We start from the raw sequence: 69,297 nt of genomic DNA on the forward strand, positions 1-69,297 counted from the left end.
GGGGCTCCACCTCTCTCCCTGGACTTGCAGTAGGGGCCCCAGGGTACCCCGTGGCCCTCCACCTAGGGGCCTCTGATTTCAGCAAGCTAACCAGGGGTTCACCTCTCTCCCTGGACTTGCAGTAGAGGCCCCAGGGTACCCCTTGGCCCTCCACCTAGGGGCCTCTGAACCCAGCAAGCTACCCAGGGGTCCAGCTCTCTCCCTGGACTTGCAATAGAGGCCCCAGGGTGCCCCATTGCCCTCCGCCCAGGGGCTACTGACCCCAGCAAGCTACCCAGGGCTCCACTTCTCTCCCTGGACTTGTAGTAGAGGCCCTAGGCTGCCCTCTGGCCCTCCACCTAGGGGCCTCTGACCCCAGCAAGCTACCCTGGGGTCCACATCTCTCCCTGGACTTTTAGTAGAGGCCCCAGGGTGCCCCCTGGTCCTCCACTTAGGGGCCTCTGACCCTAGCAAACTACCCAGGGGTCCACCTCTCTACCTGGACTTGCTGTAGAGGCCCCAGGGTGCTCCGTGGCCCTCCACCTAGGGGCCTCTGACCCCAGCAAGCTACCCTGGGGTCCACCTCTCTCCCTGGACTTGCAGTAGAGGCCCCAGGGTGCCCCTTGGGCCTCCACCTAGGGGCCTTTGACCCCAGCAAGCTACCGAGAGGTCCACCTCTCTCCCTGGACTTGCAGTAGAGGGCCCAGGGTGCCCCCTTGCCCTCCACCTAGGGGCCTCTGACCCCAGCAAGCTACCCAGGGCTCCACTTCTGTCCCTGGACTTGCAGTAGAGGCCCCAGGGTGCCCCCTTGCCCTCCACCCAGGGGCTACTGACCCCAGCAAGCTACCCAGGGCTCCACCTCTCTCCCTGGACTTGCAGTAGAGGCCCCAGGGTACCCCGTGGCCCTCCATCTAGGGGCCTCTGAGTCCAGCAAGCTACCCAGGGGTCCACCTCTCTCCCTGGACTTGCAGTAGAGGCCCCAGGGTACCCCGTGGCCCTCCACCTAGGGGCCTCTGAACCCAGCAAGCTACCCAGGGGTCCAGCTCTCTCCCTGGACTTGCAATAGAGGCCCTACGGTGCCCCCTTGCCCTCCACCCAGGGGCTACTGACCCCAGCAAGCTACCCAGGGCTCCACCTCTCTCCCTGGACTTGCAGTAGAGGCCCCAGGGTGCCCATTGGCCCTCCACCTAGGGGCCTCTGACCCAAGCAAGCTATCCAGGGGTCCACCTCTCTCCCTGGCTTATAGGTGAGGTCCAGGGTGCCCCCTGGCCCTCCACCCAGGGGCCTCTGACCCCAGCAAGCTACCCAGGGGTCCACCTCTTTTCCTGGACTTACAGTACAGTCCCCAGGGTGCCCCATGACCCTCCACCTAGGGCCCTCTGACCCCAGCAAGCTACCCAGGGCTCCAACTCTCTCCCTGGACTTGCACTATAGGCCCCAGGGTGCCCCCTGGTCCTCCACCTAGGGGCCTCTGACCCTAGCAAACTACCCAGGGCTCCACCTCTCTCCCTGGACTTGCAGTATAGGCCACAGGGTGCCCCCTTGCCCTCCACCTTGGGGCCTCTGACCCCAGCAAGCTACCCAGAGGTCCACCTCTTTTCCTGGACTTACAGTAGAGTCCCCAGGGTGCCCCCTGGCCCTCCACCTAGGGGCCTCTGACCCCAGCAAGCTACCCAGGGGTCCACCTCTCTCCCTGGACTTTCAGTATAGGCCCCAGGGTGCCCCCTGGCCCTCTAACTAGGGGCCTCTGACCCCAGCAAGCTACCCAGGGGTCCACCTCTCTCCTTGGACTTGCAGTATAGGCCCCAGGGTGCCCCCTGGCCCTCCACCTAGGGGAATCTGACCCCAGCAAGCAACCCAGGGGTCCACCTCTCTCCCTGGACTTGCATTATAGGACCCAGGGTGCCCCCTGGCCGTACACCTAGGGGCATCTGACACCAGCAAGCTACCCAGGGGTCCACCTCTCTCCCTGGACTTGCAGTATAGGCCCCAGAGTGCCCTCTGGCCCTCCACCTAGTGGCTTCTGACCACAGCAAGCTACCCAGGGCTCCACCTCTCTCCCTGGACTTGCTGTAGAGGCCCTAGGCTGCCCTCTGGCCCTCCACCTAGGGGCCTCTGACCCCAGCAAACTACCCAGGGGTCCACCTCTTTTCCTGGACTTACAGTAGAGTCCCCAGGGTGCCCCATGGCCCTCCACCTAGGGCCCTCTGACCCCAGCATGCTACCCAGGGCTCCACCTCTCTCCCTGGACTTATATTAGAGGCCCTACGGTGCCCCCAGGGCCTCCCCCTAGGGCCCTTTGACCCAAGCAAGCTACCCAGGGGTCCACCTCTCTCCCTGGACTTGCAGTATAGGCCACAGGGTGCCCCCTTGCCCTCCACCTTGGGGCCTCTGACCCCAGCAAGCTACCCATTGCTCCACCTCTCTCCCTGGACTTGCAGTAGATGCCCCAGGGTGCCCTGTGACCCTCCACATAGGGGCGTCTGACCCCAGCAAGCTACCCAGGGGTCCACATCTCTCCCTGGACTTTTAGTAGAGTCCCCAGGGTGCCCCCTTGCCCTCCACCCAGGGGCTACTGACCTCAGCAAGCTACCCGGGGCTCCACCTCTCTCCCTGGACTTGCAGTAGAGGCCCCAGGGTACCCCTTGGCCCTCCGCCTAGGGGCCTCTGAGTCCAGCAAGCTACCCAGGGGTCCACATCTCTCCCTGGACTTGCAGTAGAGGCCCCAGGGTACCCTGTGGCCCTCCACCTAGGGGCCTCTGAACCCAGCAAGCTACCCAGGGGTCCAGCTCTCTCCCTGGACTTGCAATAGAGGCCCCAGGGTGCCCCCTTGCCCTCCACCCAAGGGCTACTGACCCCAGCAAGCTACCCAGGGCTCCACCTCTCTCCCTGGACTTGTAGTAGAGGCCCTAGGCTGCCCTCTGGCCCTCCACCTAGGGGCTTCTGACCCCAGAAAGCTACCCAGGGCTCCACCTCTCTCCCTGGACTTGCTGTAGAGGTCCCAAGGTGCCCCGTGGCCCTACACCTAGGGGCCTCTGACCCCAGCAAGCTACCCGGGGGTCCAGCTCTCTCCCTGGACTTGCAATAGAGGCCGCAGGGTGACCCCTTGCCCTCCACCCAGGGGCTACTGACCCCAGCAAGCTACCCAGGGCTCCACCTCTCTCCCTGGACTTGTAGTAGAGGCCATAGGCTGCCCATTGGCCCTCCACCTAGGGGTCTTTGACTCCAGCAAGCTACCGAGGGGTCCACCTTTCTTCCTGGACTTGCAATAGAGGCCCCAGGGTGCCCCGTGACCCTCCACATAGGGGCGTCTGACCCCAGCAAGCTACCCAGGGGTCCACATCTCTCCCTGGACTTTTAGTAGAGGCCCCAGGGTGCCCCCCGGCCCTCCACCTAGGGGCCTCTGACCCCAGCAAACTACCCAGGGCTCCACCTCTCTTCCTGGACTTGCAGTAGAGGCCCTACGGTGCCCCCTGGCCCTCCCCCTAGGGGCCTCTGACACCAGCAAGCTTCCCAGTGGTCCACCTCTCTCCCTAGACTTGCAGTAGAGGCCCCAGGGTGAACCTTGGCCCTCCACCTAGGGGCCTCTGACCCCAGCAAGCTACCCAGGGGCCTACCTATCTCCCTGGACTTGCAGTAAGTCCCCAGGGTGCTCCGTGGCCCTCCACCTAGGGGCCTCTGACCCCAGCAAGCTACCCTGGGGTCCACCTCTCTCCCTGGACTTGCAGTAGAGGCCCTAGGGTGCCCCTTGGGCCTCCACCTAGGGGCCTCTGACCCCAGCAAGCTACCGAGAGGTCCACCTCTCTCCCTGGACTTGCAGTAGAGGGCCCAGGGTGCCCCCTTGCCCTCCACCTAGGGGCCTCTGACCCCAGCAAGCTACCCAGGGCTCCACTTCTGTCCCTGGACTTGCAGTAGAGGCCCCAGGGTGCCCCCTTGCCCTCCACCCATGGGCTACTGACCCCAGCAAGCTACCCAGGGCTCCACCTCTCTCCCTGGACTTGCAGTAGAGGCCCCAGGGTACCCCGTGGCCCTCCATCTAGGGGCCTCTGAGTCCAGCAAGCTTCCCAGGGGTCCACCTCACTCCCTGGACTTGCAGTAGAGGCCCCAGGGTACCCCTTGGCCCTCCACCTAGGGGCCTCTGAACCCAGCAAGCTACCCAGGGGTCCAGCTCTCTCCCTGGACTTTCAGTAGAGGCCCCAGGGTGCCCATTGGCCCTCCACCTAGGGGCCTCTGACCCAAGCAAGCTATCCAGGGGTCCACCTCTCTCCCTGGCTTATAGGTGAGGTCCAGGGTGCCCCCTGGCCCTCCACCCAGGGGCCTCTGACCCCAGCAAACTACCCAGGGGTCCACCTCTTTTCCTGGACTTACAGTAGAGTCCCCAGGGTGCCCCATGGCCCTCCACCTAGGGCCCTCTGACCCCAGCAAGCTACCCAGGGCTCCAACTCTCTCCCTGGACATGCACTATAGGCCCCAGGGTGCCCCCTGGTCCTCCACCTAGGGGCCTCTGACCCTAGCAAACTACCCAGGGCTCCACCTCTCTCCCTGGACTTGCAGTATAGGCCCCAGGGTGCCCATTGGCCCTCCACCTAGGGGCCTCTGACCCAAGCAAGCTACCCAGGGGTCCACCTCTCTCCCTGGCTTATAGGTGAGGTCCAGGGTGCCCCCTGGCCCTCCACCTAGGGGCCTCTGACCCCAGCAAACTACCCAGGGGTCCACCTCTTTTCCTGGACTTACAGTAGAGTCCGCAGGGTGCCCCTTGGCCCTAAACCTAGGGCCCTCTGACCCCATTAAGCTACCCAGGGCTCCAACTCTCTCCCTGGACTTGCACTATAGGCCTCAGGGTGCCCCCTGGTCCTCCACCTAGGGGCCTCTGACCCTAGCAAACTACCCAGGGGTCCACCTCTCTCCCTGGACTTGCTGTAGAGGCCTCAGGGTGCCCCGTGGCCCTCCACCTCGGGGCCTCTGATCCCAGCAAGCTACCCTGGGGTCCACCTCTCTCCCTGGACTTGCAGTAGAGGCCCCAGGGTGCCCCTTGGCCCTCCACCTAGGGGGCCTCTGACCCCAGCAAGCTACCCAGGGCTCCACCTCTCTCCCTGGACTTGCAGTAGAGGCTCCAGGGTGCCCATTGGCCCTCCACGTAGGGGTGTCTGACCCCAGCAAGCTGCCGAGGGGTCCACCTCTCTCCCTGGACTTGCAATAGAGGCCCCAGGGTGCCCCGTGACCTTCCACCTAGGGGCCTCTGACCCCAGCAAGCTACCCAGGGGTACACCTCTCTCCCTGGACTTGCAGTATAGGCCCCAGGGTGCCCCCTGGCCCTCTAACTAGGGGCCTCTGACCCCAGCAAGCTACCCAGGGGTCCACCTCTCTCCTTGGACTTGCAGTATAGGCCCCAGGGTGCCCCCTGGCCCTCCACCTAGGGGAATCTGACCCCAGCAAGCAACCCAGGGGTCCACCTCTCTCCCTGGACTTGCATTATAGGACCCAGGGTGCCCCCTGGCCGTACACCTAGGGGCATCTGACACCAGCAAGCTACCCAGGGGTCCACCTCTCTCCCTGGACTTGCAGTATAGGCCCCAGGGTGCCCTCTGGCACTCCACCTAGGGGCTTCTGACCCCAGCAAGCTACCCAGGGCTCCACCTCTCTCCCTGGACTTGCTGTAGAGGCCCAAAGGTGCCCCGTGGCCCTCCACCTAGGGGCCTCTGACCCCAGCAAGCTACCCGGGGGTCCAGCTCTCTTCCTGGACTTACAGTAGAGGCCCCAGGGTGCCCCCTTGCCCTCCACCCAGGGGCTACTGACCCCAGCAAGCTACCCAGGGCTCCACCGCTCTCCCTGGACTTGTAGTAGAGGCCCTAGGCTGCCCTCTGGCCCTCCACCTAGGGGCCTCTGACCCCAGCAAGCTACCCAGGGGTCCACCTCTCTCCCTGGACTTGCACTAGAGGCCCCAGGGTGCCCATTTTCCCTCCACCTAGGGGTCTCTGACCCCAGCAAGCTACCGAGGGTTCCACCTCTCTCCCTGGACTTGCAATAGAGGCCCCAGGGTGCCCCGTGATTCTCCACCTAGGGGCCTCTGACCCCTGCAAGCTACCCAGGGGTCCACATCTCTCCCTGGACTTTTAGTAGAGGCCCCAGGGTGCCCCCTGGCCCTCCCCTTAGGGGCCTCTGACCCCAGCAAACTACCCAGGGGTCCACCTCTCTTCCTGGACTTGCATTATAGGACCCAGGGTGCCCCCTGGCCGTACACCTAGGGGCATCTGACACCAGCAAGCTACCCAGGGGTCCACCTCTCTCCCTGGACTTGCAGTATAGGCCCTACGGTGCCCCCTGGCCCTCCCCTTAGGGGCCTCTGACACCAGCAAGCTTCCCAGTGGTCCACCTCTCTCCCTAGACTTGCAGTAGAGGCCCCAGGGTGCCCCCTGGTCCTCCACGTAGGGGCCTTTGACCCTAGCAAACTACCCAGGGGTCCACCTCTCTCGCTGGATTTGCTGAGGAGGCCCCAGGGTGCTCCGTGGCCCTCCACCTAGGGGCCTCTGACCCCAGCAAGCTACCCAGGGCTCCACTTCTCTCCCTGGACTTGCAGTAGAGGCCCCAGGGTGCCCCCTTGCCCTCCACCCAGGGGCTACTGACCCCAGCAAGCTAGCCAGGGCTCCACCTCTCTCCCTGGACTTGCAGTAGAGGCCCCAGGGTACCCCGTGGCCCTCCACCTAGGGGCCTCTGAGTCCAGCAAGCTACCCAGGGGTCCAGCTCTCTCCCTGGACTTGCAATAGAGGCCCCAGGGTGCCCCCTTGCCCTTCACCTAGGGGCTACTGACCCCAGCAAGCTACCCAGGGCTCCATCTCTCTCACTGGACTTGTAGTAGAGGCCCTGGGCTGCCCTCTGGGCCTCCACCTAGGGGCCTCTGACCCCAGCAAGCTACCCAGGGCTCCACTTCTCTCCCTAGACTTGCAATAGAGGCCCCAGGGTGACCCTTGGCCCTACACCCAGGGGCCTCTGACCCCAGCAAGCTACCCAGGGGCTTACCTATCTCCCTGGACTTGCAGTAGAGTCCCCAGGGTGCCCCATGGCCCTCCACCTAGGGTCCTCTGACCCCAGCAAGCTACCCAGGGCTCCAACTCTCTCCTTGGACTTGCAGTAGAGTCCCCAGGGTGCCACATGGCCCTCCACCTAGGGCCCTCTGACCCCAGCAAGCTACCCAGGGCTCCACCTCTCTCCCTGAACTTGCAGTATAGGCCTCAGGGTGCCCCCTGGTCCTCCACCTAGGGGCCCCTGACCCAAGCAAGCTGCCCAGGGGTCCACCTCTCTCCCTGGACTTGCAATAGAGGCCCCAGGGTGCCCCTTGGCCCTCCACCTAGGGGCCTCTGACCCTAGCAAACTACCCAGGGGTCCACCTCTCTCCCTAGACTTGCAGACTAGGCCCCAGGGTGACCCTTGGCCCCCCACCTAGGGGCCTCTAACCCCAGCAAGCTGCCCAGGGGCCTGCCTATCTCCCTGGACTTGCAGTAGAGTCCCCAGGGTGCCCTATGGCCCTTCACGTAGGGCCCTCTGACCCCAGGAAGCTACCCAGGGGTCCACCTCTCTCCCTGGACTTGCAGTATAGGCCACAGGGTGCCCCCTTGCCCTCCACCTAGGGACCTCTGACCCCAGCAAGCTACCCAGGGCTCCACTTCTCTCCCTGGACTTGCAGTAGAGGCCCCAGGGTGCCCCCTTGCCCTCCACCCAGGGGCTAATGACCCCAGCAAGCTACCCAGGGCTCCACCTCTCTCCCTGGACTTGCAGTAGAGGCTCCAGGGTACCCCGTGGCCCTCCACCTAGGGGCCTCTGAGTCCAGCAAGCTACCCAGGGCTCCACCTCTCTCCCTGGACTTGCAGTAGAGGCCCCAGGGTGCCCATTGGCCCTCCACCTAGGGGCCTCTGACCCAAGCAAGCTATCCAGGGGTCCACCTCTCTCCCTGGCTTATAGGTGAGGTCCAGGGTGCCCCTGGCCCTCCACCCAGGGGCCTCTGACCCCAGCAAGCTACCCAGGGGTCCACCTCTTTTCCTGGACTTACAGTACAGTCCCCAGGGTGCCCCATGGCCCTCCACCTAGGGCCCTCTGACCCCAGCAAGCTACCCAGGGCTCCAACTCTCTCCCTGGACTTGCACTATAGGCCCCAGGGTGCCCCCTGGTCCTCCACCTAGGGGCCTCTGACCCTAGCAAACTACCCAGGGCTCCACCTCTCTCCCTGGACTTGCAGTATAGGCCACAGGGTGCCCCCTTGCCCTCCACCTTGGGGCCTCTGACCCCAGCAAGCTACCCAGGGGTCCACCTCTTTTCCTGGACTTACAGTAGAGTCCCCAGGGTGCCCCCTGGCCCTCCACCTAGGGGACTCTGACCCCAGCAAACTACCCAGGGGTCCACCTCTTTTCCTGGACTTACAGTAGAGTCCCCAGGGTGCCCCATGGCCCTCCACCTAGGGCCCTCTTACCCCAGCAAGCTACCCAGGGCTCAACCTCTCTCCCTGGACTTATAGTAGAGGCCCTACGGTGCCCCCTGGCCCTCCCCCTAGGGCCCTTTGACCCAAGCAAGCTACCCAGGGGTCCACCTCTCTCCCTGGACTTGCAGTATAGGCCACAGGGTGCCCCCTTGCCCTCCACCTTGGGGCCTCTGACCCCAGCAAGCTACCCAGGGCTCCACCTCTCTCCCTGGACTTGCAGTAGATGCCCCAGGGTGCCCCCTTGCCCTCCATCCATGGGCTACTGACCCCAGCAAGCTACCCAGGGCTCCACCTCTCTCCCTGAACTTGCAGTAGAGGCCCCAGGGTACCCCCTGGCCCTCCACCTAGGGGCCTCTGACCCCAGCAAGCTACCCAGGGCTCCACCTCTCTCCCTGGACTTGTAGTAGAGGCCCTAGGCTGCCCTCTGGCCCTCCACCTAGGGGCGTTTGACCCCAGCAAGCTACCCAGGGCTCCACCTCTCTCCCTGGACTTGCAGTAGAGGCCCCAGGGTGCCCATTGGCCCTCCACCTAGGGGTCTCTGACCCCAGCAAGCTACCGAGGGGTCAACCTCTCTCCCTGGACTTGCAATAGAGGCCCCAGGGTGCCCCGTGACCCTCCACCTAGGGGCCTCTGACCCCAGCAAGCTACCCAGGGGTCCACATCTCTCCCTGGACTTGCAGTAGACGCCCCTGGGTGCCCCCTGGCCCTGCACCTAGGGGCCTCTGACCCCAGCAAGCTTCCCAGGGGTCCACCTCTCTCCCTGGACTTTTAGTAGAGGCCCCAGGGTGCCCCCTGGCCCTCCACCTAGGGGCCTCTGAGTCCAGCAAGCTACCCAGGGGTCCAAATCTCTCCCTGGACTTGCAGTAGAGGCCCCAGGGTACCCCATGACCCTCCACCTAGGGGCCTCTGAACCCAGCAAGCTACCCAGGGGTCCAGCTCTCTCCCTGCACTTGCAATAGAGGCCCCAGGGTGCCCCCTTGCCCTCAACCCAAGGGCTACTGACCCCAGCAAGCTACCCAGGACTCCACCTCTCTCCCTGGACTTTGTAGTAGAGGCCCTAGGCTGCCCTCTGGCCCTCCACCTAGGGGGCCTCTGACCCCAGCAAGCTACCCAGGGCTCCACCTCTCTCCCTGGACTTGCAGTAGAGGCTCTAGGGTGCCCATTGGCCCTCCACGTAGGGGTCTCTGACCCCAGCAAGCTACCGAGGGGTCCACCTCTCTCCCTGGACTTGCAATAGAGGCCCCAGGGTGCCCCGTGACCTTCCACCTAGGGGCCTCTGACCCCAGCAAGCTACCCAGGGGTCCACCTCTCTCCTTGGACTTGCAGTATAGGCCCCAGGGTGCCCCCTGGCCCTCTAACTAGGGGCCTCTGACCCCAGCAAGCTACCCAGGGGTCCACCTCTCTCCCTGGACTTGCAGTATAGGACCCAGGGTGCCCCCTGGACCTCCCCCTAGGGGCCTCTGACACCAGCAAGCTTCCCAGTGATTCACCTCTCTCCCTGGACTTGCAGTAGAGGCTCCAGGTTGACCCTTGGCCCTCCACCTAGAGGCCTCTGACCCTAGCAAGCTGCCCAGGGGCCTGCCTATCTCCCTGGACTTGCAGTAGAGTCCCCAGGGTGCCCCGTTACCCTCCACCTGGGGGCCTCTGACCCCAGCAAGCTACCCAGGGGTCCACATCTCTCCCTGGACTTGCAGTAGACGCTGCTGGGTGCCCCCTGCCCCTCCACCTAGGGCCCTCTGACCCAAGCAACCTGCCCAGGGGTCCACCTCTGTCCCTGGACTTGCAATAGAGGCCCCAGGGTGACCCTTGGCCCTCCACCTAGGCACCTCTGACCCCAGCAAGCTGCCCAGGGGCCTGCCTATCTCCCTGGACTTGCAGTAGAGTCCCCAGGGTGCCCCATGGCCCTCCACGTAGGGCCCTCTGACCCCAGCAAGCTACCCAGGGGTCCACCTCTTTCCCTGGACTTGCAGTATAGGCCACAGGGTGCCCACTTGCCCTCCACCTAAGGGCCTCTGACCCCAGCAAGCTACCCGGGGCTCCACTTCTCTCCCTGGACTTGCAGTAGAGGCCCCAGGGTGCCCCTTGCCCTCCACCCAGGGGCTACTGACCCGGCAAGCTACCCAGGGCTCCACCTCTCTCCCTGGACTTGCAGTAGAGGCCCCAAGATACCCCATGGCCCTCCACCTAGGGGCCTCTGAGTCCAGCAAGCTACCCAGGGGTCCACATCTCTCCCTGAACTTGCAGTAGAGGCCCCAGGGTACCCCAAGGCCCTCCACCTAGGGGCCTTTGAACCCAGCAAGCTACCCAGGGGTCCAGCTCTCTCCCTGGACTTGCAGTATAGGACCCAGGGTGCCCCATGACCCTCCACCTAGGGCCCTCTGACCCCAGCAAGCTACCCAGGGCTCCAACTTTCTCCCTGGACTTGCAGTATAGGCCCCAGGGTGCTCCCTGGTTCTCCACCTAGGGGCCTCTGACCCTAGCAAACTACCCAGGGGTCCACCTCTCTCCCTGGACTTGCTGTAGAGGCCTCAGGGTGCCCCTTGGCCCTCCACCTAGGGGTCTCTGACCCCAGCAAGCTACCGAGGGGTGCACCTCTCTCCCTGGACTTGCAGTAGAGGCCCCAGGGTGCCCCATGGCCCTCCCCCTTGGGGACTCTGACACCAGCAAGCTTCCCAGTGGTCCACCTCTCTCCCTGGACTTGCAAAAGAGGCCCCAGGGTGCCCCCTTGCCCTCCACCTAGGGGCTACTGACCCCAGCAAGCTACCCAGGGCTCCACCTCTCTCCCTGAACTTGTAGTAGAGGCCCTGGGCTGCCCCCTTGCCCTCCATCCATGGGCTACTGACCCCAGCAAGCTACCCAGGGCTCCAATTCTCTCCCTGAACTTGCAGTAGAGGCCCCAGGGTACCCCCTGGCCCTCCACCTAGGGGCCTCTGACCCCAGCAAGCTACCCAGGGCTCCACCTCTCTCCCTGGACTTGTAGTAGAGGCCCTACGCTGCCCTCTGGCCCTCCACCTAGGGGCGTTTGACCCCAGCAAGCTACCCAGGGTTCCACCTGTCTCCCTGGACTTGCAGTAGAGACCCCAGGGTGCCCATTGGCCCTCCACCTAGGGGTCTCTGACCCCAGCAAGCTACCGAGGGGTCAACCTCTCTCCCTGGACTTGCAATAGAGGCCCCAGGGTGCCCCGTGACCCTCCACCTAGGGGCCTCTGACCCCAGCAAGCTACCCAGGGGTCCACATCTCTCCCTGGACTTGCAGTAGACGCCCCTGGGTGCCCCCTGGCCCTGCACCTAGGGGCCTCTGACCCCAGCAAGCTACCCAGGGGTCCACCTCTCTCCCTGGACTTTTAGTAGAGGCCCCAGGGTGCCCCCTGGCCCTCCACCTAGGGGTCTCTGAGTCCAGCAAGCTACCCAGGGGTCCAAATCTCTCCCTGGACTTGCAGTAGAGGCCCCAGGGTACCCCATGACCCTCCACCTAGGGGCCTCTGAACCCAGCAAGCTACCCAGGGGTCCAGCTCTCTCCCTGGACTTGCAATAGAGGCCCCAGGGTGCCCCCTTGCCCTCAACCCAAGGGCTACTGACCCCAGCAAGCTACCCAGGACTCCACCTCTCTCCCTGGACTTTGTAGTAGAGGCCCTAGGCTGCCCTCTGGCCCTCCACCTAGGGGGCCTCTGACCCCAGCAAGCTACCCAGGGCTCCACCTCTCTCCCTGGACTTGCAGTAGAGGCTCTAGGGTGCCCATTGGCCCTCCACGTAGGGGTCTCTGACCCCAGCAAGCTACCCAGGGGTCCACCTCTCTCCCTGGACTTGCAGTATAGGCCCCAGGGTGCCCCCTGGCCCTCTAACTAGGGGCCTCTGACCCCAGCAAGCTACCCAGGGGTCCACCTCTCTCCTTGGACTTGCAGTATAGGCCCCAGGGTGCCCCCTGGCCCTCCACCTAGGGGCATCTGACCCCAGCAAGCAACCCAGGGGTCCACCTCTCTCCCTGGACTTGCAGTATAGGACCCAGGGTGCCCCCTGGACCTCCCCCTAGGGGCCTCTGACACCAGCAAGCTTCCCAGTGATTCACCTCTCTCCCTGGACTTGCAGTAGAGGCTCCAGGTTGACCCTTGGCCTTCCACCTAGAGGCCTCTGACCCTAGCAAGCTGCCCAAGGGCCTGCCTATCTCCCTGGACTTGCAGTAGAGTCCCCAGGGTGCCCCGTTACCCTCCACCTGGGGGCCTCTGACCCCAGCAAGCTACCCAGGGGTCCACATCTCTCCCTGGACTTGCAGTAGACGCTGCTAGGTGCCCCCTGCCCCTCCACCTAGGGCCCTCTGACCCAAGCAACCTGCCCAGGGGTCCACCTCTGTCCCTGGACTTGCAATAGAGGCCCCAGGGTGACCCTTGGCCCTCCACCTAGGCACCTCTGACCCCAGCAAGCTGCCCAGGGGCCTGCCTATCTCCCTGGACTTGCAGTAGAGTCCCCAGGGTGCCCCATGGCCCTCCACGTAGGGCCCTCTGACCCCAGCAAGCTACCCAGGGGTCCACCTCTTTCCCTGGACTTGCAGTATAGGCCACAGGGTGCCCACTTGCCCTCCACCTAGGGGCCTCTGACCCCAGCAAGCTACCCGGGGCTCCACTTCTCTCCCTGGACTTGCAGTAGAGGCCCCAGGGTGCCCCTTGCCCTCCACCCAGGGGCTACTGACCCGGCAAGCTACCCAGGGCTCCACCTCTCTCCCTGGACTTGCAGTAGAGGCCCCAAGATACCCCGTGGCCCTCCACCTAGGGGCCTCTGAGTCCAGCAAGCTACCCAGGGGTCCACATCTCTCCCTGAACTTGCAGTAGAGGCCCCAGGGTACCCCAAGGCCCTCCACCTAGGGGCCTTTGAACCCAGCAAGCTACCCAGGGGTCCAGCTCTCTCCCTGGACTTGCAGTATAGGACCCAGGGTGCCCCATGGCCCTCCACCTAGGGCCCTCTGACCCCAGCAAACTACCCAGGGCTCCAACTTTCTCCCTGGACTTGCAGTATAGGCCCCAGGGTGCTCCCTGGTTCTCCACCTAGGGGCCTCTGACCCTAGCAAACTACCCAGGGGTCCACCTCTCTCCCTGGACTTGCTGTAGAGGCCTCAGGGTGCCCCGTGGCCCTCCACCTAGGGGCCTCTGACCCCAGCAAGCTACCCTGGGGTCCACCTCTCTCCCTGGACTTGCAGTAGAGGCCCCAGGGTGCCCCTTGGCCCTCCACCTAGGGGTCTCTGACCCCAGCAAGCTACCGAGGGGTGCACCTCTCTCCATGGACTTGCAGTAGAGGCCCCAGGGTGCCCCATGGCCCTCCCCCTTGGGGACTCTGACACCAGCAAGCTTCCCAGTGGTCCACCTCTCTCCCTGGACTTGCAAAAGAGGCCCCAGGGTGCCCCCTTGCCCTCCACCTAGGGGCTACTTACCCCAGCCAGCTACCCAGGGCACCACCTCTCTCCCTGGACTTGTAGTAGAGGCCCTGGGCTGCCCTCTGGCCCTCCACCTAGGGGCCTCTGACCCCAGCAAGCTACCCAGGGCTCCAATTCTCTCCCTGGACTTATAGGCGAGGCCCCAGGGTGCCCCATGGCCCTACCCCTAGGGGCCTCTGACCCCAGCAAGCTACCCTGGGGTCCACCTCTCTCCCTGGACTTGCAGTAGAGGCCCCAGGGTGCCCCTTGGCCCTCCACCTAGGGGCCTTTGACCCCAGCAAGCTACCGAGGGGTGCACCTCTCTCCCTGGACTTGCAGTAGAGGCCCCAGGGTGCCCCGTGGCCCTCCCCCTTGGGGACTCTGACACCAGCAAGCTTCCCAGTGGTCCACCTCTCTCCCTTGACTTGCAATAGAGGCCCCAGGGTGCAACCTTGCCCTCCACCTAGGGGCTACTGACCCCAGCAAGCTACCCAGGGCTCCACCTCTCTCCCTGGACTTGTAGTAGAAGCCCTGGGCTGCCCTCTGGCCCTCCACCTAGGGGCCTCTGACCCCAGCAAGCTACCCAAGGCTCCACCTCTCTCCCTGGACTTGCAGTAGAGGCTCCAGGGTGCCCATTGGCCCTCCACGTAGGGGTGTCTGACCCCAGCAAGCTACCGAGGGGTCCACCTCTATCCTTGAACTTGCAAAAGAGGCCCCAGGGTGCCCCGTGACCTTCCACCTAGGGGCCTCTGACCCCAGCAAGCTACCCAGGGGTCCACCTCTCTCCCTGGACTTGCAGTATAGGACCCAGGGTGCCCCCTGGCCGTACACCTAGGGGCATCTGACACCAGCAAGCTACCCAGGGGTCCACCTCTCTCCCTGGACTTGCAGTATAGGCCCCAGGGTGCCCTCTGGCCCTCCACCTAGGGGCTTCTGACCCCAGCAAGCTACCCAGGGCTCCACATCTCTCCCTGGACTTGCTGTAGAGGCCCCAAGGTGCCCCGTGGCCCTCCACCTAGGGGCCTTTGACCCCAATAAGCTACCCGGGGGTCCAGCTCTCTTCCTGGACTTGCAATAGAGGCCCCAGGGTGCCCCCTTGCCCTCCACCCAGGGGCTACTGACCCCAGCAAGCTACCCAGGGCTCCACCGCTCTCCCTGGACTTGTAGTAGAGGCCCTAGGCTGCCCTCTGGCCCTCCACCTAGGGGCCTCTGACCCCAGCAAGCTACCCAGGGGTCCACCTCTCTCCCTGGACTTGCAGTAGAGGCCCCAGGGTGCCCATTGGCCCTCCACCTAGGGGTCTCTGACCCCAGCAAGCTACCGAGGGTTCCACCTCTCTCCCTGGACTTGCAATAGAGGCCCCAGGGTGCCCCGTGACCCTCCACCTAGGGGCCTCTGACCACAGCAAGCTACCCAGGGGTCCACATCTGTCCCTGGACTTTTAGTAGAGGCCCCAGGGTGCCCCCTGGCCCTCCACCTAGGGGCCTCTGACCCCAGCAAACTACCCAGGGGTCCACCTCTCTTTCTGGACTTGCAGTAGAGGCCCTACGGTGCCCCCTGGCCCTCCCCTTAGGGGCCTCTGACACCAGCAAGCTTCCCAGTGGTCCACCTCTCTCCCTAGACTTGCAGTAGAGGCCCCAGGGTGCCCCCTGGTCCTCCACCTAGGGGCCTCTGACCCTAGCAAACTACCCAGGGGTCCACCTCTCTCGCTGGATTTGCTGTAAAGGCCCCAGGGTGCTCCGTGGCCCTCCACCTAGGGGCCTCTGACCCCAGCAAGCTACCCTGGTGTCCACCTCTCTCCCTGGACTTGCAGTAGAGGCCCAAGGGTGCCCCTTGGCCCTCCACCTAGGGGCCTCTGACCCCAGCAAGCTACCGAGAGGTCCACCTCTCTACCTGGACTTGCAGTATAGGCCTCAGGGTGCCTCCTGGTCCTCCACCTAGGTGCCCCTGACCCAAGCAAGCTGCCCAGGGGTCCACCTCTCTCCCTGGACTTGCAATAGAGGCCCCAGGGTGCCCCTTGGCCCTCCACCTAGGGGCCTCTGACCCCAGCAAGCTACCCAGGGCTCCACTTCTCTCCCTGGACTTGCAATAGAGGCCCCAGGGTGCCCCCTTGCCCTCCACCCAGGGGCTACTGACCCCAGCAAGCTACCCAGGGGTCCACCTCTTTCCCTGGACTTGCAGTAGAGGCCCCTGGGTACCCCGTGGCCCTCTACCTAGGGGCCTCTGAACCCAGCAAGCTACCCAGGGGTCCAGCTCTCTCCCTGGACTTGCAATAGAGGCCTTACGGTGCACCCTTGCCCTCCACCCAGGGGCTACTGACCCCAGCAAGCTACCCAGGGCTCCACCTCTCTCCCTGGACTTGCAGTAGAGGCCCCAGGGTGCCCATTGGCCCTCCACCTAGGGGCCTCTGACCCAAGCAAGCTACCCAGGGGTCAACCTCTCTCCCTGGCTTATAGGTGAGGTCCACGGTGCCCCCTGGCCCTCCACCTAGTGGCCTCTGACCCCAGCAAACTACCCAGGGGTCCACCTCTTTTTCCTGGACTTACAGTAGAGTCCCCAGAGTGCCCCTTGGCCCTCCACCTAGGGCCCTCTGACCCCAGCAAGCTACCCAGGGCTCCAACTCTCTTCCTGGACTTGCACTTTAGGCCTCAGGGTGCCCCCTGGTCCTCCACCTACTGGCCTCTGACCCTAGCAAGCTACCCAGGGGTCCACCTCTCTCCTTGGACTTGCTGTAGAGGCCTCAGGGTGCCCCGTGGCCCTCCACCTCGGGGCTTCTGACCCCAGCAAGCTGCCCTGGGGTCCACCTCTCTCCCTGGACTTGCAGTAGAGGCCCCAGGGTGCCCCTTGGCCCTCCACCTAGGGGCCTCTGACCCCAGCAAGCTACAGAGGGGTCCACCTCTCTCCCTGGACTTGCAGTAGAGGCCCCAGGGTGCCCCTTGGCCCTCCACCTAGGGGCCTCTGACCCCAGCAAACTACCCAGGGGTCCACATCTCTCCCTAGACTTGCAGTAGACGCCCCTGGGTGCCCCCTGGCCCTCCACCCAGGGGCCTCTGACCCCAGCAAGCTACCCAGGGGTCCACAACTCTCCCTGGACTTATAGTAGAGGCCCTACGGTGCTCCCTGGCCCTCCCCCTAGGGCCCTTTGACCCCAGCAAGCTACCCAGGGGTCCACCTCTCTCCCTGGGCTTGCAGTATAGGCCACAGGGTGCCCCCTTGCCCTCCACCTAGGGGCCTCTGACCCCAGCAAGCTACCCAGGGCTCCACCTCTCTCCCTGGAATTGCAGTAGAGGCCCCAGGGTGCCCCCTTGCCCTCCACCTAGGGGCCTCTGACCCCAGCAAGCTACCCAGGGCTCCACCTCTCTCCCTGGAATTGCAGTAGAGGCCCCAGGGTGCCCATTGGCCCTCCACCTAGGGGCCTCTGACCCCAGCAAGCTACCCAGGGTCCACCTCTCTCCCTGGACTTTTAGTAGAGGCCCCAGGGTACCCCGTGACCCTCCACCTAGGGGCCTCTGAACCCAGCAAGCTACCCAGGGGTCCACCTATCTCCCTGGACTTTTAGTAGAGGCCCCAGGGTACCCCGTGACCCTCCACCTAGGGGCCTCTGAACCCAGCAAGCTACCCAGGGGTCCAGCTCCCTCCCTGGACTTGCAATAGAGGCCCCAGGGTGCCCCCTTGCCTTCCACCCAGGGGCTACTGACCCCAGCAAGCTACCCAGGGCTCCACCTCTCTCCCTGGACTTGTATTAGAGGCCCTAGGCTGCCCTCTGGCCCTCCACCTAAGGGCTTCTGACCCCAGCAATCTACCCAGGGCTCCACCTCTCTCCCTGGACTTGCTGTAGAGGCCCCAAGGTGCCCCGTGGCCCTCCACCTAGGGGCCTCTGACCCCAGCAAGCTACCCGGGGGTCCAGCTCTCTCCCTGGACTTGCAATAGAGGCCCCAGGGTGCCCCCTTGCCCTTCACCCAGGGGCTACTGACCCCAGCAAGCTACCCAGGGCTCCACCTCTCTCCCTGGACTTGTAGTAGAGGCCCTAGGCTGCCCTCTGGCCCTCCACCTAGGGGCCTCTGACCCCAGCAAGCTACCCAGGGGTCCACCTCTCTCAATGGACTTGCAGTAGAGGCCCCAGGGTGCCCATTGGCCCTCCACCTAGGGGTCTCTGACCCCAGCAAGCTACCGAGGGTTCCACCTCTCTCCCTGGACTTGCAATAGAGGCCCCAGGGTGCCCCGTTACCCTCCACCTAGGGGCCTCTGACCCCAGCAAGCTACCCAGGGGTCCACATCTCTCCCTGGACTTTTAGTAGAGGCCCCAGGGTGCCCCCTGGCCCTCCACCTAGGGGCCTCTGACCCCAGCAAACTACCCAGGGGTCCACCTCTCTTCCTGGACTTGCAGTAGAGGCCCTACAGTGCCCCCTGGCCCTCCCCCTAGGGGCCTCTGACACCAGCAAGCTTCCCAGTGGTCCACCTCTCTCCCTAGTCTTGCAGTAGAGGCCACAGGGTGACCCTTGGCCCTCCACCTAGGGGCCTCTGACCCCAGCAAGCTACCCAGGGGCCTACCTATCTCCCTGGACTTGCAGTAGAGTACCCAGGGTGCCCCATGGCCCTCCACCTAGGGTCCTCTGACCCCAGCAAGCTACCCAGGGCTCCAACTCTCTCCCTGGACTTGCAGTATAGGCCACAGGGTGCCCCCTTGCCCTCCACCTAGGGGCCTCTGACCCCAGCAAGCTACCCAGGGCTCCACTTCTCTCCCTGGACTTGCAGTAGAGGCCCCAGGGTGCCCCCTTGCCCTCCACCCAGGGGCTACTGACCCCAGCAAGCTACCCAGGGCTCCACCTCTCTCCCTGGACTTGCAGTAGGGGCCCCAGGGTACCCCGTGGCCCTCCACCTAGGGGCCTCTGATTTCAGCAAGCTACCCAGGGGTTCACCTCTCTCCCTGGACTTGCAGTAGAGGCCCCAGGGTACCCCGTGGCCCTCCACCTAGGGGCCCCTGAACCCAGCAAGCTACCCAGGGGTCCAGCTCTCTCCCTGGACTTGCAATAGAGGCCCCAGGGTGCCCCCTTGCTCTCCACCCAGGGGCTACTGACCCCAGCAAGCTACCCAGGGCTCCACCTCTCTCCCTGGACTTGTAGTAGAGGCCCTAGGCTGCCCTCTGGCCCTCCACCTAGGGGCCTCTGACCCCAGCAAGCTACCCAGGGGTCCACATCTCTCCCTGGACTTTTAGTAGAGGCCCCAGGGTGCCCCCTGGTCCTCCACCTAGGGGCCTCTGACCCTAGCAAACTACCCAGGGGTCCACCTCTCTCCCTGGACTTGCTGTAGAGGCCCCAGGGTGCTCCGTGGCCCTCCACCTAGGGGCCTCTGACCCCAGCAAGCTACCCTGGGGTCCACCTCTCTCCCTGGACTTGCAGTAGAGGCCCCAGGGTGCCCCTTGGGCCTCCACCTAGGGGCCTCTGACCCCAGCAAGCTACCCAGGGGTCCACCTCTCTCAATGGACTTGCAGTAGAGGCCCCAGGGTGCTCATTGGCCCTCCACCTAGGGGTCTCTGACCCCAGCAAGCTACCGAGGGTTCCACCTCTCTCCCTGGACTTGCAATAGAGGCCCCAGGGTGCCCCGTTACCCTCCACCTAGGGGCCTCTGACCCCAGCAAGCTACCCAGGGGTCCACATCTCTCCCTGGACTTTTAGTAGAGGCCCCAGGGTGCCCCCTGGCCCTCCACCTAGGGGCCTCTGACCCCAGCAAACTACCCAGGGGTCCACCTCTCTTCCTGGACTTGCAGTAGAGGCCCTACAGTGCCCCCTGGCCCTCCCCCTAGGGGCCTCTGACACCAGCAAGCTTCCCAGTGGTCCACCTCTCTCCCTAGACTTGCAGTAGAGGCCACAGGGTGACCCTTGGCCCTCCACCTAGGGGCCTCTGACCCCAGCAAGCTATCCAGGGGCCTACCTATCTCCCTGGACTTGCAGTAAAGTACCCAGGGTGCCCCATGGCCCTCCACCTAGGGTCCTCTGACCCCAGCAAGCTACCCAGGGCTCCAACTCTCTCCCTGGACTTGCAGTATAGGCCACAGGGTGCCCCCTTGCCCTCCACCTAGGGGCCTCTGACCCCAGCAAGCTACCCAGGGCTCCACTTCTCTCCCTGGACTTGCAGTAGAGGCCCCAGGGTGCCCCCTTGCCCTCCACCCAGGGGCTACTGACCCCAGCAAGCTACCCAGGGCTCCACCTCTCTCCCTGGACTTGCAGTAGAGGCCCCAGGGTACCCCGTGGCCCTCCACCTAGGGGCCTCTGAGTCCAGCAAGCTGCCCAGGGGTCCACCTCTCTCCCTGGACTTGCAGTAGAGGCCCCAGGGTACCCCGTGGCCCTCCACCTAGGGGCCTCTGAACCCAGCAAGCTACCCAGGGGTCCAGCTCTCTCCCTGTACTTGCAATAGAGGCCCTACGGTACCCCCTTGACCTCCACCCAGGGGCTACTGACCCCAGCAAGCTACCCAGGGCTCCACCTCTCTCCCTGGACTTGCAGTAGAGGCCCCAGGGTGCCCATTGGCCCTCCACCTAGGGGCCTCTGACCCCAGCAAACTACCCAGGGGTCCACCTCTTTTCCTGGACTTACAGTAGAGTCCCCAGGGTGCCCCATGGCCCTCCACCTAGGGCCCTCTGACCCCAGCAAGCTACCCAGGGCTCCAACTCTCTCCCTGGACTTGCAATAGAGGCACCAGGGTGCCCCCTTGCCCTCCACCCAGGGGCTACTGACCCCAGCAAGCTACCCAGGGCTCCACCTTTCTCCCTGGACTTGTAGTAGAGGCCCTAGGCTGCCCTCTGGCCCTCCACCTAGGGGCCTCTGACCCCAGCAAGCTACCCAGGGGTCCACATCTCTCCCTGGACTTTTAGTAGAGGCCCCAGGGTGCCCCCTGGTCCTCCACCTAGGGGCCTCTGACCCTAGCAAACTACCCAGGGGTCCAACTCTCTCCCTGGACTTGCTGTAGAGGCCCCAGGGTGCTTCGTGGCCCTCCACCTAGGGGCCTCTGACCCCAGCAAGCTACCCTGGGGTCCACTTCTCTCCCTGGACTTGCAGTAGAGGCCCCAGGGTGCCCCTTGGGCCTCCACCTAGGGGCCTCTGACCCCAGCAAGCTACCGAGAGGTCCACCTCTCTCCCTGGACTTGCAGTAGAGGGCCCAGGGTGCCCCCTTGCCCTCCACCTAGGGGCCTCTGACCCCAGCAAGCTACCCAGGGCTCCACTTCTGTCCCTGGACTTGCAGTAGAGGCCCCAGGGTGCCCCCTTGCCCTCCACCCAGGGGCTACTGACCCCAGCAAGCTACCCAGGGCTCCACCTCTCTCCCTGGACTTGCAGTAGAGGCCCCAGGGTACCCCGTGGCCCTCCACCTAGGGGCCTATGAGTCCAGCAAGCTGCCCAGGGGTCCACCTCTCTCCCTGGACTTGCAGTAGAGGCCCCAGGGTACCCCGTGGCCCTCCACCTAGGGGCCTCTGAACCCAGCAAGCTACCCAGGGGTCCAGCTCTCTCCCTGGACTTGCAATAGAGGCCCTACGGTACCCCCTTGACCTCCACCCAGGGGCTACTGACCCCAGCAAGCTACCCAGGGCTCCACCTCTCTCCCTGGACTTGCAGTAGAGGCCCCAGGGTGCCCATTGGCCCTCCACCTAGGGGCCTCTGACCCCAGCAAACTACCCAGGGGTCCACCTCTTTTCCTGGACTTACAGTAGAGTCCCCAGGGTGCCCCATGGCCCTCCACCTAGGGCCCTCTGACCCCAGCAAGCTACCCAGGGCTCCAACTCTCTCCCTGGACTTGCACTATAGGCCCCAGGGTGCCCCCTGGTCCTCCACCTAGGGGCCTCTGACCCTAGCAAACTACCCAGGGGTCCAGCTCTCTCCCTGGACTTGCAATAGAGGCCCCAGGGTGCCCCCTTGCCCTCCACCCAAGGGCTACTGACCCCAGCAAGCTACCCAGGACTCCACCTCTCTCCCTGGACTTTGTAGTAGAGGCCCTAGGCTGCCCTCTGGCCCTCCACCTAGGGGGCCTCTGACCCCAGCAAGCTACCCAGGGCTCCACCTCTCTCCCTGGACTTGCAGTAGAGGCTCTAGGGTGCCCATTGGCCCTCCATGTAGGGGTCTCTGACCCCAGCAAGCTACCGAGGGGTCCACCTCTCTCCCTGGACTTGCAATAGAGGCCCCAGGGTGCCCCGTGACCTTCCACCTAGGGGCCTCTGACACCAGCAAGCTTCCCAGTGGTCCACCTCTCTCCCTAGACTTGCAGTAGAGGCCCCAGGGTGACCCTTGGCCCTCCACCTAGGGGCCTCTGACCCCAGCAAGCTACCCAGGGGCCTACCTATCTCCCTGGACTTGCAGTAGAGTACCCAGGGTGCCCCATGGCCCTCCACCTAGGGTCCTCTGACCCCAGCAAGCTACCCAGGGCTCCAACTCTCTCCCTGGACTTGCAGTATAGGCCACAGGGTGCCCCCTTGCCCTCCACCCAGGGGCTACTTACCCCAGCAAGCTACCCGGGGCTCCACCTCTCTCCCTGGACTTGCAGTAGGGGCCCCAGGGTACCCCGTGGCCCTCCACCTAGGGGCCTCTGATTTCAGCAAGCTAACCAGGGGTTCACCTCTCTCCCTGGACTTGCAGTAGAGGCCCCAGGGTACCCCTTGGCCCTCCACCTAGGGGCCTCTGAACCCAGCAAGCTACCCAGGGGTCCAGCTCTCTCCCTGGACTTGCAATAGAGACCCCAGGGTGCCCCCTTGCCCTCCGCCCAGGGGCTACTGACCCCAGCAAGCTACCCAGGGCTCCACCTCTCTCCCTGGACTTGTAGTAGAGGCCCTAGGCTGCCCTCTGGCCCTCCACCTAGGGGCCTCTGACCCCAGCAAGCTACCCTGGGGTCCACATCTCTCCCTGGACTTTTAGTAGAGGCCCCAGGGTGCCCCCTGGTCCTCCACTTAGGGGCCTCTGACCCTAGCAAACTACCCAGGGGTCCACCTCTCTCCCTGGACTTGCTGTAGAGGCCCCAGGGTGCTCCGTGGCCCTCCACCTAGGGGCCTCTGACCCCAGCAAGCTACCCTGGGGTCCTCCTCTCTCCCTGGACTTGCAGTAGAGGCCCCAGGGTGCCCCTTGGGCCTCCACCTAGTGGCCTTTGACCCCAGCAAGCTACCGAGAGGTCCACCTCTCTCCCTGGACTTGCAGTAGAGGGCCCAGGGTGCCCCCTTGCCCTCCACCTAGGGGCCTCTGACCCCAGCAAGCTACCCAGGGCTCCACTTCTGTCCCTGGACTTGCAGTAGAGGCCCCAGGGTGCCCCCTTGCCCTCCACCCAGGGGCTACTGACCCCAGCAAGCTACCCAGGGCTCCACCTCTCTCCCTGGACTTGCAGTAGAGGCCCCAGGGTACCCCGTGGCCCTCCATCTAGGGGCCTCTGAGTCCAGCAAGCTACCCAGGGGTCCACCTCTCTCCCTGGACTTGCAGTAGAGGCCCCAGGGTACCCCGTGGCCCTCCACCTAGGGGCCTCTGAACCCAGCAAGCTACCCAGGGGTCCAGCTCTCTCCCTGGACTTGCAATAGAGGCCCTACGGTGCCCCCTTGCCCTCCACCCAGGGGCTACTGACCCCAGCAAGCTACCCAGGGCTCCACCTCTCTCCCTGGACTTGCAGTAGAGGCCCCAGGGTGCCCATTGGCCCTCCACCTAGGGGCCTCTGACCCAAGCAAGCTATCCAGGGGTCCACCTCTCTCCCTGGCTTATAGGTGAGGTCCAGGGTGCCCCCTGGCCCTCCACCCAGGGGCCTCTGACCCCAGCAAGCTACCCAGGGGTCCACCTCTTTTCCTGGACTTACAGTACAGTCCCCAGGGTGCCCCATGACCCTCCACCTAGGGCCCTCTGACCCCAGCAAGCTACCCAGGGCTCCAACTCTCTCCCTGGACTTGCACTATAGGCCCCAGGGTGCCCCCTGGTCCTCCACCTAGGGGCCTCTGACCCTAGCAAACTACCCAGGGCTCCACCTCTCTCCCTGGACTTGCAGTATAGGCCACAGGGTGCCCCCTTGCCCTCCACCTTGGGGCCTCTGACCCCAGCAAGCTACCCAGAGGTCCACCTCTTTTCCTGGACTTACAGTAGAGTCCCCAGGGTGCCCCCTGGCCCTCCACCTAGGGGCCTCTGACCCCAGCAAGCTACCCAGGGGTCCACCTCTCTCCCTGGACTTTCAGTATAGGCCCCAGGGTGCCCCCTGGCCCTCTAACTAGGGGCCTCTGACCCCAGCAAGCTACCCAGGGGTCCACCTCTCTCCTTGGACTTGCAGTATAGGCCCCAGGGTGCCCCCTGGCCCTCCACCTAGGGGAATCTGACCCCAGCAAGCAACCCAGGGGTCCACCTCTCTCCCTGGACTTGCATTATAGGACCCAGGGTGCCCCCTGGCCGTACACCTAGGGGCATCTGACACCAGCAAGCTACCCAGGGGTCCACCTCTCTCCCTGGACTTGCAGTATAGGCCCCAGGGTGCCCTCTGGCCCTCCACCTAGTGGCTTCTGACCACAGCAAGCTACCCAGGGCTCCACCTCTCTCCCTGGACTTGCTGTAGAGGCCCTAGGCTGCCCTCTGGCCCTCCACCTAGGGGCCTCTGACCCCAGCAAACTACCCAGGGGTCCACCTCTTTTCCTGGACTTACAGTAGAGTCCCCAGGGTGCCCCATGGCCCTCCACCTAGGGCCCTCTGACCACAGCATGCTACCCAGGGCTCCACCTCTCTCCCTGGACTTATATTAGAGGCCCTACGGTGCCCCCAGGGCCTCCCCCTAGGGCCCTTTGACCCAAGCAAGCTACCCAGGGGTCCACCTCTCTCCCTGGACTTGCAGTATAGGCCACAGGGTGCCCCCTTGCCCTCCACTTTGGGGCCTCTGACCCCAGCAAGCTACCCATTGCTCCACCTCTCTCCCTGGACTTGCAGTAGATGCCCCAGGGTGCCCTGTGACCCTCCACATAGGGGCGTCTGACCCCAGCAAGCTACCCAGGGGTCCACATCTCTCCCTGGACTTTTAGTAGAGTCCCCAGGGTGCCCCCTTGCCCTCCACCCAGGGGCTACTGACCTCAGCAAGCTACCCGGGGCTCCACCTCTCTCCCTGGACTTGCAGTAGAGGCCCCAGGGTACCCCTTGGCCCTCCGCCTAGGGGCCTCTGAGTCCAGCAAGCTACCCAGGGGTCCACATCTCTCCCTGGACTTGCAGTAGAGGCCCCAGGGTACCCTGTGGCCCTCCACCTAGGGGCCTCTGAACCCAGCAAGCTACCCAGGGGTCCAGCTCTCTCCCTGGACTTGCAATAGAGGCCCCAGGGTGCCCCCTTGCCCTCCACCCAAGGGCTACTGACCCCAGCAAGCTACCCAGGGCTCCACCTCTCTCCCTGGACTTGTAGTAGAGGCCCTAGGCTGCCCTCTGGCCCTCCACCTAGGGGCTTCTGACCCCAGCAAGCTACCCAGGGCTCCACCTCTCTCCCTGGACTTGCTGTAGAGGTCCCAAGGTGCCCCGTGGCCCTACACCTAGGGGCCTCTGACCCCAGCAAGCTACCCGGGGGTCCAGCTCTCTCCCTGGACTTGCAATAGAGGCCGCAGGGTGACCCCTTGCCCTCCACCCAGGGGCTACTGACCCCAGCAAGCTACCCATGGCTCCACCTCTCTCCCTGGACTTGTAGTAGAGGCCCTAGGCTGCCCATTGGCCCTCCACCTAGGGGTCTTTGACTCCAGCAAGCTACCGAGGGGTCCACCTTTCTTCATGAACTTGCAATAGAGGCCCCAGGGTGCCCCGTGACCCTCCACATAGGGGCGTCTGACCCCAGCAAGCTACCCAGGGGTCCACATCTCTCCCTGGACTTTTAGTAGAGGCCCCAGGGTGCCCCCTGGCCCTCCACCTAGGGGCCTCTGACCCCAGCAAACTACCCAGGGCTCCACCTCTCTTCCTGGACTTGCAGTAGAGGCCCTACGGTGCCCCCTGGCCCTCCCCCTAGGGGCCTCTGACACCAGCAAGCTTCCCAGTGGTCCACCTCTCTCCCTAGACTTGCAGTAGAGGCCCCAGGGTGAACCTTGGCCCTCCACCTAGGGGCCTCTGACCCCAGCAAGCTACCCAGGGGCCTACCTATCTCCCTGGACTTGCAGTAAGTCCCCAGGGTGCTCCGTGGCCCTCCACCTAGGGGCCTCTGACCCCAGCAAGCTACCCTGGGGTCCACCTCTCTCCCTGGACTTGCAGTAGAGGCCCTAGGGTGCCCCTTGGGCCTCCACCTAGGGGCCTCTGACCCCAGCAAGCTACCGAGAGGTCCACCTCTCTCCCTGGACTTCCAGTAGAGGGCCCAGGGTGCCCCCTTGCCCTCCACCTAGGGACCTCTGACCCCAGCAAGCTACCCAGGGCTCCACTTCTGTCCCTGGACTTGCAGTAGAGGCCCCAGGGTGCCCCCTTGCCCTCCACCCAGGGGCTACTGACCCCAGCAAGCTACCCAGGGCTCCACCTCTCTCCCTGGACTTGCAGTAGAGGCCCCAGGGTACCCCGTGGCCCTCCATCTAGGGGCCTCTGAGTCCAGCAAGCTACCCTGGGGTCCACCTCTCTCCCTGGACTTGCAGTAGAGGCCCCAGGGTACCCCGTGGCCCTCCACCTAGGGGCTTCTGAACCCAGCAAGCTACCCAGGGGTCCAGCTCTCTCCCTGGACTTTCAGTAGAGGCCCCAGGGTGCCCATTGGCCCTCCACCTAGGGGCCTCTGACCCAAGCAAGCTATCCAGGGGTCCACCTCTCTCCCTGGCTTATAGGTGAGGTCCAGGGTGCCCCCTGGCCCTCCACCCAGGGGCCTCTGACCCCAGCAAACTACCCAGGGGTCCACCTCTTTTCCTGGACTTACAGTAGAGTCCCCAGGGTGCCCCATGGCCCTCCACCTAGGGCCCTCTGACCCCAGCAAGCTACCCAGGGCTCCAACTCTCTCCCTGGACATGCACTATAGGCCCCAGGGTGCCCCCTGGTCCTCCACCTAGGGGCCTCTGACCCTAGCAAACTACCCAGGGCTCCACCTCTCTCCCTGGACTTGCAGTATAGGCCCCAGGGTGCCCATTGGCCCTCCACCTAGGGGCCTCTGACCCAAGCAAGCTACCCAGGGGTCCACCTCTCTCCCTGGCTTATAGGTGAGGTCCAGGGTGCCCCCTGGCCCTCCACCTAGGGGCCTCTGACCCCAGCAAACTACCCAGGGGTCCACCTCTTTTCCTGGACTTACAGTAGAGTCCGCAGGGTGCCCCTTGGCCCTAAACCTAGGGCCCTCTGACCCCAGCAAGCTACCCAGGGCTCCAACTCTCTCCCTGGACTTGCACTATAGGCCTCAGGGTGCCCCCTGGTCCTCCACCTAGGGGCCTCTGACCCTAGCAAACTACCCAGGGGTCCACCTCTCTCCCTGGACTTGCTGTAGAGGCCTCAGGGTGCCCCGTGGCCCTCCACCTCGGGGCCTCTGATCCCAGCAAGCTACCCTGGGGTCCACCTCTCTCCCTGGACTTGCAGTAGAGGCCCCAGGGTGCCCCTTGGCCCTCCACCTAGGGGGCCTCTGACCCCAGCAAGCTACCCAGGGCTCCACCTCTCTCCCTGGACTTGCAGTAGAGGCTCCAGGGTGCCCATTGGCCCTCCACGTAGGGGTGTCTGACCCCAGCAAGCTGCCGAGGGGTCCACCTCTCTCCCTGGACTTGCAATAGAGGCCCCAGGGTGCCCCGTGACCTTCCACCTAGGGGCCTCTGACCCCAGCAAGCTACCCAGGGGTACACCTCTCTCCCTGGACTTGCAGTATAGGCCCCAGGGTGCCCCCTGGCCCTCTAACTAGGGGCCTCTGACCCCAGCAAGCTACCCAGGGGTCCACTTCTCTCCTTGGACTTGCAGTATAGGCCCCAGGGTGCCCCCTGGCCCTCCACCTAGGGGAATCTGACCCCAGCAAGCAACCCAGGGGTCCACCTCTCTCCCTGGACTTGCATTATAGGACCCAGGGTGCCCCCTGGCCGTACACCTAGGGGCATCTGACACCAGCAAGCTACCCAGGGGTCCACCTCTCTCCCTGGACTTGCAGTATAGGCCCCAGGGTGCCCTCTGGCACTCCACCTAGGGGCTTCTGACCCCAGCAAGCTACCCAGGGCTCCACCTCTCTCCCTGGACTTGCTGTAGAGGCCCAAAGGTGCCCCGTGGCCCTCCACCTAGGGGCCTCTGACCCCAGCAAGCTACCCGGGGGTCCAGCTCTCTTCCTGGACTTGCAGTAGAGGCCCCAGGGTGCCCCCTTGCCCTCCACCCAGGGGCTACTGACCCCAGCAAGCTACCCAGGGCTCCACCGCTCTCCCTGGACTTGTAGTAGAGGCCCTAGGCTGCCCTCTGGCCCTCCACCTAGGGGCCTCTGACCCCAGCAAGCTACCCAGGGGTCCACCTCTCTCCCTGGACTTGCACTAGAGGCCCCAGGGTGCCCATTTTCCCTCCACCTAGGGGTCTCTGACCCCAGCAAGCTACCGAGGGTTCCACCTCTCTCCCTGGACTTGCAATAGAGGCCCCAGGGTGCCCCGTGATTCTCCACCTAGGGGCCTCTGACCCCTGCAAGCTACCCAGGGGTCCACATCTCTCCCTGGACTTTTAGTAGAGGCCCCAGGGTGCCCCCTGGCCCTCCACCTAGGGGCTACTGACCCCAGCAAGCTACCAAGGGCTCCACCTCTCTCCCTGGACTTGTAGTAGAGGCCCTAGGCTGCCCTCTGGCCCTCCACCTAGGGGCTTCTGACCCCAGCAAGCTACCCAGGGCTCCACCTCTCTCCCTGGACTTGCTGTAGAGGTCCCAAGGTGCCCCGTGGCCCTACACCTAGGGGCCTCTGACCCCAGCAAGCTACCCGGGGGTCCAGCTCTCTCCCTGGACTTGCAATAGAGGCCGCAGGGTGACCCCTTGCCCTCCACCCAGGGGCTACTGACCCCAGCAAGCTACCCATGGCTCCACCTCTCTCCCTGGACTTGTAGTAGAGGCCCTAGGCTGCCCATTGGCCCTCCACCTAGGGGTCTTTGACTCCAGCAAGCTACCGAGGGGTCCACCTTTCTTCCTGAACTTGCAATAGAGGCCCCAGGGTGCCCCGTGACCCTCCACATAGGGGCGTCTGACCCCAGCAAGCTACCCAGGGGTCCACATCTCTCCCTGGACTTTTAGTAGAGGCCCCAGGGTGCCCCCTGGCCCTCCACCTAGGGGCCTCTGACCCCAGCAAACTACCCAGGGCTCCACCTCTCTTCCTGGACTTGCAGTAGAGGCCCTACGGTGCCCCCTGGCCCTCCCCCTAGGGGCCTCTGACACCAGCAAGCTTCCCAGTGGTCCACCTCTCTCCCTAGACTTGCAGTAGAGGCCCCAGGGTGAACCTTGGCCCTCCACCTAGGGGCCTCTGACCCCAGCAAGCTACCCAGGGGCCTACCTATCTCCCTGGACTTGCAGTAAGTCCCCAGGGTGCTCCGTGGCCCTCCACCTAGGGGCCTCTGACCCCAGCAAGCTACCCTGGGGTCCACCTCTCTCCCTGGACTTGCAGTAGAGGCCCTAGGGTGCCCCTTGGGCCTCCACCTAGGGGCCTCTGACCCCAGCAAGCTACCGAGAGGTCCACCTCTCTCCCTGGACTTCCAGTAGAGGGCCCAGGGTGCCCCCTTGCCCTCCACCTAGGGGCCTCTGACCCCAGCAAGCTACCCAGGGCTCCACTTCTGTCCCTGGACTTGCAGTAGAGGCCCCAGGGTGCCCCCTTGCCCTCCACCCAGGGGCTACTGACCCCAGCAAGCTACCCAGGGCTCCACCTCTCTCCCTGGACTTGCAGTAGAGGCCCCAGGGTACCCCGTGGCCCTCCATCTAGGGGCCTCTGAGTCCAGCAAGCTACCCTGGGGTCCACCTCTCTCCCTGGACTTGCAGTAGAGGCCCCAGGGTACCCCGTGGCCCTCCACCTAGGGGCTTCTGAACCCAGCAAGCTACCCAGGGGTCCAGCTCTCTCCCTGGACTTTCAGTAGAGGCCCCAGGGTGCCCATTGGCCCTCCACCTAGGGGCCTCTGACCCAAGCAAGCTATCCAGGGGTCCACCTCTCTCCCTGGCTTATAGGTGAGGTCCAGGGTGCCCCCTGGCCCTCCACCCAGGGGCCTCTGACCCCAGCAAACTACCCAGGGGTCCACCTCTTTTCCTGGACTTACAGTAGAGTCCCCAGGGTGCCCCATGGCCCTCCACCTAGGGCCCTCTGACCCCAGCAAGCTACCCAGGGCTCCAACTCTCTCCCTGGACATGCACTATAGGCCCCAGGGTGCCCCCTGGTCCTCCACCTAGGGGCCTCTGACCCTAGCAAACTACCCAGGGCTCCACCTCTCTCCCTGGACTTGCAGTATAGGCCCCAGGGTGCCCATTGGCCCTCCACCTAGGGGCCTCTGACCCAAGCAAGCTACCCAGGGGTCCACCTCTCTCCCTGGCTTATAGGTGAGGTCCAGGGTGCCCCCTGGCCCTCCACCTAGGGGCCTCTGACCCCAGCAAACTACCCAGGGGTCCACCTCTTTTCCTGGACTTACAGTAGAGTCCGCAGGGTGCCCCTTGGCCCTAAACCTAGGGCCCTCTGACCCCAGCAAGCTACCCAGGGCTCCAACTCTCTCCCTGGACTTGCACTATAGGCCTCAGGGTGCCCCCTGGTCCTCCACCTAGGGGCCTCTGACCCTAGCAAACTACCCAGGGGTCCACCTCTCTCCCTGGACTTGCTGTAGAGGCCTCAGGGTGCCCCGTGGCCCTCCACCTCGGGGCCTCTGATCCCAGCAAGCTACCCTGGGGTCCACCTCTCTCCCTGGACTTGCAGTAGAGGCCCCAGGGTGCCCCTTGGCCCTCCACCTAGGGGGCCTCTGACCCCAGCAAGCTACCCAGGGCTCCACCTCTCTCCCTGGACTTGCAGTAGAGGCTCCAGGGTGCCCATTGGCCCTCCACGTAGGGGTGTCTGACCCCAGCAAGCTGCCGAGGGGTCCACCTCTCTCCCTGGACTTGCAATAGAGGCCCCAGGGTGCCCCGTGACCTTCCACCTAGGGGCCTCTGACCCCAGCAAGCTACCCAGGGCTCCACCTCTCTCCCTGGACTTGCAGTATAGGCCCCAGGGTGCCCCCTGGCCCTCTAACTAGGGGCCTCTGACCCCAGCAAGCTACCCAGGGGTCCACTTCTCTCCTTGGACTTGCAGTATAGGCCCCAGGGTGCCCCCTGGCCCTCCACCTAGGGGAATCTGACCCCAGCAAGCAACCCAGGGGTCCACCTCTCTCCCTGGACTTGCATTATAGGACCCAGGGTGCCCCCTGGCCGTACACCTAGGGGCATCTGACACCAGCAAGCTACCCAGGGGTCCACCTCTCTCCCTGGACTTGCAGTATAGGCCCCAGGGTGCCCTCTGGCACTCCACCTAGGGGCTTCTGACCCCAGCAAGCTACCCAGGGCTCCACCTCTCTCCCTGGACTTGCTGTAGAGGCCCAAAGGTGCCCCGTGGCCCTCCACCTAGGGGCCTCTGACCCCAGCAAGCTACCCGGGGGTCCAGCTCTCTTCCTGGACTTGCAGTAGAGGCCCCAGGGTGCCCCCTTGCCCTCCACCCAGGGGCTACTGACCCCAGCAAGCTACCCAGGGCTCCACCGCTCTCCCTGGACTTGTAGTAGAGGCCCTAGGCTGCCCTCTGGCCCACCACCTAGGGGCCTCTGACCCCAGCAAGCTACCCAGGGGTCCACCTCTCTCCCTGGACTTGCACTAGAGGCCCCAGGGTGCCCATTTTCCCTCCACCTAGGGGTCTCTGACCCCAGCAAGCTACCGAGGGTTCCACCTCTCTCCCTGGACTTGCAATAGAGGCCCCAGGGTGCCCCGTGATTCTCCACCTAGGGGCCTCTGACCCCTGCAAGCTACCCAGGGGTCCACATCTCTCCCTGGACTTTTAGTAGAGGCCCCAGGGTGCCCCCTGGCCCTCCACCTAGGGGCCTCTGACCCCAGCAAACTACCCAGGGGTCCACCTCTCTTCCTGGACTTGCAGTAGAGGCCCTACGGTGCCCCCTGGCCCTCCCCTTAGGGGCCTCTGACACCAGCAAGCTTCCCAGTGGTCCACCTCTCTCCCTAGACTTGCAGTAGAGGCCCCAGGGTGCCCCCTGGTCCTCCACCTAGGGGCCTTTGACCCTAGCAAACTACCCAGGGGTCCACCTCTCTCGCTGGATTTGCTGAGGAGGCCCCAGGGTGCTCCGTGGCCCTCCACCTAGGGGCCTCTGACCCCAGCAAGCTACCCAGGGCTCCACTTCTCTCCCTGGACTTGCAGTAGAGGCCCCAGGGTGCCCCCTTGCCCTCCACCCAGGGGCTACTGACCCCAGCAAGCTAGCCAGGGCTCCACCTCTCTCCCTGGACTTGCAGTAGAGGCCCCAGGGTACCCCGTGGCCCTCCACCTAGGGGCCTCTGAGTCCAGCAAGCTACCCAGGGGTCCAGCTCTCTCCCTGGACTTGCAATAGAGGCCCCAGGGTGCCCCCTTGCCCTTCACCTAGGGGCTACTGACCCCAGCAAGCTACCCAGGGCTCCATCTCTCTCACTGGACTTGTAGTAGAGGCCCTGGGCTGCCCTCTGGGCCTCCACCTAGGGGCCTCTGACCCCAGCAAGCTACCCAGGGCTCCACTTCTCTCCCTAGACTTGCAATAGAGGCCCCAGGGTGACCCTTGGCCCTACACCCAGGGGCCTCTGACCCCAGCAAGCTACCCAGGGGCTTACCTATCTCCCTGGACTTGCAGTAGAGTCCCCAGGGTGCCCCATGGCCCTCCACCTAGGGTCCTCTGACCCCAGCAAGCTACCCAGGGCTCCAACTCTCTCCTTGGACTTGCAGTAGAGTCCCCAGGGTGCCACATGGCCCTCCACCTAGGGCCCTCTGACCCCAGCAAGCTACCCAGGGCTCCACCTCTCTCCCTGGACTTGCAATAGAGGCCCCAGGGTGCCCCTTGGCCCTCCACCTAGGGGCCTCTGACCCTAGCAAACTACCCAGGGGTCCACCTCTCTCCCTAGACTTGCAGACTAGGCCCCAGGGTGACCCTTGGCCCCCCACCTAGGGGCCTCTAACCCCAGCAAGCTGCCCAGGGGCCTGCCTATCTCCCTGGACTTGCAGTAGAGTCCCCAGGGTGCCCTATGGCCCTTCACGTAGGGCCCTCTGACCCCAGGAAGCTACCCAGGGGTCCACCTCTCTCCCTGGACTTGCAGTATAGGCCACAGGGTGCCCCCTTGCCCTCCACCTAGGGACCTCTGACCCCAGCAAGCTACCCAGGGCTCCACTTCTCTCCCTGGACTTGCAGTAGAGGCCCCAGGGTGCCCCCTTGCCCTCCACCCAGGGGCTAATGACCCCAGCAAGCTACCCAGGGCTCCACCTCTCTCCCTGGACTTGCAGTAGAGGCTCCAGGGTACCCCGTGGCCCTCCACCTAGGGGCCTCTGAGTCCAGCAAGCTACCCAGGGCTCCACCTCTCTCCCTAGACTTGCAGTAGAGGCCCCAGGGTGCCCATTGGCCCTCCACCTAGGGGCCTCTGACCCAAGCAAGCTATCCAGGGGTCCACCTCTCTCCCTGGCTTATAGGTGAGGTCCAGGGTGCCCCTGGCCCTCCACCCAGGGGCCTCTGACCCCAGCAAGCTACCCAGGGGTCCACCTCTTTTCCTGGACTTACAGTACAGTCCCCAGGGTGCCCCATGGCCCTCCACCTAGGGCCCTCTGACCCCAGCAAGCTACCCAGGGCTCCAACTCTCTCCCTGGACTTGCACTATAGGCCCCAGGGTGCCCCCTGGTCCTCCACCTAGGGGCCTCTGACCCTAGCAAACTACCCAGGGCTCCACCTCTCTCCCTGGACTTGCAGTATAGGCCACAGGGTGCCCCCTTGCCCTCCACCTTGGGGCCTCTGACCCCAGCAAGCTACCCAGGGGTCCACCTCTTTTCCTGGACTTACAGTAGAGTCCCCAGGGTGCCCCCTGGCTCTCCACCTAGGGGCCTCTGACCCCAGCAAACTACCCAGGGGTCCACCTCTTTTCCTGGACTTACAGTAGAGTCCCCAGGGTGCCCCATGGCCCTCCACCTAGGGCCCTCTTACCCCAGCAAGCTACCCAGGGCTCAACCTCTCTCCCTGGACTTATAGTAGAGGCCCTACGGTGCCCCCTGGCCCTCCCCCTAGGGCCCTTTGACCCAAGCAAGCTACCCAGGGGTCCACCTCTCTCCCTGGACTTGCAGTATAGGCCACAGGGTGCCCCCTTGCCCTCCACCTTGGGGCCTCTGACCCCAGCAAGCTACCCAGGGCTCCACCTTTCTCCCTGGACTTGCAGTAGATGCCCCAGGGTGCCCCCTTGCCCTCCATCCATGGGCTACTGACCCCAGCAAGCTACCCAGGGCTCCACCTCTCTCCCTGAACTTGCAGTAGAGGCCCCAGGGTACCCCCTGGCCCTCCACCTATTGGCCTCTGACCCCAGCAAGCTACCCAGGGCTCCACCTCTCTCCCTGGACTTGTAGTAGAGGCCCTAGGCTGCCCTCTGGCCCTCCACCTAGGGGCGTTTGACCCCAGCAAGCTACCCAGGGCTCCACCTCTCTCCCTGGACTTGCAGTAGAGGCCCCAGGGTGCCCATTGGCCCTCCACCTAGGGGTCTCTGACCCCAGCAAGCTACCGAGGGGTCAACCTCTCTCCCTGGACTTGCAATAGAGGCCCCAGGGTGCCCCGTGACCCTCCACCTAGGGGCCTCTGACCCCAGCAAGCTACTTAGGGGTCCACATCTCTCCCTGGACTTGCAGTAGACGCCCCTGGGTGCCCCCTGACCCTGCACCTAGGGGCCTCTGACCCCAGCAAGCTACCCAGGGGTCCACCTCTCTCCCTCGACTTTTAGTAGAGGCCCCAGGGTGCCCCCTGGCCCTCCACCTAGGGGCCTCTGAGTCCAGCAAGCTACCCAGGGGTCCAAATCTCTCCCTGGACTTGCAGTAGAGGCCCCAGGGTACCCCATGACCCTCCACCTAGGGGCCTCTGAACCCAGCAAGCTACCCAGGGGTCCAGCTCTCTCCCTGCACTTGCAATAGAGGCCCCAGGGTGCCCCCTTGCCCTCAACCCAAGGGCTACTGACCCCAGCAAGCTACCCAGGACTCCACCTCTCTCCCTGGACTTTGTAGTAGAGGCCCTAGGCTGCCCTCTGGCCCTCCACCTAGGGGGCCTCTGACCCCAGCAAGCTACCCAGGGCTCCACCTCTCTCCCTGGACTTGCAGTAGAGGCTCTAGGGTGCCCATTGGCCCTCCACGTAGGGGTCTCTGACCCCAGCAAGCTACCGAGGGGTCCACCTCTCTCCCTGGACTTGCAATAGAGGCCCCAGGGTGCCCCGTGACCTTCCACCTAGGGGCCTCTGACCCCAGCAAGCTACCCAGGGGTCAACCTCTCTCCTTGGACTTGCAGTATAGGCCCCAGGGTGCCCCCTGGCCCTCTAACTAGCTGCCTCTGACCCCAGCAAGCTACCCAGGGGTCCACCTCTCTCCTTGGACTTGCAGTATAGGCCCCAGGGTGCCCCCTGGCCCTCCACCTAGGGGCATCTGACCCCAGCAAGCAACCCAGGGGTCCACCTCTCTCCCTGGACTTGCAGTATAGGACCCAGGGTGCCCCCTGGACCTCCCCCTAGGGGCCTCTGACACCAGCAAGCTTCCCAGTGATTCACCTCTCTCCCTGGACTTGCAGTAGAGGCTCCAGGTTGACCCTTGGCCCTCCACCTAGAGGCCTCTGACCCTAGCAAGCTGCCCAGGGGCCTGCCTATCTCCCTGGACTTGCAGTAGAGTCCCCAGGGTGCCCCGTTACCCTCCACCTGGGGGCCTCTGACCCCAGCAAGCTACCCAGGGGTCCACATCTCTCCCTGGACTTGCAGTAGACGCTGCTGGGTGCCCCCTGCCCCTCCACCTAGGGCCCTCTGACCCAAGCAACCTGCCCAGGGGTCCACCTCTGTCCCTGGACTTGCAATAGAGGCCCCAGGGTGACCCTTGGCCCTCCACCTAGGCACCTCTGACCCCAGCAAGCTGCCCAGGGGACTGCCTATCTCCCTGGACTTGCAGTAGAGTCCCCAGGGTGCCCCATGGCCCTCCACGTAGGGCCCTCTGACCCCAGCAAGCTACCCAGGGGTCCACCTCTTTCCCTGGACTTGCAGTATAGGCCACAGGGTGCCCACTTGCCCTCCACCTAGGGGCCTCTGACCCCAGCAAGCTACCCGGGGCTCCACTTCTCTCCCTGGACTTGCAGTAGAGGCCCCAGGGTGCCCCTTGCCCTCCACCCAGGGGCTACTGACCCGGCAAGCTACCCAGGGCTCCACCTCTCTCCCTGGACTTGCAGTAGAGGCCCCAAGATACCCCGTGGCCCTCCACCTAGGGGCCTCTGAGTCCAGCAAGCTACCCAGGGGTCCACATCTCTCCCTGAACTTGCAGTAGAGGCCCCAGGGTACCCCAAGGCCCTCCACCTAGGGGCCTTTGAACCCAGCAAGCTACCCAGGGGTCCAGCTCTCTCCCTGGACTTGCAGTATAGGACCCAGGGTGCCCCATGGCCCTCCACCTAGGGCCCTCTGACCCCAGCAAGCTACCCAGGGCTCCAACTTTCTCCCTGGACTTGCAGTATAGGCCCCAGGGTGCTCCCTGGTTCTCCACCTAGGGGCCTCTGACCCTAGCAAACTACCCAGGGGTCCACCTCTCTCCCTGGACTTGCTGTAGAGGCCTCAGGGTGCCCCGTGGCCCTCCACCTAGGGGCCTCTGACCCCAGCAAGCTACCCTGGGGTCCACCTCTCTCCCTGGACTTGCAGTAGAGGCCCCAGGGTGCCCCTTGGCCCTCCACCTAGGGGTCTCTGACCCCAGCAAGCTACCGAGGGGTGCACCTCTCTCCCTGGACTTGCAGTAGAGGCCCCAGGGTGCCCCATGGCCCTCCCCCTTGGGGACTCTGACACCAGCAAGCTTCCCAGTGGTCCACCTCTCTCCCTGGACTTGCAAAAGAGGCCCCAGGGTGCCCCCTTGCCCTCCACCTAGGGGCTACTGACCCCAGCAAGCTACCCAGGGCTCCACCTCTCTCCCTGGACTTGTAGTAGAGGCCCTGGGCTGCCCCCTTGCCCTCCATCCATGGGCTACTGACCCCAGCAAGCTACCCAGGGCTCCAATTCTCTCCCTGAACTTGCAGTAGAGGCCCCAGGGTACCCCCTGGCCCTCCACCTAGGGGCCTCTGACCCCAGCAAGCTACCCAGGGTTCCACCTGTCTCCCTGGACTTGCAGTAGAGACCCCAGGGTGCCCATTGGCCCTCCACCTAGGGGTCTCTGACCCCAGCAAGCTACCGAGGGGTCAACCTCTCTCCCTGGACTTGCAATAGAGGCCCCAGGGTGCCCCGTGACCCTCCACCTAGGGGCCTCTGACCCCAGCAAGCTACCCAGGGGTCCACATCTCTCCCTGGACTTGCAGTAGACGCCCCTGGGTGCCCCCTGGCCCTGCACCTAGGGGCCTCTGACCCCAGCAAGCTACCCAGGGGTCCACCTCTCTCCCTGGACTTTTAGTAGAGGCCCCAGGGTGCCCCCTGGCCCTCCACCTAGGGGCCTCTGAGTCCAGCAAGCTACCCAGGGGTCCAAATCTCTCCCTGGACTTGCAGTAGAGGCCCCAGGGTACCCCATGACCCTCCACCTAGGGGCCTCTGAACCCAGCAAGCTACCCAGGGGTCCAGCTCTCTCCCTGGACTTGCAATAGAGGCCCCAGGGTGCCCCCTTGCCCTCAACCCAAGGTCTACTGACCCCAGCAAGCTACCCAGGACTCCACCTCTCTCCCTGGACTTTGTAGTAGAGGCCCTAGGCTGCCCTCTGGCCCTCCACCTAGGGGGCCTCTGACCCCAGCAAGCTACCCAGGGCTCCACCTCTCTCCCTGGACTTGCAGTAGAGGCTCTAGGGTGCCCATTGGCCCTCCCCCTTGGGGACTCTGACACCAGCAAGCTTCCCAGTGGTCCACCTCTCTCCCTGGACTTGCAAAAGAGGCCCCAGGGTGCCCCCTTGCCCTCCACCTAGGGGCTACTGACCCCAGCAAGCTACCCAGGGCTCCACCTCTCTCCCTGGACTTGTAGTAGAGGCCCTGGGCTGCCCCCTTGCCCTCCATCCATGGGCTACTGACCCCAGCAAGCTACCCAGGGCTCCAATTCTCTCCCTGAACTTGCAGTAGAGGCCCCAGGGTACCCCCTGGCCCTCCACCTAGGGGCCTCTGACCCCAGCAAGCTACCCAGGGCTCCACCTCTCTCCCTGGACTTGTAGTAGAGGCCCTAGGCTGCCCTCTGGCCCTCCACCTAGGGGCGTTTGACCCCAGCAAGCTACCCAGGGTTCCACCTGTCTCCCTGGACTTGCAGTAGAGACCCCAGGGTGCCCATTGGCCCTCCACCTAGGGGTCTCTGACCCCAGCAAGCTACCGAGGGGTCAACCTCTCTCCCTGGACTTGCAATAGAGGCCCCAGGGTGCCCCGTGACCCTCCACCTAGGGGCCTCTGACCCCAGCAAGCTACCCAGGGGTCCACATCTCTCCCTGGACTTGCAGTAGACGCCCCTGGGTGCCCCCTGGCCCTGCACCTAGGGGCCTCTGACCCCAGCAAGCTACCCAGGGGTCCACCTCTCTCCCTGGACTTTTAGTAGAGGCCCCAGGGTGCCCCCTGGCCCTCCACCTAGGGGCCTCTGAGTCCAGCAAGCTACCCAGGGGTCCAAATCTCTCCCTGGACTTGCAGTAGAGGCCCCAGGGTACCCCATGACCCTCCACCTAGGGGCCTCTGAACCCAGCAAGCTACCCAGGGGTCCAGCTCTCTCCCTGGACTTGCAATAGAGGCCCCAGGGTGCCCCCTTGCCCTCAACCCAAGGTCTACTGACCCCAGCAAGCTACCCAGGACTCCACCTCTCTCCCTGGACTTTGTAGTAGAGGCCCTAGGCTGCCCTCTGGCCCTCCACCTAGGGGGCCTCTGACCCCAGCAAGCTACCCAGGGCTCCACCTCTCTCCCTGGACTTGCAGTAGAGGCTCTAGGGTGCCCATTGGCCCTCCACGTAGGGGTCTCTGACCCCAGCAAGCTACCCAGGGGTCCACCTCTCTCCCTGGACTTGCAGTATAGGCCCCAGGGTGCCCCCTGGCCCTCTAACTAGGGGCCTCTGACCCCAGCAAGCTACCCAGGGGTCCACCTCTCTCCTTGGACTTGCAGTATAGGCCCCAGGGTGCCCCCTGGCCCTCCACCTAGGGGCATCTAACCCCAGCAAGCAACCCAGGGGTCCACCTCTCTCCCTGGACTTGCAGTATAGGACCCAGGGTGCCCCCTGGACCTCCCCCTAGGGGCCTCTGACACCAGCAAGCTTCCCAGTGATTCACCTCTCTCCCTGGAATTGCAGTAGAGGCTCCAGGTTGACCCTTGGCCTTCCACCTAGAGGCCTCTGACCCTAGCAAGCTGCCCAGGGGCCTGCCTATCTCCCTGGACTTGCAGTAGAGTCCCCAGGGTGCCCCGTTACCCTCCACCTGGCTGCCTCTGACACCAGCAAGCTACCCAGGGGTCCACATCTCTCCCTGGACTTGCAGTAGACGCTGCTGGGTGCCCCCTGCCCCTCCACCTAGGGCCCTCTGACCCAAGCAACCTGCCCAGGGGTCCACCTCTGTCCCTGGACTTGCAATAGAGGCCCCAGGGTGACACTTGGCCCTCCACCTAGGCACCTCTGACCCCAGCAAGCTGCCCAGGGGCCTGCCTATCTCCCTGGACTTGCAGTAGAGTCCCCAGGGTGCCCCATGGCCCTCCACGTAGGGCCCTCTGACCCCAGCAAGCTACCCAGGGGTCCACCTCTTTCCCTGGACTTGCAGTATAGGCCACAGGGTGCCCACTTGCCCTCCACCTAGGGGCCTCTGACCCCAGCAAGCTACCCAGGGCTCCACTTCTCTCCCTGGACTTGCAGTAGAGGCCCCAGGGTGCCCCTTGCCCTCCACCCAGGGGCTACTGACCCGGCAAGCTACCCAGGGCTCCACCTCTCTCCCTGGACTTGCAGTAGAGGCCCCAAGATACCCCGTGGCCCTCCACCTAGGGGCCTCTGAGTCCAGCAAGCTACCCAGGGGTCCACATCTCTCCCTGAACTTGCAGTAGAGGCCCCAGGGTACCCCAAGGCCCTCCACCTAGGGGCCTTTGAACCCAGCAAGCTACCCAGGGGTCCAGCTCTCTCCCTGGACTTGCAGTATAGGACCCAGGGTGCCCCATGGCCCTCCACCTAGGGCCCTCTGACCCCAGCAAGCTACCCAGGGCTCCAACTTTCTCCCTGGACTTGCAGTATAGGCCCCAGGGTGCTCCCTGGTTCTCCACCTAGGGGCCTCTGACCCTAGCAAACTACCCAGGGGTCCACCTCTCTCCCTGGACTTGCTGTAGAGGCCTCAGGGTGCCCCGTGGCCCTCCACCTAGGGGCCTCTGACCCCAGCAAGCTACCCTGGGGTCCACCTCTCTCCCTGGACTTGCAGTAGAGGCCCCAGGGTGCCCCTTGGCCCTCCACCTAGGGGTCTCTGACCCCAGCAAGCTACCGAGGGGTGCACCTCTCTCCCTGGACTTGCAGTAGAGGCCCCAGGGTGCCCCATGGCCCTCCCCCTTGGGGACTCTGACACCAGCAAGCTTCCCAGTGGTCCACCTCTCTCCCTGGACTTGCAAAAGAGGCCCCAGGGTGCCCCCTTGCCCTCCACCTAGGGGCTACTTACCCCAGCAAGCTACCCAGGGCTCCACCTCTCTCCCTGGACTTGTAGTAGAGGCCCTGGGCTGCCCTCTGGCCCTCCACCTAGGGGCCTCTGACCCCAGCAAGCTACCCAGGGCTCCAATTCTCTCCCTGGACTTATAGGCGAGGCCCCAGGGTGCCCCATGGCCCTACCCCTAGGGGCCTCTGACCCCAGCAAGCTACCCTGGGGTCCACCTCTCTCCCTGGACTTGCAGTAGAGGCCCCAGGGTGCCCCTTGGCCCTCCACCTAGGGGCCTTTGACCCCAGCAAGCTACCGAGGGGTGCACCTCTCTCCCTGGACTTGCAGTAGAGGCCCCAGGGTGCCCCGTGGCCCTCCCCCTTGGGGACTCTGACACCAGCAAGCTTCCCAGTGGTCCACCTCTCTCCCTTGACTTGCATTAGAGGCCCCAGGGTGCAACCTTGCCCTCCACCTAGGGGCTACTGACCCCAGCAAGCTACCCAGGGCTCCACCTCTCTCCCTGGACTTGTAGTAGAAGCCCTGGGCTGCCCTCTGGCCCTCCACCTAGGGGCCTCTGACCCCAGCAAGCTACCCAGGGCTCCACCTCTCTCCCTGGACTTGCAGTAGAGGCTCCAGGGTGCCCATTGGCCCTCCACGTAGGGGTGTCTGACCCCAGCAAGCTACCGAGGGGTCCACCTCTATCCTTGAACTTGCAATAGAGGCCCCAGGGTGCCCCGTGACCTTCCACCTAGGGGCCTCTGACCCCAGCAAGCTACCCAGGGGTCCACCTCTCTCCCTGGACTTGCAGTATAGGACCCGGGGTGCCCCCTGGCCGTACACCTAGGGGCATCTGACACCAGCAAGCTACCCAGGGGTCCACCTCTCTCCCTGGACTTGCAGTATAGGCCCCAGGGTGCCCTCTGGCCCTCCACCTAGGGGCTTCTGACCCCAGCAAGCTACCCAGGGCTCCACCTCTCTCCCTGGACTTGCTGTAGAGGCCCCAAGGTGCCCCGTGGCCCTCCACCTAGGGGCCTCTGACCCCAATAAGCTACCCAGGGGGTCCAGCTCTCTTCCTGGACTTGCAATAGAGGCCCCAGGGTGCCCCCTTGCCCTCCACCCAGGGGCTACTGACCCCAGCAAGCTACCCAGGGCTCCACCGCTCTCCCTGGACTTGTAGTAGAGGCCCTAGGCTGCCCTCTGGCCCTCCACCTAGGGGCCTCTGACCCCAGCAAGCTACCCAGGGGTCCTACTCTCTCCCTGGACTTGCAGTAGAGGCCCCAGGGTGCCCATTGGCCCTCCACCTAGGGGTCTCTGACCCCAGCAAGCTACCGAGGGTTCCACCTCTCTCCCTGGACTTGCAATAGAGGCCCCAGGGTGCCCCGTGACCCTCCACCTAGGGGCCTCTGACCACAGCAAGCTACCCAGGGGTCCACATCTGTCCCTGGACTTTTAGTAGAGGCCCCAGGGTGCCCCCTGGCCCTCCACCTAGGGGCCTCTGACCCCAGCAAACTACCCAGGGGTCCACCTCTCTTCCTGGACTTGCAGTAGAGGCCCTACGGTGCCCCCTGGCCCTCCCCTTAGGGGCCTCTGACACCAGCAAGCTTCCCAGTGGTCCACCTCTCTCCCTAGACTTGCAGTAGAGGCCCCAGGGTGCCCCCTGGTCCTCCACCTAGGGGCCTCTGACCCTAGCAAACTACCCAGGGGTCCACCTCTCTCGCTGGATTTGCTGTAAAGGCCCCAGGGTGCTCCGTGGCCCTCCACCTAGGGGCCTCTGACCCCAGCAAGCTACCCTGGTGTCCACCTCTCTCCCTGGACTTGCAGTAGAGGCCCAAGGGTGCCCCTTGGCCCTCCACCTAGGGGCCTCTGACCCCAGCAAGCTACCGAGAGGTCCACCTCTCTACCTGGACTTGCAGTATAGGCCTCAGGGTGCCTCCTGGTCCTCCACCTAGGTGCCCCTGACCCAAGCAAGCTGCCCAGGGGTCCACCTCTCTCCCTGGACTTGCAATAGAGGCCCCAGGGTGCCCCTTGGCCCTCCACCTAGGGGCCTCTGACCCCAGCAAGCTACCCAGGGCTCCACTTCTCTCCCTGGACTTGCAATAGAGGCCCCAGGGTGCCCCCTTGCCCTCCACCCAGGGGCTACTGACCCCAGCAAGCTACCCAGGGGTCCACCTCTTTCCCTGGACTTGCAGTAGAGGCCCCTGGGTACCCCGTGGCCCTCTACCTAGGGGCCTCTGAACCCAGCAAGCTACCCAGGGGTCCAGCTCTCTCCCTGGACTTGCAATAGAGGCCTTACGGTGCACCCTTGCCCTCCACCCAGGGGCTACTGACCCCAGCAAGCTACCCAGGGCTCCACCTCTCTCCCTGGACTTGCAGTAGAGGCCCCAGGGTGCCCATTGGCCCTCCACCTAGGGGCCTCTGACCCAAGCAAGCTACCCAGGGGTCAACCTCTCTCCCTGGCTTATAGGTGAGGTCCACGGTGCCCCCTGGCCCTCCACCTAGTGGCCTCTGACCCCAGCAAACTACCCAGGGGTCCACCTCTTTTCCTGGACTTACAGTAGAGTCCCCAGAGTGCCCCTTGGCCCTCCACCTAGGGCCCTCTGACCCCAGCAAGCTACCCAGGGCTCCAACTCTCTTCCTGGACTTGCACTATAGGCCTCAGGGTGCCCCCTGGTCCTCCACCTACTGGCCTCTGACCCTAGCAAGCTACCCAGGGGTCCACCTCTCTCCTTGGACTTGCTGTAGAGGCCTCAGGGTGCCCCGTGGCCCTCCACCTCGGGGCTTCTGACCCCAGCAAGCTGCCCTGGGGTCCACCTCTCTCCCTGGACTTGCAGTAGAGGCCCCAGGGTGCCCCTTGGCCCTCCACCTAGGGGCCTCTGACCCCAGCAAGCTACAGAGGGGTCCACCTCTCTCCCTGGACTTGCAGTAGAGGCCCCAGGGTGCCCCTTGGCCCTCCACCTAGGGGCCTCTGACCCCAGCAAACTACCCAGGGGTCCACATCTCTCCCTAGACTTGCAGTAGACGCCCCTGGGTGCCCCCTGGCCCTCCACCTAGGGGCCTCTGACCCCAGCAAGCTACCCAGGGGTCCACAACTCTCCCTGGACTTATAGTAGAGGCCCTACGGTGCTCCCTGGCCCTCCCCCTAGGGCCCTTTGACCCCAGCAAGCTACCCAGGGGTCCACCTCTCTCCCTGGGCTTGCAGTATAGGCCACAGGGTGCCCCCTTGCCCTCCACCTAGGGGCCTCTGACCCCAGCAAGCTACCCAGGGCTCCACCTCTCTCCCTGGAATTGCAGTAGAGGCCCCAGGGTGCCCCCTTGCCCTCCACCTAGGGGCCTCTGACCCCAGCAAGCTACCCAGGGCTCCACCTCTCTCCCTGGAATTGCAGTAGAGGCCCCAGGGTGCCCATTGGCCCTCCACCTAGGGGCCTCTGACCCCAGCAAGCTACCCAGGGTCCACCTCTCTCCCTGGACTTTTAGTAGAGGCCCCAGGGTACCCCGTGACCCTCCACCTAGGGGCCTCTGAACCCAGCAAGCTACCCAGGGGTCCACCTATCTCCCTGGACTTTTAGTAGAGGCCCCAGGGTACCCCGTGACCCTCCACCTAGGGGCCTCTGAACCCAGCAAGCTACCCAGGGGTCCAGCTCCCTCCCTGGACTTGCAATAGAGGCCCCAGGGTGCCCCCTTGCCTTCCACCCAGGGGCTACTGACCCCAGCAAGCTACCCAGGGCTCCACCTCTCTCCCTGGACTTGTATTAGAGGCCCTAGGCTGCCCTCTGGCCCTCCACCTAAGGGCTTCTGACCCCAGCAATCTACCCAGGGCTCCACCTCTCTCCCTGGACTTGCTGTAGAGGCCCCAAGGTGCCCCGTGGCCCTCCACCTAGGGGCCTCTGACCCCAGCAAGCTACCCGGGGGTCCAGCTCTCTCCCTGGACTTGCAATAGAGGCCCCAGGGTGCCCCCTTGCCCTTCACCCAGGGGCTACTGACCCCAGCAAGCTACCCAGGGCTCCACCTCTCTCCCTGGACTTGTAGTAGAGGCCCTAGGCTGCCCTCTGGCCCTCCACCTAGGGGCCTCTGACCCCAGCAAGCTACCCAGGGGTCCACCTCTCTCAATGGACTTGCAGTAGAGGCCCCAGGGTGCCCATTGGCCCTCCACCTAGGGGTCTCTGACCCCAGCAAACTACCGAGGGTTCCACCTCTCTCCCTGGACTTGCAATAGAGGCCCCAGGGTGCCCCGTTACCCTCCACCTAGGGGCCTCTGACCCCAGCAAGCTACCCAGGGGTCCACATCTCTCCCTGGACTTTTAGTAGAGGCCCCAGGGTGCCCCCTGGCCCTCCACCTAGGGGCCTCTGACCCCAGCAAACTACCCAGGGGTCCACCTCTCTTCCTGGACTTGCAGTAGAGGCCCTACAGTGCCCCCTGGCCCTCCCCCTAGGGGCCTCTGACACCAGCAAGCTTCCCAGTGGTCCACCTCTCTCCCTAGTCTTGCAGTAGAGGCCACAGGGTGACCCTTGGCCCTCCACCTAGGGGCCTCTGACCCCAGCAAGCTACCCAGGGGCCTACCTATCTCCCTGGACTTGCAGTAGAGTACCCAGGGTGCCCCATGGCCCTCCACCTAGGGTCCTCTGACCCCAGCAAGCTACCCAGGGCTCCAACTCTCTCCCTGGACTTGCAGTATAGGCCACAGGGTGCCCCCTTGCCCTCCACCTAGGGGCCTCTGACCCCAGCAAGCTACCCAGGGCTCCACTTCTCTCCCTGGACTTGCAGTAGAGGCCCCAGGGTGCCCCCTTGCCCTCCACCCAGGGGCTACTGACCCCAGCAAGCTACCCAGGGCTCCACCTCTCTCCCTGGACTTGCAGTAGGGGCCCCAGGGTACCCTGTGGCCCTCCAGCTAGGGGCCTCTGATTTCAGCAAGCTACCCAGGGGTTCACCTCTCTCCCTGGACTTGCAGTAGAGGCCCCAGGGTACCCCGTGGCCCTCCACCTAGGGGCCCCTGAACCCAGCAAGCTACCCAGGGGTCCAGCTCTCTCCCTGGACTTGCAATAGAGGCCCCAGGGTGCCCCCTTGCCCTCCACCCAAGGGCTACTGACCCCAGCAAGCTACCCAGGACTCCACCTCTCTCCCTGGACTTTGTAGTAGAGGCCCTAGGCTGCCCTCTGGCCCTCCACCTAGGGGGCCTCTGACCCCAGCAAGCTACCCAGGGCTCCACCTCTCTCCCTGGACTTGCAGTAGAGGCTCTAGGGTGCCCATTGGCCCTCCACGTAGGGGTCTCTGACCCCAGCAAGCTACCCAGGGGTCCACCTCTCTCCTTGGACTTGCAGTATAGGCCCCAGGGTGCCCCCTGGCCCTCCACCTAGGGGCATCTAACCCCAGCAAGCAACCCAGGGGTCCACCTCTCTCCCTGGACTTGCAGTATAGGACCCAGGGTGCCCCCTGGACCTCCCCCTAGGGGCCTCTGACACCAGCAAGCTTCCCAGTGATTCACCTCTCTCCCTGGACTTGCAGTAGAGGCTCCAGGTTGACCCTTGGCCTTCCACCTAGAGGCCTCTGACCCTAGCAAGCTGCCCAGGGGCCTGCCTATCTCCCTGGACTTGCAGTAGAGTCCCCAGGGTGCCCCGTTACCCTCCACCTGGGGGCCTCTGACCCCAGCAAGCTACCCAGGGGTCCACATCTCTCCCTGGACTTGCAGTAGACGCTGCTGGGTGCCCCCTGCCCCTCCACCTAGGGCCCTCTGACCCAAGCAACCTGCCCAGGGGTCCACCTCTGTCCCTGGACTTGCAATAGAGGCCCCAGGGTGACCCTTGGCCCTCCACCTAGGCACCTCTGACCCCAGCAAGCTGCCCAGGGGCCTGCCTATCTCCCTGGACTTGCAGTAGAGTCCCCAGGGTGCCCCATGGCCCTCCACGTAGGGCCCTCTGACCCCAGCAAGCTACCCAGGGGTCCACCTCTTTCCCTGGACTTGCAGTATAGGCCACAGGGTGCCCACTTGCCCTCCACCTAGGGGCCTCTGACCCCAGCAAGCTACCCGGGGCTCCACTTCTCTCCCTGGACTTGCAGTAGAGGCCCCAGGGTGCCCCTTGCCCTCCACCCAGGGGCTACTGACCCGGCAAGCTACCCAGGGCTCCACCTCTCTCCCTGGACTTGCAGTAGAGGCCCCAAGATACCCCGTGGCCCTCCACCTAGGGGCCTCTGAGTCCAGCAAGCTACCCAGGGGTCCACATCTCTCCCTGAACTTGCAGTAGAGGCCCCAGGGTACCCCAAGGCCCTCCACCTAGGGGCCTTTGAACCCAGCAAGCTACCCAGGGGTCCAGCTCTCTCCCTGGACTTGCAGTATAGTACCCAGGGTGCCCCATGGCCCTCCACCTAGGGCCCTCTGACCCCAGCAAGCTACCCAGGGCTCCAACTTTCTCCCTGGACTTGCAGTATAGGCCCCAGGGTGCTCCCTGGTTCTCCACCTAGGGGCCTCTGACCCTAGCAAACTACCCAGGGGTCCACCTCTCTCCCTGGACTTGCTGTAGAGGCCTCAGGGTGCCCCGTGGCCCTCCACCTAGGGGCCTCTGACCCCAGCAAGCTACCCTGGGGTCCACCTCTCTCCCTGGACTTGCAGTAGAGGCCCCAGGGTGCCCCTTGGCCCTCCACCTAGGGGTCTCTGACCCCAGCAAGCTACCGAGGGGTGCACCTCTCTCCCTGGACTTGCAGTAGAGGCCCCAGGGTGCCCCATGGCCCTCCCCCTTGGGGACTCTGACACCAGCAAGCTTCCCAGTGGTCCACCTCTCTCCCTGGACTTGCAAAAGAGGACCCAGGGTGCCCCCTTGCCCTCCACCTAGGGGCTACTTACCCCAGCAAGCTACCCAGGGCTCCACCTCTCTCCCTGGACTTGTAGTAGAGGCCCTGGGCTGCCCTCTGGCCCTCCACCTAGGGGCCTCTGACCCCAGCAAGCTACCCAGGGCTCCAATTCTCTCCCTGGACTTATAGGCGAGGCCCCAGGGTGCCCCATGGCCCTACCCCTAGGGGCCTCTGACCCCAGCAAGCTACCCTGGGGTCCACCTCTCTCCCTGGACTTGCAGTAGAGGCCCCAGGGTGCCCCTTGGCCCTCCACCTAGGGGCCTTTGACCCCAGCAAGCTACCGAGGGGTGCACCTCTCTCCCTGGACTTGTAGTAGAGGCCCCAGGGTGCCCCGTGGCCCTCCCCCTTGGGGACTCTGACACCAGCAAGCTTCCCAGTAGTCCACCTCTCTCCCTTGACTTGCATTAGAGGCCCCAGGGTGCAACCTTGCCCTCCACCTAGGGGCTACTGACCCCAGCAAGCTACCCAGGGCTCCACCTCTCTCCCTGGACTTGTAGTAGAAGCCCTGGGCTGCCCTCTGGCCCTCCACCTAGGGGCCTCTGACCCCAGCAAGCTACCCAGGGCTCCACCTCTCTCCCTGGACTTGCAGTAGAGGCTCCAGGGTGCCCATTGGCCCTCCACGTAGGGGTGTCTGACCCCAGCAAGCTACCGAGGGGTCCACCTCTATCCTTGAACTTGCAATAGAGGCCCCAGGGTGCCCCGTGACCTTCCACCTAGGGGCCTCTGACCCCAGCAAGCTACCCAGGGGTCCACCTCTCTCCCTGGACTTGCAGTATAGGACCCGGGGTGCCCCCTGGCCGTACACCTAGGGGCATCTGACACCAGCAAGCTACCCAGGGGTCCACCTCTCTCCCTGGACTTGCAGTATAGGCCCCAGGGTGCCCTCTGGCCCTCCACCTAGGGGCTTCTGACCCCAGCAAGCTACCCAGGGCTCCACCTCTCTCCCTGGACTTGCTGTAGAGGCCCCAAGGTGCCCCGTGGCCCTCCACCTAGGGGCCTCTGACCCCAATAAGCTACCCGGGGGTCCAGCTCTCTTCCTGGACTTGCAATAGAGGCCCCAGGGTGCCCCCTTGCCCTCCACCCAGGGGCTACTGACCCCAGCAAGCTACCCAGGGCTACACCGCTCTCCCTGGACTTGTAGTAGAGGCCCTAGGCTGCCCTCTGGCCCTCCACCTAGGGGCCTCTGACCCCAGCAAGCTACCCAGGGGTCCTACTCTCTCCCTGGACTTGCAGTAGAGGCCCCAGGGTGCCCATTGGCCCTCCACCTAGGGGTCTCTGACCCCAGCAAGCTACCGAGGGTTCCACCTCTCTCCCTGGACTTGCAATAGAGGCCCCAGGGTGCCCCGTGACCCTCCACCTAGGGGCCTCTGACCACAGCAAGCTACCCAGGGGTCCACATCTGTCCCTGGACTTTTAGTAGAGGCCCCAGGGTGCCCCCTGGCCCTCCACCTAGGGGCCTCTGACCCCAGCAAACTACCCAGGGGTCCACCTCTCTTCCTGGACTTGCAGTAGAGGCCCTACGGTGCCCCCTGGCCCTCCCCTTAGGGGCCTCTGACACCAGCAAGCTTCCCAGTGGTCCACCTCTCTCCCTAGACTTGCAGTAGAGGCCCCAGGGTGCCCCCTGGTCCTCCACCTAGGGGCCTCTGACCCTAGCAAACTACCCAGGGGTCCACCTCTCTCGCTGGATTTGCTGTAAAGGCCCCAGGGTGCTCCGTGGCCCTCCACCTAGGGGCCTCTGACCCCAGCAAGCTACCCTGGTGTCCACCTCTCTCCCTGGACTTGCAGTAGAGGCCCAAGGGTGCCCCTTGGCCCTCCACCTAGGGGCCTCTGACCCCAGCAAGCTACCGAGAGGTCCACCTCTCTACCTGGACTTGCAGTATAGGCCTCAGGGTGCCTCCTGGTCCTCCACCTAGGTGCCCCTGACCCAAGCAAGCTGCCCAGGGGTCCACCTCTCTCCCTGGACTTGCAATAGAGGCCCCAGGGTGCCCCTTGGCCCTCCACCTAGGGGCCTCTGACCCCAGCAAGCTACCCAGGGCTCCACTTCTCTCCCTGGACTTGCAATAGAGGCCCCAGGGTGCCCCCTTGCCCTCCACCCAGGGGCTACTGACCCCAGCAAGCTACCCAGGGGTCCACCTCTTTCCCTGGACTTGCAGTAGAGGCCCCTGGGTACCCCGTGGCCCTCTACCTAGGGGCCTCTGAACCCAGCAAGCTACCCAGGGGTCCAGCTCTCTCCCTGGACTTGCAATAGAGGCCTTACGGTGCACCCTTGCCCTCCACCCAGGGGCTACTGACCCCAGCAAGCTACCCAGGGCTCCACCTCTCTCCCTGGACTTGCAGTAGAGGCCCCAGGGTGCCCATTGGCCCTCCACCTAGGGGCCTCTGACCCAAGCAAGCTACCCAGGGGTCAACCTCTCTCCCTGGCTTATAGGTGAGGTCCACGGTGCCCCCTGGCCCTCCACCTAGTGGCCTCTGACCCCAGCAAACTACCCAGGGGTCCACCTCTTTTCCTGGACTTACAGTAGAGTCCCCAGAGTGCCCCTTGGCCCTCCACCTAGGGCCCTCTGACCCCAGCAAGCTACCCAGGGCTCCAACTCTCTTCCTGGACTTGCACTATAGGCCTCAGGGTGCCCCCTGGTCCTCCACCTACTGGCCTCTGACCCTAGCAAGCTACCCAGGGGTCCACCTCTCTCCTTGGACTTGCTGTAGAGGCCTCAGGGTGCCCCGTGGCCCTCCACCTCGGGGCTTCTGACCCCAGCAAGCTGCCCTGGGGTCCACCTCTCTCCCTGGACTTGCAGTAGAGGCCCCAGGGTGCCCCTTGGCCCTCCACCTAGGGGCCTCTGACCCCAGCAAGCTACAGAGGGGTCCACCTCTCTCCCTGGACTTGCAGTAGAGGCCCCAGGGTGCCCCTTGGCCCTCCACCTAGGGGCCTCTGACCCCAGCAAACTACCCAGGGGTCCACATCTCTCCCTAGACTTGCAGTAGACGCCCCTGGGTGCCCCCTGGCCCTCCACCTAGGGGCCTCTGACCCCAGCAAGCTACCCAGGGGTCCACAACTCTCCCTGGACTTATAGTAGAGGCCCTACGGTGCTCCCTGGCCCTCCCCCTAGGGCCCTTTGACCCCAGCAAGCTACCCAGGGGTCCACCTCTCTCCCTGGGCTTGCAGTATAGGCCACAGGGTGCCCCCTTGCCCTCCACCTAGGGGCCTCTGACCCCAGCAAGCTACCCAGGGCTCCACCTCTCTCCCTGGAATTGCAGTAGAGGCCCCAGGGTGCCCCCTTGCCCTCCACCTAGGGGCCTCTGACCCCAGCAAGCTACCCAGGGCTCCACCTCTCTCCCTGGAATTGCAGTAGAGGCCCCAGGGTGCCCATTGGCCCTCCACCTAGGGGCCTCTGACCCCAGCAAGCTACCCAGGGTCCACCTCTCTCCCTGGACTTTTAGTAGAGGCCCCAGGGTACCCCGTGACCCTCCACCTAGGGGCCTCTGAACCCAGCAAGCTACCCAGGGGTCCACCTATCTCCCTGGACTTTTAATAGAGGCCCCAGGGTACCCCGTGACCCTCCACCTAGGGGCCTCTGAACCCAGCAAGCTACCCAGGGGTCCAGCTCCCTCCCTGGACTTGCAATAGAGGCCCCAGGGTGCCCCCTTGCCTTCCACCCAGGGGCTACTGACCCCAGCAAGCTACCCAGGGCTCCACCTCTCTCCCTGGACTTGTATTAGAGGCCCTAGGCTGCCCTCTGGCCCTCCACCTAAGGGCTTCTGACCCCAGCAATCTACCCAGGGCTCCACCTCTCTCCCTGGACTTGCTGTAGAGGCCCCAAGGTGCCCCGTGGCCCTCCACCTAGGGGCCTCTGACCCCAGCAAGCTACCCGGGGGTCCAGCTCTCTCCCTGGACTTGCAATAGAGGCCCCAGGGTGCCCCCTTGCCCTTCACCCAGGGGCTACTGACCCCAGCAAGCTACCCAGGGCTCCACCTCTCTCCCTGGACTTGTAGTAGAGGCCCTAGGCTGCCCTCTGGCCCTCCACCTAGGGGCCTCTGACCCCAGCAAGCTACCCAGGGGTCCACCTCTCTCAATGGACTTGCAGTAGAGGCCCCAGGGTGCCCATTGGCCCTCCACCTAGGGGTCTCTGACCCCAGCAAGCTACCGAGGGTTCCACCTCTCTCCCTGGACTTGCAATAGAGGCCCCAGGGTGCCCCGTTACCCTCCACCTAGGGGCCTCTGACCCCAGCAAGCTACCCAGGGGTCCACATCTCTCCCTGGACTTTTAGTAGAGGCCCCAGGGTGCCCCCTGGCCCTCCACCTAGGGGCCTCTGACCCCAGCAAACTACCCAGGGGTCCACCTCTCTTCCTGGACTTGCAGTAGAGGCCCTACAGTGCCCCCTGGCCCTCCTCCTAGGGGCCTCTGACACCAGCAAGCTTCCCAGTGGTCCACCTCTCTCCTTAGTCTTGCAGTAGAGGCCACAGGGTGACCCTTGGCCCTCCACCTAGGGGCCTCTGACCCCAGCAAGCTACCCAGGGGCCTACCTATCTCCCTGGACTTGCAGTAGAGTACCCAGGGTGCCCCATGGCCCTCCACCTAGGGTCCTCTGACCCCAGCAAGCTACCCAGGGCTCCAACTCTCTCCCTGGACTTGCAGTATAGGCCACAGGGTGCCCACTTGCCCTCCACCTAGGGGCCTCTGACCCCAGCAAGCTACCCAGGGCTCCACTTCTCTCCCTGGACTTGCAGTAGAGGCCCCAGGGTGCCCCCTTGCCCTCCACCCAGGGGCTACTGACCCCAGCAAGCTACCCAGGGCTCCACCTCTCTCCCAGGACTTGCAGTAGGGGCCCCAGGGTACCCCGTGGCCCTCCACCTAGGGGCCTCTGATTTCAGCAAGCTACCCAGGGGTTCACCTCTCTCCCTGGACTTGCAGTAGAGGCCCCAGGGTACCCCGTGGCCCTCCACCTAGGGGCCCCTGAACCCAGCAAGCTACCCAGGGGTCCAGCTCTCTCCCTGGACTTGCAATAGAGGCCCCAGGGTGCCCCCTTGCCCTCCACCCAGGGGCTACTGACCCCAGCAAGCTACCCAGGGCTCCACCTCTCTCCCTGGACTTGTAGTAGAGGCCCTAGGCTGCCCTCTGGCCCTCCACCTAGGGGCCTCTGACCCCAGCAAGCTACCCAGGGGTCCACATCTCTCCCTGGACTTTTAGTAGAGGCCCCAGGGTGCCCCCTGGTCCTCCACCTAGGGGCCTCTGACCCTAGCAAACTACCCAGGGGTCCACCTCTCTCCCTGGACTTGCTGTAGAGGCCCCAGGGTGCTCCGTGGCCCTCCACCTAGGGGCCTCTGACCCCAGCAAGCTACCCTGGGGTCCACCTCTCTCCCTGGACTTGCAGTAGAGGCCCCAGGGTGCCCCTTGGGCCTCCACCTAGGGGCCTCTGACCCCAGCAAGCTACCCAGGGGTCCACCTCTCTCAATGGACTTGCAGTAGAGGCCCCAGGGTGCCCATTGGCCCTCCACCTAGGGGTCTCTGACCCCAGCAAGCTACCGAGGGTTCCACCTCTCTCCCTGGACTTGCAATAGAGGCCCCAGGGTGCCCCGTTACCCTCCACCTAGGGGCCTCTGACCCCAGCAAGCTACCCAGGGGTCCACATCTCTACCTGGACTTTTAGTAGAGGCCCCAGGGTGCCCCCTGGCCCTCCACCTAGGGGCCTCTGACCCCAGCAAACTACCCAGGGGTCCACCTCTCTTCCTGGACTTGCAGTAGAGGCCCTACAGTGCCCCCTGGCCCTCCCCCTAGGGGCCTCTGACACCAGCAAGCTTCCCAGTGGTCCACCTCTCTCCCTAGACTTGCAGTAGAGGCCACAGGGTGACCCTTGGCCCTCCACCTAGGGGCCTCTGACCCCAGCAAGCTATCCAGGGGCCTACCTATCTCCCTGGACTTGCAGTAAAGTACCCAGGGTGCCCCATGGCCCTCCACCTAGGGTCCTCTGACCCCAGCAAGCTACCCAGGGCTCCAACTCTCTCCCTGGACTTGCAGTATAGGCCACAGGGTGCCCCCTTGCCCTCCACCTAGGGGCCTCTGACCCCAGCAAGCTACCCAGGGCTCCACTTCTCTCCCTGGACTTGCAGTAGAGGCCCCAGGGTGCCCCCTTACCCTCCACCCAGGGGCTACTGACCCCAGCAAGCTACCCAGGGCTCCACCTCTCTCCCTGGACTTGCAGTAGGGGCCCCAGGGTACCCCGTGGCCCTCCACCTAGGGGCTCCTGATTTCAGCAAGCTACCCAGGGGTTCACCTCTCTCCCTGGACTTGCAGTAGAGGCCCCAGGGTACCCCGTGGCCCTCCACCTAAGGGCCTCTGAACCCAGCAAGCTACCCAGGGGTCCAGCTCTCTCCCTGGACTTGCAATAGAGGCCCCAGGGTGCCCCCTTGCCCTCCACCCAGGGGCTACTGACCCCAGCAAGCTACCCAGGGCTCCACCTCTCTCCCTGGACTTGTAGTAGAGGCCCTAGGCTGCCCTCTGGCCCTCCACCTAGGGGCCTCTGACCCCAGCAAGCTACCCAGGGGTCCACATCTCTCCCTGGACTTTTAGTAGAGGCCCCAGGGTGCCCCCTGGTCCTCCACCTAGGGGCCTCTGACCCTAGCAAACTACCCAGGGGTCCAACTCTCTCCCTGGACTTGCTGTAGAGGCCCCAGGGTGCTCCGTGGCCCTCCACCTAGGGGCCTCTGACCCCAGCAAGCTACCCTGGGGTCCACTTCTCTCCCTGGACTTGCAGTAGAGGCCCCAGGGTGCCCCTTGGGCCTCCACCTAGGGGCCTCTGACCCCAGCAAGCTACCGAGAGGTCCACCTCTCTCCCTGGACTTGCAGTAGAGGGCCCAGGGTGCCCCCTTGCCCTCCACCTAGGGGCCTCTGACCCCAGCAAGCTACCCAGGGCTCCACTTCTGTCCCTGGACTTGCAGTAGAGGCCCCAGGGTGCCCCCTTGCCCTCCACCCAGGGGCTACTGACCCCAGCAAGCTACCCAGGGCTCCACCTCTCTCCCTGGACTTGCAGTAGAGGCCCCAGGGTACCCCGTGGCCCTCCACCTAGGGGCCTCTGAGTCCAGCAAGCTGCCCAGGGGTCCACCTCTCTCCCTGGACTTGCAGTAGAGGCCCCAGGGTACCCCGTGGCCCTCCACCTAGGGGCCTCTGAACCCAGCAAGCTACCCAGGGGTCCAGCTCTCTCCCTGGACTTGCAATAGAGGCCCTACGGTACCCCCTTGACCTCCACCCAGGGGCTACTGACCCCAGCAAGCTACCCAGGGCTCCACCTCTCTCCCTGGACTTGCAGTAGAGGCCCCAGGGTGCCCATTGGCCCTCCACCTAGGGGCCTCTGACCCCAGCAAACTACCCAGGGGTCCACCTCTTTTCCTGGACTTACAGTAGAGTCCCCAGGGTAACCCATGGCCCTCCACCTAGGGCCCTCTGACCCCAGCAAGCTACCCAGGGCTCCAACTCTCTCCCTGGACTTGCACTATAGGCCCCAGGGTGCCACCTGGTCCTCCACCTAGGGGCCTCTGACCCTAGCAAACTACCCAGGGCTCCAACTCTCTCCCTGGACTTGCAGTATAGGCCACAGGGTGCCCCCTTGCCCTCCACCTTGGGGCCTCTGACCCCAGCAAGCTACCCAGGGGTCCACCTCTTTTCCTGGACTTACAGTAGAGTCCCCAGGGTGCCCCCTGGCCCTCCACCTAGGGACCTCTGACCCCAGCAAACTACCCAGGGGTCCACCTCTTTTCCTGGACTTACAGTAGAGTCCCCAGGGTGCCCCATGGCCCTCCACCTAGGGCCCTCTGACCCCAGCATGCTACCCAGGGCTCCACCTCTCTCCCTGGACTTATAGTAGAGGCCCTACGGTGCCCCCTGGCCCTCCCCCTAGGGCCCTTTGACCCCAGCAAGCTACCCAGGGGTCCACCTCTCTCCCTGGACTTGCAGTATAGGCCACAGGGTGCCCCCTTGCCCTCCACCTTGGGGCCTCTGACCCCAGCAAGCTACCCAGGGCTCCACCTCTCTCCCTGGACTTGCAGTAGATGCCCCAGGGTGCCCCCTTGCCCTCCATCCATGGGCTACTGACACCAGCAAGCTACCCAGGGCTCCACCTCTCTCCCTGAACTTGCAGTAGAGGCCCCAGGGTACCCCCTGGCCCTCCACCTAGGGGCCTCTGACCCCAGCAAGCTACCCAGGGCTCCACCTCTCTCCCTGGACTTGTAGTAGAGGCCCTAGGCTGCCCTCTGGCCCTCCAACTAGGGGCCTTTGACCCCAGCAAGCTACCCAGGGCTCCACCTCTCTCCCTGGACTTGCAGTAGAGGCACCAGGGTGCCTATTGGCCCTTCACGTAGGGCCCTCTGACCACAGAAAGCTACCCAGGGGTCCACCTCTCTCCCTGGACTTGCAATAGAGGCCCCAGGGTGCCCCGTGACCCTCCACCTAGGGGCCTCTGACCCCAGCAAGCTACCCAGGGGTCCACATCTCTCCCTGGACTTGCAGTAGACGCCCCTGGGTGCCCCCTGGCCCTCCACCTAGGGGCCTCTGACCCCAGCAAGCTACCCAGGGGTCCACCTCTCTCCCTGGACTTTTAGTAGAGGCCCCAGGGTTCCCCCTGGCCCTCCACCTAGGGGCCTCTGAGTCCAGCAAGCTACCCAGGGGTCCACCTCTCTCCCTGGACTTTTAGTAGAGGCCCCAGGGTGCCCCCTGGCCCTCCACCTAGGGGCCTCTGAGTCCAGCAAGCTACCCAGGGGTCCACATCTCTCCCTGGACTTGCAGTAGAGGCCCCAGGGTGCCCCCTTGCCCTCCACCCAAGGGCTACTGACCCCAGCAAGCTACCCAGGACTCCACCTCTCTCCCTGGACTTTGTAGTAGAGGCCCTAGGCTGCCCTCTGGCCCTCCCCCTAGGGGGCCTCTGACCCCAGCAAGCTATCCAGGGCTCCACCTCTCTCCCTGGACTTGCAGTAGAGGCCCCAGGCTGCCCATTGGCCCTCCACCTAGGGGTCTCTGACCCCAGCAAGCTACCGAGGGGTCCACCTTTCTTCCTGAACTTGCAATAGAGGCCCCAGGGTGCCCCGTGACCCTCCACAAAGGGGCGTCTGACACCAGCAAGCTACCCAGGGGTCCACATCTCTCCCTGGACTTTTAGTAGAGAACCCAGGGTGCCCCCTGGCCCTCCACCTCGGGGCCTCTGACCCCAGCAAACTACCCAGGGCTCCACCTCTCTTCCTGGACTTGCAGTAGAGGCCCTACAATGCCCCCTGGCCTTCCCCCTAGGGGCCTATGACACCAGCAAGCTTCCCTGTGGTCCACCTCTCTCCCTGGACTTGCAGTAGATTCCCCAGGGTGCCCCATGGCCCTCCACCTAGGGCCCTCTGACCCCAGCAAGCTACCCAGGGCACCAACTCTCTCCCTGGACTTGCAGTATAGGCCTCAGGGTGCCCACTGGTCCTCCACCTAGGGGCCCCTGACCCAAGCAAGCTGCCCAGGGGTCCACCTCTCTCCCTGGACTTGCAATAGAGGCCCCAGGGTGCCCCTTGGCCCTCCACCTAGGGGCCTCTGACCCCAGAAAGCTACCCAGGGGTCCACCTCTCTCCCTAGACTTGCAGACTAGGCCCCAGGGTGACCATTGGCCCTCCACCTAGGGGCCTCAGACTCCAGCAAGCTGCCCAGGGGCCTGCCTCTCTCCCTGGACTTGCAGTAGAGTCCCCAGGGTGCCCCATGGCCCTTCACGTAGGGCCCTCTGACCACAGAAAGCTACCCAGGGGTCCACCTCTCTCCCTGGACTTGCAGTATAGGCCACAGGTTGCCCCCTTGCCCTCCACCTAGGGGCCTCTGAACCCAGCAAGCTACCCAGGGCTCCACCTCTCTCCCTGGACTTGCAGTAGAGGCCCCAGGGTTCCCCGTGGCCCTCCACCTAGGGGCCTCTGAGTCCAGCAAGCTACCCAGGGGTCCACCTCTCTCCCTGGACTTGCAATAGAGGCCCTACGGTGCCCCCTTGCCCTCCACCCAGGGGCTACTGACCCCAGCAAGCTACCCAGGGCTCCACCTCTCTCCCTGGACTTGCATTAGAGGCCCCAGGGTGCCCATTGGCCCTCCACCTAGGGGGCTCTGACCCCAGCAAGCTACCCAGTGGTCCACCTCTCTCCCTGGCTTATAGGTGAGGTCCAGGGTGCCCCCTGGCCCTCCACCTAGGGGCCTCTGACCCCAGCAAACTACCCAGGGGTCCACCTCTTTTCCTGGACTTACAGTAGAGTCCCCAGGGTGCCTCATGGCCCTCCACCTAGGGCCCTCTGACCCCAGCAAGCTACCCAGGGCTCCAACTCTCTCCCTGGACTTGCAGTTTAGGCCCCAGGGTGCCCCCTGGTCCTCCACCTAGAGGCCTCTGACCCTAGCAAACTACCCAGGGGTCCACCTCTCTCCCTGGACTTGCAGTAGAGGCCTCAGGGTGCCCCGTGGCCCTCCACCTAGGGGCCTCTGACCCCAGCAAGCTACCCTGGGGTCCACCTCTCTCCCTGGACTTGCAGTAGAGGCCCTAGGGTGCCCCTTGGCCCTCCACCTAGGGGCCTCTGACCCCAGCAAGCTACCGAGGGGTGCACCTCTCTCCCTGGACTTGCAGTAGAGGCCCCAGGGTGCCCCGTGGCCCTCCCCCTTGGGGCCTCTGACGACAGCAAGCTTCCCAGTGGTCCACCTCTCTCCCTAGACTTGCAGTAGAGGCCCCAGGGTGACCCTTAGCTCTCCACCTAGGGGCCTCTGACCCAAGCAAGCTACCCAGGGGTCCAGCTCTCTCCCTGGACTTGCAATAGAGGCCCCAGGGTGCCCCCTTGCCCTTCACCTAGGGGCTACTGACCCCAGCAAGCTACCCAGGGCTCCATCTCTCTCCCTGGACTTGTAGTAGAGGCCCTGGGCTGCCCTCTGGGCCTCCACCTAGGGGCCTCTGACCCCAGCAAGCTACCCAGGGCTCCACTTCTCTCCCTAGACTTGCAATAGAGGCCCCAGGGTGACCCTTGGCCCTACACCTAGGGGCCTCTGACCCCAGCAAGCTACCCAGGGGCTTACTTATCTCCCTGGACTTGCAGTAGAGTCCCCAGGGTGCCCCATGGCCCTCCACCTAGGGTCCTCTGACCCCAGCAAGCTACCCAGGGCTCCAACTCTCTCCTTGGACTTGCAGTAGAGTCCCCAGGGTGCCCCATGGCCCTCCACCTAGGGCCCTCTGACCCCAGCAAGCTACCCAGGGCTCCAACTCTCTCCCTGAACTTGCAGTATAGGCCTCAGGGTGCCCCCTGGTCCTCCACCTAGGGGCCCCTGACCCAAGCAAGCTGCCCAGGGGTCCACCTCTCTCCCTGGACTTGCAATAGAGGCCCCAGGGTGCCCCTTGGCCCTCCACCTAGGGGCCTCTGACCCCAGAAAGCTACCCAGGGGTCCACCTCTCTCCCTAGACTTGCAGACTAGGCCCCAGGGTGACCCTTGGCCCCCCACCTAGGGGCCTCTAACCCCAGCAAGCTGCCCAGGGGCCTGCCTATCTCCCTGGACTTGCAGTAGAGTCCCCAGGGTGCCACCTTGCCCTCCACCTAGGGGCCTCTGACCCCAGCAAGCTACCCAGGGCTCCACTTCTCTCCCTGGACTTGCAGTAGAGGCCCCAGGGTGCCCCCTTGCCCTCCACCCAGGGGCTACTGACCCCAGCAAGCTACCCAGGGCTCCACCTCTCTCCCTGGACTTGCAGTAGAGGCCCCAGGGTACCCCGTGGCCCTCCACCTAGGGGCCTCTGAGTCCAGCAAGCTACCCAGGGGTCCACCTCTCTCCCTGGACTTGCAGTAGAGGCACCAGGGTACCCCGTGGCCCTCCACCTAGGAGCCTCTGAACCCAGCAAGCTACCCAGGGGTCCAGCTCTCTCCCTGGACTGTCAATAGAGGCCCTACGGTGCCCCCTTGCCCTCCACCCAGGGGCTACTGACCCCAGCAAGCTACCCAGGGCTCCACCTCTCTCCCTGGACTTGCATTAGAGGCCCCAGGGTGCCCATTGGCCCTCCTCCTAGGGGCCTCTGACCCCAGCAAGCTACCCAGTGGTCCACCTCTCTCCCTGGCTTATAGGTGAGGTCCAGGGTGCCCCCTGGCCCTCCACCTAGGGGCCTCTGACCCCAGCAAACCACCCAGGGGTCCACCTCTTTTCCTGGACTTGCAGTAGAGGCCCCAGGGTGCCCATTTGCCCTCCACCTAGGGGTCTCTGACCCCAGCAAGCTACCGAGGGGTCCACCTCTCTCCCTGGACTTGCAACAGAGGCCCCAGGGTGCCCCGTCAACCTCCACCTAGGGGCCTCTGACCCCAGCAAGCTACCCAGGGGTCCACATCTCTCCCTGGACTTGCAATAGAGGCCCCAGGGTGCCCCCTTGCCCTCCACCCAGGGGCTACTGACCCCAGCAAGCTACCCAGGGCTTCACCTCTCTCCCTGGACTTGCAATAGAGGCCCCAGGATGCCCCTTGGCCCTCCACCTAGGGGCCTCTGACCCCAGAAAGCTACCCAGGGGTCCACCTCCCTCCCTAGACTTGCAGACTAGGCCCAGGGTGACCCTTGGCCCTCCACCTAGGGGCCTCTGACCCCAGCAAGCTGCCTAGGGGCCTGCCTATCTCCCTGGACTTGCAGTAGAGTCCCCAGGGTGCCACATGGCACTCCACGTAGGGCCCTCTGACCCCAGCAAGCTACCCAGGGGTCCACCTCTCTCCCTGGACTTGCAGTATAGGCCACAGGATGCCCCCTTGCCCTCCACCTAGGGGCCTCTGACCCCAGCAAGCTACCCAGGGCTCCACTTCTCTCCCTGGACTTGCAGTAGAGGCCCCAGGGTGCCCCCTTGCCCTCCACCCAGGGGCTACTGACCCCAGCAAGCTACCCAGGGCTCCACCTCTCTCCCTGGACTTGAAGTAGAGGCCTCAGGGTGCCCCCTGGTCCTCCGCCTAGGGGCCCCTGACCCAAGCAAGCTGCCCAGGGGTCCACCTCTCTCCCTGGACTTGCAATAGAGGCCCCAGGGTGCCCCTTGGCCCTCCACCTAGGGGCCTCTGACCCCAGAAAGCTACCCAGGGGTCCACCTCTCTCCCTAGACTTGCAGACTAGGCCCCAGGGTGACCCTTGGCCCTCCACCTAGGGGCATCAGACTCCAGCAAGCTGCCCAGGGGCCTGCCTATCTCCCTGGACTTGCAGTAGAGTCCCCAGGGTGCCCCATGGCCCTTCACGTAGGGCCCTCTGACCCCAGCAAGCTACCCAGGGGTCCACCTCTCTCCCTGGACTTGCAGTATAGGCCACAGGGTGCCCCCTTGCTCTCCACCTAGGGGCCTCTGACCCCAGCAAGCTACCCAGGGCTCCACTTCTCTCCCTGGACTTGCAGTAGACACCCCAGGGTGCCCCCTTGCCCTCCACCCAGGGGCTACTGAACCCAGCAAGCTACCCAGGGCTCCACCTCTCTCCCTGGACTTGCAGTAGAGGCCCCAGGGTACCCCGTGGCCCTCCACCTAGGGGCCTCTGAGTCCAGCAAGCTACCCAGGGGTCCACCTCTCTCCCTGGACTTGTAGTAGAGGCCCCAGGGTACGCCGTGGCCCTCCACCTAGGGGCATCTGACCCCAACAAGCTACCCAGGGGTCCAGCTCTCTCCCTGGACTTACAATAGAGGCCCTACGGTGCCCCCTTGCCCTCCACCCAGGGGCTACTGACCCCAGCAAGCTACCCAGGGCTCCACCTCTCTCCCTAGACTTGCATTAGAGGCCCCAGGGTGCCCATTGGCCCTCCACCTAGGGGCCTCTGACCCCGGCAAGCTACCCAGTGGTCCACCTCTCTCCCTGGCTTATAGGTGAAGTCCAGGGTGCCCCCTGGCCCTCCACCTAGGGGCCTCTGACCCCAGCAAACTACCCAGGGGTCCACCTCTTTTCCTGGACTTGCAGTAGAGTCCCGTGGGTGCCCCATGGCCCTCCACCTAGGGCCCTCTGACCCCAGCAAGCTACCCAGGGCTCCAACTCTCTCCCTGGACTTGCAGTATAGGCCCCAGGGTGCCCCTTGGCCCTCCACCTAGGGGCCTCTGACCCCAGCAAGCTACCGAGGGGTGCACCTCTCTCCCTGGACTTGCAGTAGAGGCCCCAGGGTGCCCCGTGGCCCTCCCCCTTGGGGCCTCTGACACCAGCAAGCTTCCCAGTGGTCCACCTCTCTCCCTAGACTTGCAGTAGAGGCCCCATGGTGACCCTTGGCCCTCCACCTAGGGGCCTCTGACCCCAACAAGCTACCCAGGGGTCCAGCTCTCTCCCTAGACTTGCAATAGAGGCCCCAGGGTGCCCCCTTGCCCTCCACCTAGGGGCTACTGACCCCAGCAAGCTACCCAGGGCTCCACCTCTCTCCCTGGACTTTTAGTAGAGGCCCTCGGCTGCCCTCTGGCCCTCCACCTAGGGGCCTCTGACCCCAGCAAGCTACCCAGGGCTCCACTTCTCTCCCTAGACTTGCAGTAGAGGCCCCAGGGTGACCCTTGGCCCTACACCTAGGGGCCTCTGACCCCAGCAAGCTACCCAGGGGCCTACCTATCTCCCTGGACTTGCAGTAGAGTCCCCAGAGTGCCCCATGGCCCTCCACCTAGGGTCCTCTGACCCCAGCAAGCTACCCAGGGCTCCAACTCTCTCCCTGGTCTTGCAGTAGAGTCCCCAGGGTGCCCCATGGCCCTCCACCTAGGGCCCTCTGACCCCAGCAAGCTACCCAGGGCTCCAACTCTCTCCCTGAACTTGCAGTATAGGCCTCAGGGTGCCCCCTGGTCCTCCACCTAGGGGCCCCTGACCCAAGCAAGCTGCCCAGGGGTCCACCTCTCTCCCTGGACTTGCAATAGAGGCCCCAGGGTGCCCCTTGGCCCTCCACCTAGGGGCTTCTGACCCCAGAAAGCTACCCAGGGGTCCAGCTCTCTCCCTAGACTTGCAGACTAGGCCCCAGGGTGACCCTTGGCCCCCCACCTAGGGGCCTCTAACCCCAGCAAGCTGCCCAGGGGCCTGCCTATCTCCCTGGACTTGCAGTAGAGTCCCCAGGGTGCCCATTGGCCCTCCTCCTAGGGGCCTCTGACCCCAGCAAGCTACCCAGTGGTCCACTTCTTTTCCTGGACTTGCAGTAGAGGCCCCAGGGTGCCCATTTGCCCTCCATCTAGGGGTCTCTGACCCCAGCAAGCTACCGAGGGGTCGACCTCTCTCCCTGGACTTGCAATAGAGGCCCCAGGGTGCCCCGTGAACCTCCACCTAGGGGCCTCTGACCCCAGCAAGCTACCCAGGGGTCCACATCTCTCCCTGGACTTGCAATAGAGGCCCCAGGGTGCCCCCTTGCCCTCCACCCAGGGGCTACTGACCCCAGCAAGCTACCCAGGGCTTCACCTCTCTCACTGGACTTGCAATAGAGGCCCCAGGGTGCTCCTTGGCCCTCCACCTAGGGGCCTCTGACCCCAGAAAGCTACCCAGGGGTCCACCTCTCTCCCTAGACTTGCAGACTAGGCCCAGGGTGACCCTTGGCCCTCCACCTAGGGGCGTCTGACCCCAGCAAGCTGCCTAGGGGCCTACCTATCTCCCTGGACTTGCAGTAGAGTCCCCAGAGTGCCCCATGGCCCTCCACCTAGGGTCCTCTGACCCCAGCAAGCTACCCAGGGCTCCAACTCTCTCCCTGGTCTTGCAGTAGAGTCCCCAGGGTGCCCCATGGCCCTCCACCTAGGGCCCTCTGACCCCAGCAAGCTACCCAGGGCTCCAACTCTCTCCCTGAACTTGCAGTATAGGCCTCAGGGTGCCCCCTGGTCCTCCACCTAGGGGCCCCTGACCCAAGCAAGCTGCCCAGGGGTCCACCTCTCTCCCTGGACTTGCAATAGAGGCCCCAGGGTGCCCCTTGGCCCTCCACCTAGGGGCTTCTGACCCCAGAAAGCTACCCAGGGGTCCAGCTCTCTCCCTAGACTTGCAGACTAGGCCCCAGGGTGACCCTTGGCCCCCCACCTAGGGGCCTCTAACCCCAGCAAGCTGCCCAGGGGCCTGCCTATCTCCCTGGACTTGCAGTAGAGTCCCCAGGGTGCCCATTGGCCCTCCTCCTAGGGGCCTCTGACCCCAGCAAGCTACCCAGTGGTCCACCTCTTTTCCTGGACTTGCAGTAGAGGCCCCAGGGTGCCCATTTGCCCTCCATCTAGGGGTCTCTGACCCCAGCAAGCTACCGAGGGGTCGACCTCTCTCCCTGGACTTGCAATAGAGGCCCCAGGGTGCCCCGTGAACCTCCACCTAGGGGCCTCTGACCCCAGCAAGCTACCCAGGGGTCCACATCTCTCCCTGGACTTGCAATAGAGGCCCCAGGGTGCCCCCTTGCCCTCCACCCAGGGGCTACTGACCCCAGCAAGCTACCCAGGGCTTCACCTCTCTCCCTGGACTTGCAATAGAGGCCCCAGGGTGCTCCTTGGCCCTCCACCTAGGGGCCTCTGACCCCAGAAAGCTACCCAGGGGTCCACCTCTCTCCCTAGACTTGCAGACTAGGCCCAGGGTGACCCTTGGCCCTCCACCTAGGGGCGTCTGACCCCAGCAAGCTGCCTAGGGGCCTGCCTATCTCCCTGGACTTGCAGTAGAGTCCCCAGGGTGCCCCATGGCCCTCCACGTGGGCTCTCTGACCCCAGCAAGCTACCCAGGGGTCCACCTCTCCCCCTGGAATTGCAGTATAGGCCACATGGTGCCCCCTTGCCCTCCACCTAGGGGCCTCTGACCCCAGCAAGCTACCCAGGGCTCCACTTCTCTCCCTGGTCTTGCAGTAGAGGCCCCAGGGTGCCCCCTTGCCCTCCACCCAGGGGCTACTGACCCCAGCAAGCTACCCAGGGCTCCACCTCTCTCCCTGGACTTGAAGTAGAGGCCCCAGGGTACCCCGTGGACCTCCACCTAGGGGCCTCTGAGTCCAGCAAGCTACCCAGGGGTCCACCTCTCTCCCTGGACTTGCAGTAGAGGCCCCAGGGTACCCCGTGGCCCTCCACCTAGAGGCCTCTGAACCCAGCAAGCTACCCAGGGGTCCAGCTCTCTCCCTGGACTTGCAATAGAGGCCCTACGGTGCCCCTTTGCCCTCCACCCAGGGGCTACTGACCCCAGCAAGCTACCCAGGGCTCCACCTCTCTCCCTGGATTTGCAGTAGAGGCCCCAGGGTGCCCATTGGCCCTCCACCTAGGGGCTTCTTACCCCAGCAAGCTACCCAGGGGTCCACCTCTCTCCCTGGCTTATAGGTGAGGTCCAGGGTGCCCCCTGGCCCTCCACCTAGGGGCCTCTGACCCCAGCAAACTACCCAGGGGTCCACCTCTTTTCTTGGACTTGTAGTAGAGGCCCTAGGCTGTCCTCTGGCCCTCCACCTAGGGGCCTCTGACCCCAGCAAGCTACCCAGGGCTCCACCTCTCTCCCTGGACTTGCAGTATAGGCCCCAGGGTGCCCCCTGGTCCTCCACCTAGGGGCCCCTGACCTAAGCAACCTGCCCAGGGGTCCACCTCTGTCCCTGGTTTGCAATAGAGGCCCCAGGGTGCCCCTTGGCCCTCCACCTAGGGGCCTCTGACCCCAGAAAGCTACCCAGGGGTCCACCTCTCTCCCTAGACTTGCAAACTAGGCCCCAGGGTGACCCTTGGCCCTACACCTAGGGGCCTCTGACCCCAGCAAGCTGCCCAGGGGCCTGCCTATCTCCCTGGACTTGCAGTAGAGGCCCCAGGGTGCCCCCTTGCCCTCCACCCAGGGGCTACTGACCCCAGCAAGCTACCCAGGGCTCCACCTCTCTCCCTGGACTTGCAGTAGAGGCCCCAGGGTACCCCGTGGCCCTCCACCTAGGGGCCTCTGAGTCCAGCAAGCTACCCAGGGGTCCACCTCTCTCTCTGGACTTGCAGTAGAGGCCCCAGGGTACCCCGTGGCCCTCCACCTAGGGCCTCTGAACCCAACAAGCTACCCAGGGGTCCAGCTCTCTCCCTGGACTTGCAATAGAGGCCCTACGGTGCCCCCTTGCCCTCCAACCAGGGGCTACTGACCCCAGCAAGCTACCCAGGGCTCCACCTCTCTCCCTGGACTTGCATTAAAGGCCCCAGGGTGCCCATTGGCCCTCCACCTAGGGGCCTCTGACCCCAGCAAGCTACCCAGTGGTCCACCTCTCTCCCTGGCTTATAGGTGAGGTCCAGGGTGCCTCCTGGCCCTCCACCTAGGGGCCTCTGACCCCAGCAAACTACCCAGGGGTCCACCTCTTTTCCTGGACTTACAGTAGAGTCCCGTGGGTGCCCCATGGCCCTCCACCTAGGGCCCTCTGACCCCAGCAAGCTACCCAGGGCTCCAACTCTCTCCCTGGACTTGCAGTATAGGCCCCAGGGTGCCCCTTGGCCCTCCACCTAGGGGCCTTTGACCCCAGCAAGCTACCGAGGGGTGCACCTCTCTCCCTGGACTTGCAGTAGAGGCCCCAGGGTGCCCCGTGGCCCTCCCCCTTTGGGCCTCTGACACCAGCAAGCTTCCCAGTGGTCCACCTCTCTCCCTAGACTTGCAGTAGAGGCCCCATGGTGACCCTTGGCCCTCCACCTAGGGGCCTCTGACCCCAGCAAGCTACCCAGGGGTCCAGCTCTCTCCCTGGACTTGCAATAGAGGCCCCAGGGTGCCCCCCTTGCCCTCCACCTAGGGGCTACAGACACCAGCAAGCTACCCAGGGCTCCACCTCTCTCCCTGGACTTTTAGTAGAGGCCCTGGGCTGCCCTCTGGCCCTCCACCTAGGGGCCTCTGACCCCAGCAAGCTACCCAGGGCTCCACTTCTCTCCCTAGACTTGCAGTAGAGGCCCCAGGGTGACCCTTGGCCCTACACCTAGGGGCCTCTGACCCCAGCAAGCTACCCAGGGGCCTACCTATCTCCCTGGACTTGCAGTAGAGTCCCCAGGGTGCCCCATGGCCCTCCACCTAGGGTCCTCTGACCCCAGCAAGCTACCCAGGGCTCCAACTCTCTCCCTGGACTTGCAGTAGAGTCCCCAGGGTGCCCCATGGCCCTCCACCTAGGGCCCTCTGACCCCAGCAAGCTACCCAGGGCTCCAACTCTCTCCCTGAACTTGCAGTATAGGCCTCAGGGTGCCCCATGGCCCTCCACCTAGTGCCCTCTGACCCCAGCAAGCTACCCAGGGGTCCCCATCTCTCCCTGGACTTGCAGTAGAGGCCACAGGGTGCCCCCTTGCCCTCCACCTAGGGCCCTTTGACTCCAGCAAGCTACCCAGGGCTCCACTTCTCTCCCTGGACTTGCAGTAGACGCCCCTGGGTGCCCCCTGGCCCTCCACCTAGGGGCCTTTGACCCCAGCAAGCTACCCAGGGGTCCACATCTCTCCCTGGACTTATAGTAGAGGCCCTACGGTGCCCCCTGGCCCTCCCCCTAGGGCCCTTTGACCCCAGCAAGCTACCCAGGGGTCCACCTCTCTCCCTGGACTTGCAGTATAGGCCACAGGGTGCCCCCTTGCCCTCCACCTAGGGTCCTCTGACCCCAGCAAGCTACCCAGGGCTCCACCTCTCTCCCTGGACTTGCAGTAGAGGCCCCAGGGTGCCCCTTGCCCTCCATCCATGGGCTACTGACCCCAGCAAGCTACCCATGGGTCCACATCTCTCCCTGGACTTGCAGTGAACTCCCCTGGGTGCCCCCTGGCCCTCCACCTAGGGTCTCTGACCCCAGCAAGCTACCCAGGGGTCCACATCTCTCCCTGGACTTGCTGTAGAGGCCTCAGGGTGCCCCGTGGCCCTCCACCTCGGGGCCTCTGACCCCAGCAAGCTACCCTGGGGTCCACCTCTCTCCCTGGACTTGCAGTAGAGGCCCCAGGGTGCCCCTTGGCCCTCCACCTAGGGGCTTCTGACCCCAGCAAGCTACCGAGGGGTCCACCTCTCTCCCTGGACTTGCAGTAGAGGCCCCAGGGTGCCCCTTGGCCCTCCACCTAGGGGCCTCTGACCCCAGCAAACTACCCAGGGGTCCACATCTCTCCCTGGACTTGCAGTAGACGCCCCTGGGTGCCCCCTGGCCATCCACCTAGGGGCCTTTGACCCCAGCAAGCTACCCAGGGGTCCACATCTCTCCCTGGACTTATAGTAGAGGCCCTACGGTGCCCCCTGGCCCTCCCCCTAGGGCCCTTTGACCCCAGCAAGCTACCCAGGGGTCCACCTCTCTCCCTGGACTTGCAGTATAGGCCACAGGGTGCCCCCTTGCCCTCCACCTAGGGTCCTCTGACCCTAGCAAGCTACCCAGGGCTCCACCTCTCTCCCTGGACTTGCAGTAGAGGCCCTAGGGTGCCCCCTTGCCCTCCATCCATGGGCTACTGACCCCAGCAAGCTACCCAGGGGTCCACATCTCTCCCTGGACTTGCAGTAGACGCCCATGGGTGCCCCCTTGCCCTCCACCTAGGGTCTCTGACCCCAGCAAGCTACCCAGGGGTCCACCTCTCTCCCTGGACTTTTAGTAGAGGCCCCAGGGTGCCCCCTGGCCCTCCACCTAGGGGCCTCTGAGTCCAGCAAGCTACCCAGGGGTCCACATCTCTCCCTGGACTTGCAGTAGAGGCCCCAGGGTACCCCGTGACCCTCCACCTAGGGGCCTCTGAACCCAGCAAGCTACCCAGGGGTCCAGCTCTCTCCCTGGACTTGCAACAGAGACCCCAGGGTGCCCCCTTGCCCTCCACCCAAGGGCTACTGACCCCAGCAAGCTACCCAGGACTCCACCTCTCTCCCTGGACTTGTAGTAGAGGCCCTAGGCTGCGCTCTGGCCCTCCACCTAGGGGCCTCTGACCCCAGCAAGCTACCCAGGGCTCCATCTCTGTCCCTGGACTTGCAGTAGAGGCTCCAGGGTGCCCATTGGCCCTCCACGTAGGGGTCTCTGACCCCACCCAGCTATCGAGGGGTCCACCTCTCTCCCTGGACTTGCAATAGAGGCCCCAGGGTGCCCCGTGACCTTTCACCTAGGGGCCTCTGACCCCAGCAAGCTACCCAGGGGTCCACCTCTCTCCCTGGACTTGCAGTATAGGCCCCAGGGTGCCCCCTGGCCTTCTAACTAGGGGCCTCTTACCCCAGCAAGCTACCCAGGGGTCCACCTCTCTCCTTGGACTTGCAGTATAGGCCCCAGGGTGCCCCCTGACCCTCCACTTAGGGGCATCTGACCCCAGCAAGCAACCCAGGGGTCCACCTCTCTCCCTGGACATGCAATATAGGACCCAGGGTGCCCCCTGGCCGTACACCTAGGGGCCTCTGACCCCAGCAAGCTACCCAGGGGCCTACCTATCTCCCTGGACTTGCAGTAGAGTCCCCAGGGTGCCCCATGGCCCTCCACCTAGGGTCCTCTGACCCCAGCAAGCTACCCAGGGCTCCAACTCTCTCCCTGGACTTGCAGTAGAGTCCCCAGGGTGCCCCATGGCCCTCCACCTAGGGCCCTCTGACCCCAGCAAGCTACCCAGGGCTCCAACTCTCTCCCTGAACTTGCAGTATAGCACTCAGGGTGCCCCCTGGTCCTCCACCTAGGGGCCCCTGACCCAAGCAAGCTGCCCAGGGGTCCACCTCTCTCCCTGGACTTGCAATAGAGGCCCCAGGGTGCCCCTTGGCCCTCCACCTAGGGGCCTCTAACCCCAGCAAGCTGCCCAGGGGCCTGCCTATCTCCCTGGACTTGCAGTAGAGTCCCCAGGGTGCCCCATGGCCCTTCACGTAGGGCCCTCTGACCCCAGGAAGCTACCCAGGGGTCCACCTCTCTCCCTGGACTAGCAGTATAGGCCACAGGGTGCCCCCTTGCCCTCCACCTAGGGGCCTCTGACCCCCGCAAGCTACCCAGGGCTCCACTTCTCTCCCTGGACTTGCAGTAGAGGCCCCAGGGTGCCCCCTTGCCCTCCACCCAGGGGCTACTGACCCCAGCAAGCTACCCAGGGCTCCACCTCTCTCCCTGGACTTGCAGTAGAGGCCCCAGGGTACCCCGTGGCCCTCCAC

The sequence above is a fragment of the Danio rerio genome, chromosome 10 (genome assembly GCF_052040795.2).
Source record: "Danio rerio strain M-AB ecotype USA chromosome 10, GRCz13ab, whole genome shotgun sequence".
Taxonomy (NCBI): Eukaryota; Metazoa; Chordata; class Actinopteri; order Cypriniformes; family Danionidae; genus Danio; species Danio rerio.